The sequence below is a fragment of the Convolutriloba macropyga genome, chromosome 4 (assembly GCF_964194025.1).
Source record: "Convolutriloba macropyga chromosome 4, txConMacr16.3, whole genome shotgun sequence".
In the NCBI taxonomy this organism is placed as follows: Eukaryota; Metazoa; Xenacoelomorpha; order Acoela; family Convolutidae; genus Convolutriloba; species Convolutriloba macropyga.
Window position 1 is genome coordinate 16,897,046 of NC_134471.1, and position 72,089 is coordinate 16,969,134.

A 72,089-nucleotide genomic window follows, 5' to 3' on the forward strand; every position below is an offset into this window, starting at 1 on the left:
TTTTCTATGGATGTTAGTCGAATGAAAGTTGAATAATGATGTAATATGAAACTATCATTAAGGTTTATGCTCCTAGGTCATAATAGTTGGTTTGTCTTACATTAACTTTGTGCTCTTGTAAAATTATATATTGCCCTCCGTATCCTTTATTTCATTTCTTTGTGCCTTAATATAATAATGCTAAATTATATCAACTGCTTCTTAAAGTTCAAGCTGGCAGATATTTGAGTTTTGGTGTCTGAGACACACTTTTGAAGTGTAAAGATTGACGTAAAGTGTAAAGAGCTCAAATTTATTGTTCAATCTGTACATTCTCATTTCTCAAGGAATCAGGGGTCAAGTGGAGAGCTCCGAATGGAATAAGCGGAAGCGTTTACTGCTTCCGCCGAATGATTGGAAAAAATTCAACTATTCAAACTATTCAAATTTGTCGTAATCAAATTTTTCAACCAAATTTTGTGCTGAAAATTTATCTTGGTTGTCAAATATGACGCCGTAAAATGAATATTCAAAATTTGGGTTTTGGTGGTCTTTGAATGACAATGTAATTAACAAAACTTCATTTTTGACACTTGCCATTTTTCATTGTATTTGAAAAACTTTAGAGCCCCAGTTGATTTTCAATAATCAGCGAATCAAAGTCTTTTCAATGTAACGCGCTTGTGTTTGATATTTTTTACAGCAGTGCTTTATTGGCATGTAATTCGCATGTGATTTATTGGCATGACGTAATTCCTGAATCTTTTTTAATTTAACTGAACCTGCCGAGGTTTTTTTGGTTGTCCTGAATATTCGTGATTGATTAATGCTGTAGGTTTTGAATTTATGCCATAGCGTAACAGCTAGATTTACCTTTTGGGGGTTGAAAATAAATTTGCTATTATGATAGTATTAACATCACAATTAAAAAGTTGATAAGATAACTTGCAAAAGATCAGTAACAATTGACCAAGTTACTAATTCATGATGCACAAAACTAAACTTACATCTAAGGTGTCAGGTGATAGATAAGTTATGCTCATACCATTTTGTACCAAATAAAAAGGCACGTTTTGACCTCAGTATATTTTGTCGGGTTTTTATTAGGTTTGTTTCCGCATTAAAAAACTCGATATCAATGATTTCAATACAAACAAAATTTTTCAGAGCATCAAAACTCTCCCCAAAACATTCAAAATCATGGCTGTTCCGAGCTTGAAATCGCCTGCTATTCGTCGAAGAGTTGTGAAGTTGATCTTCGGAAACAGCAGTTATGACATCAATTAGGATTTATAGAAGACGTAAATACCCAGGTGTAACGAAAGAATTTCGCAAAATGTCATTTATGACTACGACAGTCCGTTTTTTAAATAGGAAACGTTAATCATTAAGACACGAAGGACTGTCGTAGTCATAAATGACAACATTTTTCAAACTGTTTTGTTACACTTTTGTATTTAGTACTGAAATTTCTCCAAGATGGTGCGCTACTCAGACAGAGGGTACAAATGAGATATCCACGTGACCTGCAAAAATGTAGCATCGATTATGGGTTCATCAGACCATGCTTTTCTAAATTTTTAAACCGAAGTTTTGTGCTGAAAATTTATCTCGGCTGTCAAATATGACGAGGTAAATTGAATATCCAAAATTTGGGTTTTGGAGGTCTTTGAATGGCAATGTAATTAACAAAAACTTCATTTTTGACACTTGCCTTTTTTCATTGTATTTGAAAAACTTTAGAGCGCCAGTTGAATTTCAAGAATAGTTGGCGAATCAAAGTCTTTTCAATGTAACGCGCTTGCGTTTGCTCTTTTACAGCAGTGCTTTATTGGCATGTAATTTATTGGCATGACGTAATTCCTGAATTTTTTTTTAATTAACAACCTGCCAAGGTTTTTTTGCTTGTCCTGAGTATTCGTGATTGGTTAATGCTGTAGGTTTTGAATTTATTCCATAGCGTAACAGCTACAGATTTACCTTTTGGGGGTTAAAAATAGTTTTGCTATTATTTTAGTATTAACATCACAATTACAAAGTTGATAAGATAGCTTGCAAAAGATCAGTAACAATTGATCAAGTTACCAGTTCATGATGCACAAATTTAAACTTACTTCTAACGTGTCAGGTGATAGATAAGTTATGCTCATACCATTTTTGTACCAAATAAAAAGGCACGCTTTGACCTCAGTATAGATTGTCGGGTTTTTATTAGGTTTGTTTGCGCATTAAAAAACTCGATATCAATGATTTCAATACATCAAAATATTTCAGAGCATCAAAATTCTCCCCAATACATTCAAAATCATGGTTGTTCCGAGCTTGAATCCGCCTGCACTTCGTCGAAGAGTTGTGAAGTTGATCTTCGGAAACAGCAGTTATGACGTCAATTAGGTTTTATAGAAGACGTAAATACCCAAGTGTAACGAAAGAATTTCGCAAAATGTCCTTTATGACTACGACAGTCCGTTTTTCAAAATAGGAAACGTTAACCATTAAGAAACGAAGGACTGTCGTAGTCATAAAGGACAACATTTTTCAAACTTTTTTGTTACACTTTTGTGTTTACCACTGAAATTTCTCCAAGATGGTGCGCTACTCAGACAGAGGGTAGAAATGAGATATCCACGTGACCTGCAAAAATGTAGCATTGATTACGGGTTCATCAGACCATGCTTTTCTAAGCGCACGTTGCTGATAAAACTATGTTCATAATCCGCATAAATTACAAATTTACTATTCTCTTGCTTGAAAAAACACTAAACGTTTTAGTGAAACATTTTTGAGGAGGATCTAGTCGGTAGTTACTGCTGTTGCACTCGCTGATGTCAATTGTTATTTTTGTCTGCAGAGTTCTGACTTTCATATATTTACGTATTTGCGCTGGAAGATTATTCTTTTGTTCTCGACCAAACTGACTTTAATTGAAATCTTCTAAATTCCGAATAAGACTATTGGCGAGATCATCGCATTCTTTTGTCCCTCTGACTACAGTAACGATAAACTTCGGTCTCTTAACAGTTTTACAAGACTCTAGCTGTTCAACTTCAGCGAACATTGGTCATGTTGAACTTCAGTTCAACTTCAGCGAACTTTGGTCATGTTTGATAATAAATTTAGATTCGACCTAAAAAAGCTAAGCGTAAACCAGATCACTTAAGTTTTAGAAATTGAGAAATGATAAAAATCCAGTGAGTGAGAGCAGATCAGGCACTCAAATTACACAGAAGATTCAGGCTAGTTCTAAAATTGTCTAGTTTAAGCGATGCCAGTTCCAACTCTCCTTTTTTTAACGCATATTAATTTTCTAACGAAATGTGGTTCGTAAACAGAACTTCTTAGGAGTATTAATTAATTTCCATAACTTTTGTCATAAAAACATAGCCGGCAGATTTCCGTACATTAGACGCGAAACAGACCGGTTGGTTCCTCGTTGGTTCCCCCTCTGATCAAGTGTTCGGTCAATGTTTAGGCGCTGCGAATTCTGTCATTTAACTAACTAACCTTAGAAGAATAATTGAAGTTTACCGCACACTAATTACCTCGCAGTGCCATTCCGGATCTTACAATATCATTATTGGGTAACATTGCAAATTTTAAGTGTATTTATGTAGTTAAGATCTGATTAATTGTTATAGTTCATGGGACACAGGAAGTTCCTTATTCTTTTGTTTTTTTTCCAAAGTTAAACTTTAATTTAATTGTTGCAAACAAATTTGGTTAACAAAATGGTGGTTATCAATACAACATATCAACAGTTTATGAATCTCATTTCATCGGCATTTTTTATTTTTTCACATGTCAAATGTTTGTTTTTATTCTCCACACTTTGGTCAGGTAAGAATAAAAATATTAGAACTGCATATTGATAAGGCTCCCGTTTGCTGCAATCGTTTTGGCGGCTCATCATAAACTGATCAATCTGGACTCTTCTTATTCTGAATTGGTTAAATCTGGTCAAAAAGAGTGAGTCAAAATCATTGAGGCAGACCTCTTGATCATATCTGTCGAAAATGATTGCAACAGTACTGGCTCAACCATGTCCCCTCCGAGCGGTCGAGCACCCAAAAAGCAAAATAGTCTACTAGGGAGCCCGTACCAAAAAACATTGCCGCTGATCCCCGAATAGCGGTGATTGACAAGGATTGCATCAGTTTATAGAAAGCTACAGACAACCCCTGCGCTTGGAAAGAACGGTTGTCACTTAACACAGCCAACCGCTTGAGTGTTTTCTTGAAGGTTGTCGATATTCCGCCAAGGACTTCAATTGCAATTGGAACAAATGTGATTCCCATTTTTGCGCAGTTAGCGTCGTGGAGGCAATATTTTCTTTCCTCTACTGCATCAAGCGCGTATCCTGCTTTTGTAGCCGCATTAGTGAGAGAGTTGGATTGCAGCGACGAAGTAACAGTTACATCAAATGCAGCAGGTTTCCCCACTTTCCAATTTGGGACAAAGATGTCTCCGGGGCGTGATTTGCTTTCTGGAATTAAGTTCTTTTTTCCACAACTGGTGAGAGATTCGCAGATGAGCAAGCAGACACTATTTCATCTCGAATCCGGTCATGTCTTGCAATTGCGTCTCCTCGACCGTGACACGCAATGGCATGATCGCCATAGATGTCAAGAACTCCTGCTTTACAGAACGGGCACTTCCTTTCGGCGTCGTAGACAGGGACACCCAACCTGTACTTTGCACTAATTCTAAACTCATTTGGTGCCATATGAAGCGCAAGAGCTGGAAGGGGGAGCAGACAACCAAGCTCCAGCATGTCGAACAGGCAATGAGAGAAGTCGAGCGGATTCTCTCTCACAAGCTAGATTCTCTTTTAGACCATGAAACTTTTCATTATCAAGAGCATGCTGGATCGTTTTTTTTTGCGAGAGGTTTGAAATGTGCAGTTGTGCTATACTGGAATAAAAATCCTGAAAAACGTGGCAGTTTTTTGGGCTTTCAGTGGTTATTTTTGAAACAAGATCTTCAGAGGAGAGAACAGAACCAACGTATGATGCTTTATACTGGTCTTGACATAGGTGAACACCCAACCCTGAAAGATTTATGGACAGGGTTGCTTGAGTCCAGGATTCTTTTGGAAGATCTGTTCCAAGGATATTCTCAAGTTTTTCGCGCTGTTGGGCATCAAAATTTTTTAGGGATTTAAGAACTGGACTTGTGACAACGCAAAGAATACACCATTTTGGGTGACCCAATGCAGTGGCTTAGGATACCTAGGGCGCACTGAGGGTCATCAAGATAGTCCAACTTTTCGAAAAGTACCCGGATTTTCCCTATCCCTTCGTTAAGTTTCATGCAGACAAACTCTGGGGTTCCTAACGCAGCTCCAAGAACCTCCAGGTCCGAAATATCGTTTCGTTTTAATCTTATATCCAGTCTGTCTAAATCTACCGTGGACCACAGTTCGCACTTATCGACCCTGACGTGAAGGCCGCGATCAGGTCCGAGCTGGCATAGAAGATCCCAAGATCTAATAAGATCGTCCTCTGAGCCCACCGAGACGCAATCATCTAGATACCAGGAATGTTGTTGAAGCTTCCGGCGAAGATTCTTGAATTCTCTCTATAATGCGCCAGAGCGTCAGAGAGAAAAGCAAAGGGCCCAATGGGTCGCCTTGTTGGATACTGCTTTCACTGCTAACAACACAATTTGTCATAGAATAATTGGCTGTATTGTGAATAACAGGAATTGGTAAAAGCTTTTGTTTTTACAAAACCCCTGGCCAGTCTCGATAAATTTTCAATGTCAGAAATTCACTTTAAGATAGCTTGGTTATCAAAACTTTGGTCGCGCATATAAAAAGGAACAACAAACATTTCGTTAGGAAATACTTAGAGTTTAATTACTTTTGAGACAGCACATTGATGTTTTATATCGATCTTATATTAAATAGACTTCTCCGAAATAATTATTCACGACGTAGTGTTTTCTATCTTTCCGATTTCCTTCCGTTGTATTATACATCATTCTTCAGTTATTTTACTCCCCGCTCCTTGGGTGAAAAAAAGTTCATTTAAAAGTTATCAATATCCCCAGTCATCAGATGACATTCATTGTCGATTGGGCTCCAAAATCTGCTTATACTGGAAAAGCGGTAGAATTTCCAGCAATACCTTTTTAGAAATCAGCAATACCTTTTTAAAACTCATTTATTAGATTAAAAATGTGCAAATAAAAAGTTTTCTCTTTATTGTTGTTTTTGTTAGTTCGTATATTGCTGATAACTGTGCCAGTTTGTAGATACCATGATATTTTCTATTCACTTTAAGTGATTTTCAGAAAACGGTATCGAAAAACAATCAAAAAAGCAAAAATTTCAATCTTTTTTGAATTTTTTCATATTTCGTAAACATCTTTACCCTTACAAAAGTATCATTTCACGTTAGATATTTCTTATCATGATACAAATTAATGTTAAAGAGAGAAGTAATCGAAAAAAGTAGTGATACAAAAGAGAGTTTTCTAAATTTTTTTTTGACTTCTGTGACTTCTAACTTATGCACTATTAGACGTGCCCGTTCATGCTGAGCAATTTTTTCACTGTCAAGGTACAATCAAATACAGTAAAAAGTGGCTTTGGTGAAAATAATTTTAATCGAAAATAGGTTTTTCCAACCAGCTGAACGTGGGTCACTGTAGAAGACAGTTTTCTTTGTACGGTTCCCCGCAACCTTTTAATAGTAGATTCTCAGTGCTATTGCGACCAAGCTTTTTTGAAATTTTCAATTAAGATGTCAAAGAAATGAAAAAGTGGCAATTTTAGACCAGTATTTTACGGCCATCAAAATCAAAGAAAAGAAACTGCGGTTGAAAATATGGCTTTGAATTTACCTCTTTTTCAAATCAAATTTCAGGCACTGATTTGTTTCAGGAAATATAATCTAAAAATTATCAAGCTTGGGTGACCTCTATGCCATTCATTGTTTAAGTTTTCGAATTGGAATTAATAAGTGAGTTGTTAGGTGGGGGAGAGAAGTGATCGTTAGGTGTGGGTGGAGGGGTCGTTAGCCGGAGGAAAGAGTTGTGGGTAATAGGCAGGTGGGGAGGGGGTTAGATAGTTTGTGCTGGTTGGTAATGGTGTTTTATGTAGATGGGGGCAAACGTGCATCAGCTAAAACAAATCTAGAAGTCAATTACTCCCCCTGAAGTCATAAAAATGGTTATGAGACCAATAGTAGCCTCGGTGTCGCTTTGTGGCTCTTTCTTATACTTATATAGTTGAAAATGTTAAACACTTCAGCTAATTTTCAAATGCAGCAAGAAAAATTTTAGAAGTGAGAGGACTTAAATATTAATTTTCCCGGAATTTTTCCAATTAAAAAGGTTCTGTAGAAATTGTAAAAACCACATTCCGTATGCTAGTGTTTTTACGCAAAATTACCTAAGCGTCAGCAATTAAAATAAACGAAAATATAATAAAAAATGTTTCATCTAAATACATTTGCTTTTTTAACCCCTGATTACACAAAAATACCACTTTTCTATATTAGCTTTGGAACACAATTTTTTCGATTGTAATGGGCTATCTTAAAACAAAGATTTTCTGTTAGCACAATTTTGCACAAAGTGCTAAGCGGGGAAAAACACAAATAAGCAGCAGTATTTGCGAGTATTTGCTGCTGAATAATCAGCAACTTCCAATGATAATAATGTATTTTCCACAATACTTTTTTTCAGTTGGAAGTGTTTTAAATAAAATACTAACTTCGGGCAATCTGCTCTCAAACAACAGTCGCGATTTTGAATTTTTTCTGCATGATGTTTTGAGTGCTGCAGTCGGATCAACCTTACTACGCCGCTGAAAACTCTATATCTTAGACTTAAGATAGACCAATTCAAAGAATTCAATTTAAAACAAATCTTTCACCCATTTGAGTATTAAAATAATGCTAGTTCACTTCGTCTGCTCAATATTTTCAGCTAAAGCAATCAAGATCTCTCAAACAAGCAATTGAGCATGAATTTTACTCAAAATCTACGAAGGTCAGATGAAAATCAATAAAATCAAATTTGATATAAAACAATCATTACCGAAACAGTAATGCATTACCGTTTGTATGCATACTGTGCACTGGATCTTGATTTCAAGTTGAGTTGCTTTTGAATTGTAGACCATGAAAATCCGACATCTCGTAGCGCAACAACTTGGCAAACGGTAAAAGAACAAAGCGGGTTAACAATCTTTTCTGTTTAAGGGGAGAAAGTGAGAATGAAACGTCTCTTAAAACTTCTAAATTTCACACTTTTTTACGCCTCAGCGCAAATATGCTTATGACACACGAATCATGCCTTGAAAGCAGAAATCATGCTGTACGTAGCTTTTTGGTACCATAGTGTAATAGTTTTTGTTGCATTAGCAAAAAACGCGTCATAATTTAAATTGGCGAATTTGCCATTTTCTTCTTTTAAAATGAGTTTATTTTATTTTTCTTGCATCGTCATGTATAGGCAAAATGTTTGCAGCCTTAGAAACTGATGACTGACTAACTACTGAAAAATCTTCAGGTTTTGTAATACTTATCTGATAGAAAAAATGACAAAATTGTCGGCTACTATTTTTTGAAATAACCAAAATGATACAAAAAGATCTACAACACCAACAAGGTAGGTCGGTAAAGTGCGCCCGCAGATAATGTTCCGACCCCATTCAACCACATTTTCAACTTAATTGTCCACCAAATTAGAAACAGGTCGAAACCTTTCAAAAATCACTTATTCTTCGAAAAAAGTGGATTATCTGTTCAAAAAATCGCTTTGAGCTACAACCAGTATTCAAAGAATAAGTCTCTAGAGAGCCCATGATAACTGCCATTTAGGAGATAAAGAGACAAAACAAACAACAATATCAAATAAAAACAACAAGCATTACTTACTTCAAAGTCCAAAAACACGTTTGTATTTTATCAATCCAATCAAAACCAACGACATTAGAGCAATTTGCTATCACTTGAACTCAGTCAGTGGCTCCATTTTACCTTCATGCAGAACCATTGAAACCTGTCATTATCCAGAATGTCATAAGATAACAAAAAACAGGCAAAAAACATGAAGTCATTTCAATTTTGCGAGGAAAAGGTGTCGAAGCATATAAGATCATTATCTATCCGCAAAGAATATTGACTATAACCAAGTGCGCATTATTTCAATGCCACTAAATTCACAAACGACCTGTCCTTATTGTCCCAACAATACAATAATGGGACGAGACATCAAAAGAGAATCTGAAAAATTATTAAACCTCAGGAAAATAAATAGAAAATATTTGAAAACATGTAATATCAACGCCAAAAAACAATTGTGTAAGTAAAAAAACAACAATTAAGACTACATTATAAATCATTTGAAAAATAATGCGCCTTCTATCTATAATGTAACTACGCTTACAAATAGCAAAAAAAGACCAAAATTACCAAATCTAAACAATTATTTTTTGAAAACAAACTTTTATAACCATTAGACACAACAACCGTAATTTTCCACTAAACATTTCTTATTTGATTAGCTTGATAATGCTTAGGAAGCCAATTGTGCCTGTCTTTAGTGTGACCACGTCAAATGGGTACACCGTAACAGTTAGTACAGGCAGAACTCGAAATTTGGCCAACATTTTTATGCAAACGGTGTTGAAGTCAAAAAAACCATATGTTTTGCGCTGAAATTATTAGTTAAGTTTTTTGGGCTCCTTTTTACCTGTCAAATTGACTGGTCAATAATTGACGTTTGATTTGAAATCATTCTGTTCTGTAACTAGCATAAAAAAGGCAAAATTTTTTCAGAAAAACATGTACAGCGCCCCATTATAATCCGAGTAGTTTTGAAATTGTAAAATTGCACAAAACTGTTCTGGTTCTTCCGGCTTCTCCAGTCAGGACAAAAAAATGTACCACATGATATCGAAATAATAATTTTGACCAAAAAGTAAGTATATCAAAAATAAATGATGAACTTTGGATGGTTATCAATTTAAGTTTCCAACAAAGCATAGCTCCCTAGATAATCAATTACAATTTTGATTAAATAAATTCGTTCATAACACTACATAAAAAGATCAAAAGCTTGAAAATCTTAAGATCTCATTAAAACTTTAGGAAAACCGTTTCTCTGAGCCATAAAAACCAAAAACTTTACTCATAACAAGCAATATTCCATTAGACCTTATTAGGTTATAATAGGAACTCCTCTTTTAATTGCATTTTTAAATGAAAAAAGACTAATAATTTGGACTCAAAAATCGAAAAAGAACATTTCAAGAAAGACGAACCCAAAATAAAATCAGAATCCGTTTTCATTGCAAATCTAAACGATGAGATCAAAATTTGCCTTGATATCGCTGCTCGGCCATTAAATAAAAATAAAAAAAATCTAAGAATATCAAAATAAATTGTGCATTTTTAAAAACGTTTTGTTTTAATAATGAACTGTGCATTAGCCAAAAGTTTTGCCGAAAAAGTTAGTTCAAACAGTTCAACAACTCTCTTATATCTTTAAAAGTAAAACTAACGAGACTATTGTTAACAATTCTATCATATTTTTTATCAAAACTGATCAAAATTTCAGCAAAAGATAAGATAAATGTGAACAGAACAACGGAAATTAGGCTAGCATTCATAAGTCTTTAAAACTCCCTAATCACAAATTTCTAAACTCTGAAGTGATCACTTGAGTTAACTCATAAAATCATAGGACGAAAACTTACAAATTACATCTAAAGCTTAATCCATTGAAAAAATTATTTAAAAATCTTCATCATTGGCTTTTTTAAAACTCAGTCTCTAATTTAAACACGAACGAGAGAAAATAGTGATCCTGAAACGTTTTGGACAACCTAAGTCTTTTCATAAACCAAAGTTTGGATCATATCATGTTTTGGTTTACACGGGTCTTTTCATAAGGTTTTTTGAACGGACACATGAACGATCAAAATTTTTAGTTAAAGTCTAGATCATAGGTGATTTTGGTCTGCCTGTGTATTTTCATAGGCTATATATATATATATATATATATATATATATATATATATATTATAGTTGGATTGTTGAACAATTTTTCGGCCACGTTTCAATCTATTAATATGTCAAAATGCAGTAGTCAAATATACATATAGTAATTGCAATCCGATTTTATTTTCCTTTGACCGAACGATCCAACATCATCCAAGGTACTGAGTGTTTTCTATGATGTTATTAATGGGTTAAAGCGAGAGGCAGGTTGGTCACAGTAACGAACCATTAGTAACGAATGTCAAAAAGCAGTAGTTTAATGAACTCACTTTGCAGAAGTACATGACAAAAAGTGTCTATGATATTTATTTTGACGTACAGCCATGTTACTTTATCAAAGTGATCTATACAATTGTAAATTATTAGTATGTAGGATTAACCGACTGCAACAAATTTTTTTTAATGCAAAATGTCGTTTTTTAAAATTAATAATGCACATTATTGCACTGCTTAGCTAAAAGATAGGAGTGAGGAGTCATTACAAGTAGCAGAAAACATATTATCATTAATATATGGCCATGTTCTCCGGTGTCCCTCTTTTTCACCCCTATTTATTTGACCCCCTATCATTAAACCCCAAATATTCGGGAATAAATTATTTTGAATAACGGGAAACAATTATTTTGAAGAGGTGTGAGGTTTTGCATATACAGAGCATTTTCAAAAAAATTACAAGAATTCAGAATGACTCAGTGTAAATGGGCAAACTTCAGACATTATCCTTGTTAACATATTGACTTTGTTCGAACTCAAAGCACGGCCTTGATGTAAAAATGTCTGCATGTAATGAAACATTGAACAATTTTCCGAGTGGAGTTGGTCAATTTTGCCGTCTATCTTCTTTAAATTTTCTTGATCCAGCCGACCATAGTCTCCGCATAGAGCTCCTGTTTCGTGTCCTGAAAAAAATTGGAAGTTTGTCTAAATACTTCATTCCTTAGTTGATAAAATTTTGGTCCTAAGCGTAGGAAAATTGAGCGTATTTTCAATTGTACGTAGACAAAACGCTCTAACAACCGGATCGAGTGTTTGTCCACCCAAAGTAGGAAATGTGATGACGGTCCCTGATAAATGCTGATGAAATTTGTAATAAAAATAATAAACATAAACCGACCAACGTCGAATGAATTGCTCTCGAACGAAAGGCGGGGGCAATTTAATTTAGAGGGGGTGTAGCTTAAATGTTTTAGGGGGGCTAAAAATTGACCTCGTAGGGGTTCAATCCACTGACCTCCATTCTAAATTAATCGTTGTTTAGTGTTAGATTCTGTTACTTCGAAAACTGGTGCAACCATTCTCAAAAATGAACTCACTCAGTTTACCACATTTATTGACGGAAACAGAAAGAAAAGAAGAGAGGAAAAGAGAGGAAAGAAAAGAAGGTGCTTATAGCACAATTCAAAAGCTCAAATTGAGATTAAAATTAGACGACTGTTCTGTGCTTTAACTCAGGGGTGCTCGAATTGGCATTCAAATTCACATCTTCTCGCAAGTCTGTGCTTGATTTATCGTTATAGTGTTGAAAATTAATACTAAAATTTTTTGAACATAGCCGACTAACGTCCGGCTAATTTCTCTTAAGCGACCGGCGAGTGGTTGGCTCCGGTAATAGCCACCTGCGGCTCAAGGACGCTATCATTAGGGCGTGCAAATGGGGGTGAGTGGAGTGGGGGTCTCGGGAGGTCACACTCGGGAATTGAGGGAGGGTTGTCAACTCTAGGAACCGACCTTCACAGCAAGAATTTCTGTACCTGCAACAGTGTCGTGAATCGCAGAAAAACTAGTAAGGCGTATGGCACTAACAGAGATACTCCACAGCTTAATGCCCTCAGGGCTTTACCTGTTTATCCCGTTTTTGAGGACGAAAAATAAATGCCCGAGAAGAAAGATTAGTCGAGCGAAAAATTGAGCAAAAAGACCGCAAGACTAATTTCGTTGCCTCAATTTTTGTCTAAAAACAATTAATAAAACATAACCGACTAACGTCGGGCGAATTGCTCTCAAACGACCGGCGAGCGGTTGGCTTCGTCAGTAGCTAGCCACGGGGGGGGGGGGGGGGGGGGTGCACCGGGGGCTGATGGGGTGACGGTGACACTGGGTTGGGGGGGGGGCAACAGCGCGGTGGGGGTGGCGGCAATAGTGGGGGTGGGGGGTCAACAGGGGGGGGGGGGTCTCAACCTCTAAGAACCGCCCTTCACACCATAAGTATAAGTATAAGTCTCCGAAACAGTTTGAGCTGAAACAGAGCTGAAAGGCTATAATCGCATTTAATGCCCGCTGGGCGCTACCTGTTTATCCCGTTTTTGAGGACGAAAAGTCAAAAGCGTCAGACGAAAAATTGGTCAAGCGAAAAATCGCATAAAAAAAGACCGACAGGACTAATATAATTGCTACAAACTTCGTTTGAGAGCAATTAATAAACTGATAAATATAATAATAGGAAAGATAATAACAATCATAAAAATATTAGTAGTGGTATTAATAAATATAAGAACAATAGGAATAAAAAAATTTAAAGAAAATATTAATAAAAAAAAATTTTAATAACAATAATAATGATAAAAATGATTTTAAAAAGGTAAAAAACAAATTTTTAAACAAAAAATTTAATTTCAGAACGAAAGCAGCTCACATCACTGAAAAAAGATTTACTAAAATGTGAAAAAGTCACTCAACAAGGAAAAAAAACACTTTGCAACAAAAGCATAAAAACGGTAAGCAAAAAAAATGTATTGAAAAGACACACGCGTCCACAAAAAATTGTTTCCAATTTCCTTCGAGCGCAACAGAAAAATTCTTAAATTTCTCAATTAAAAAACTTTACTAAGAAATTCAAAAATGCATCTAAACTTAACCGGTCAGAAAAACTCCAGTAACCTGTCAAAAAATGTTTCAGATGTCATCTTGGAAGTGTGAATGAGGCTGTTCCTTTTTTCCACACCAACCAATTTCTGATAAAAATGGACCAAAATCCAAGCACCTAGTGCGTTTTATAGCTGGAAATGGGAAGCCTGGTAATGGCGCAACGACCAATTTAACATTACTTCGTCAATGCGTTGGCACAGTTACCCACGGGACCAAAGCAGAACAGCGCTTTCCTTAAACCAACTAGGTAAAAAAGTCGATGTATGAAACATTTTGGTTGTTCTGTTGACCAAAAGGCTTAAATAATCAGCATCTTCTAAATACAATTAAATACGATATTGCTTAACTATATACAAAAGAAACGAGGAGCCGAAGAAAACCAACATAAAAAGTATTTTCAACAACAAAAATTACCCCGGAAGGTAAAAAATTGAAAGCAGTACAAAAACCGTACGAAACCAGTACTACCAAAACTAAAAAACACTTCACAATTAAAACTAATATAAGATTGAGATGGTAAAAATGCCCCTAAATGAACTATTACTAGTTTTCGAAAAAAACCACTTTAAACCAAAAAACGAAAACTGTTTGTTAATAATTCACAAGAGATCACAATTACATTGAATTGTAAGAATGCAAAAGTGGGTACGCATATATCACATATTATGCAATTAAAAAATGAATAAAGGTCATAAATCAAACAAATAACGAAATTAAACTTGTGCTTGAAAACTCAGGGCCGCATCCATGAAGGTAAAATTGAATACCCATGTTTTATTTAACAGATAAACAATAATTCTGAAATCAAGTTTTCATTGATCTTTTACTGCTGTTATGTGCCGACGTACATTTTTTGGGACTTGCAAAAATTGTAGTGAAACATCATCTGTTATCACGAATAACGATCTCCTGGCTTTGTGTGTTTGGTTTTATTAACTTTTTGTACACATTTTTCTAGGTCCAAACTCTTCCCGAAAAGAATGTTAAATGAGGATTGTTATCTCTTAAGAGAGAAAAAAGATTTTTTTAGAGGATGGTTTTTGGATTTTCGACCAGGGCGAAGGAATAAATGAATTGACAGTAGTCTTTTACCTCTGCAGTTTCACTGCGTTTTGATGATTTCCTGATGATTTTTTTGCCTAAATTGGCGTAGAGATGAACATGTATGTTCGATACTCTGACTTCGGACGTGAGGATTTGGTAAGTTTACACCAATGTTCTGAATGAAGATTAGGAATAAGTAGATTCTTGTTCGTTGCAAAAGTTTAGCTAAATGAACTGCTAGTCTGTTAGGAAACTGCATTTGACTTCTTTGTTTAAAACGACTGTGCTCGTCCGTCTTTCGCATTGTTGCGTTTTACAATTCGGCCGTCTGGCCAAATACTTTTGGGGTGAGCTAGTGCAATAACCAGATCGAATAGTTTTGCTTGCGTTCGTCTAATTCGGTTCTCCTTGGATTGCTTACAAGTCCGAGGTTTTTCATCCAAAAACGTTTCCAAACAATGATCAAGCTGCGTTTCTGTGTACGAGGTTTTCGTCCTGCCGAATTTTCGATTTCTCGATATCAGTGGTGCGAAGAGGCTAAGCGGCTCTATAGGTGTGATTCTGGGAATTATTGCTTTTTCGTGGTTTGTGTCTGAAAAGAGATACGTGATTAGTTGGGAATTGCGAAACTTTCAGTCTCCGCTACGATGGTCTGCATAATTTTGTCTTTCAATTGTTGTTTTTCGAAAATTTGGGCCTTGTAAATAACATCTGAGTTTGACAGATTGAATAAGTTTTTCCGAAATCCCACCAAATTGGGGCTTGAGGAGTATTCAGTTTCCACTTAATATTTTGCTGCGGCAACTATGACCTGATGTGGTCGTTGGCAGCTCTGATTTTACTGAGATCCAATTGTTTTGTCGCTGATGTGAAGATCGAGCCATTGTCAAAATGATTAATTTATGACATCCTCGTCGCGTCATAAATCTCTGAATCTTCGAATTTTAACTTTTAAAAGCTTCCAAAAGGCTACGCCAACGTATAAAAAAAATATTGCTTTTTAAGTCTGCAATACTGAAATTGGGGTCGACCGTTAGTGGGGTAAAGTTTTTGGCTCTCCATCGTATGCAAATGAAGCACGTTTTGCTTAACTCATTTAAATATCGTCTAAAAATAATAAAGAAGACTTTTTGCGGAGGCGCCCTGACAATCTCTGTTTCTGGAGTTATACAGTCGTTGTGAGCTTGACCGATTATTTCGTTAGTTACCGTATACCTACTGTCACAAAACATGGGACGTTTATGGTTGTACGATATTCTAATGTGTTTCAAGTTTTTATTACACCTTTTTTGTCCAATAATGAGTGAAAAGAGTGAAATTGCAATTATGTCAACAGATTTTTACATGAAGTTCTATAGCTGTTTTTAATTGGTAGTTTTTGGAAAATATTGGCAGCTTTCGTCACTGCTGCTGCTCGTTGCATAATTTGCCTCTGGCTAGAGAAATCTTTCATGTTAATAGAGGTACTTGAATATTATGCTTACGAAACGTTCATGGTTGTAAAATTCTACCGACCATATGCGCTTGAAACTGAATATGCCTGGAGGAATTTTGATGCAGATAGCCCCCTTCAAAGTCGTTATAGTAGGTTTGCTGTTCCATTGTCTGCTGGGCTCAATTTACCGTGTAAAAATTTCCAAAGCTTTTTTCTTAAAGTCCAACTCAATTGGCTGCAAAATTTTTCTGTCGTCCCTAATTCTGGCGCATTTTTTCCGTCAATTATGGCCACACTGTCGATCCAGGAATAAATTTTGCCAGTTTTGACAACCAATTTGCAGTGAACAAAGGAAGCGAATTCTACTAGAAGTGGTTTTCAGCCCTAACTTCAGTGTGGTTATGGCTTTACTGAGTGCAGTTGTTGCTCTGCTAATCAAGTGTTGTTAATTTTTCTTTTCGGTTGATTGATCAATATAAATTTAGGCTGCATTTGCAGTACTTGCCTAGTCAAAACAGGTATGGCGTTAGTACTTGGCATCGGGATCAAGAATTAGGCATCTCTTGACAGAAATCTCCGGGATCTACTCAAAATCGTCAACTCATTGCCTTAATTCGTCGCGAAATTTTATTGTTATCTGTTGATTCAAGTTGATACTTTGTTTCATAGACCATTTAGAATTATATCGTACCCTAAATAAAAAGTATGACGACACTAATCTGGTTCATCAATGATGCCACGAGTGACAGCATTTGACTCTGCTCCTTGTTGTCAGCAGCTAGTTTTAAATCTAGTGTTCAGAATGGTTAAGTGTCATTTAAGTGATGCATTCCACATTTGGCTTAAGATTGTTCCTGTTCGACTAACATTTGTTCCTGTTCTACTAAGTTGAGTCTTCTCCAGTTACCTTGAAAACATCGTTAGACTTGTTAGTAAAAGTTTCTGTAAGTTTACAGTTTTTGATGTGAATACTGTCTTTTCGTTTGTATTGAAACTCTGAAAGTAATCATCCATGTAAAAAATGGTTTATTTGGCTGCGTAGCTTTCTAAATTACTGAGTTTGTTATCATGTGCAAATGATTAGAATACATGTATTCCACAATACGGTAAACATGTTGCGCCAATTATATTTTTTGTATTTGAAATTTTTTCTTCTCCATCCTTGGTCCGCAAAAGTCTGACAGCTTGTGATTTTCTGGTCGTGTGGCAACTCGCTTATACATTGCTTCAAAATCACTGAATACCACAATTTTTTACTCTCAAAATCTCAAAAGAAGTTCAACAGGACTGCACAGTAGATCCGCTAAGGTCAATATAATTGCTCTCGTTGAGTACCTTTTGTATACCGATGCTGCATTGGTGATTTGTCTGATTTTTTTCCTTTTTTTATCAACTGGTTAGTGTTCGGAATAACAAAGTTGTGAACTCATGAAATTGGAAAGAAGTTGTTTCCCTTGATCAAATCTTTTCTCAATGTACTCCTCAATGATTTGGTCCGGCTCCTGCTGGTCCAACAAATGCATAAGTCCGGCTCCTGTTGATATCGTTTTTAAGGTAACTACAGTCTTTTTGTGACAAATGGGGACGTTAGGGTGTTAGTGTCGTCTTTCCAAGGCAGTACGATCTCCTAATAAAACCTGTTAAGCAGCTGGTAGGTTAATAACGGTTGGTAGCTGTTGAGAGATCGATTTTTAGAAGGGCTTCTGCTGATGGTATTGTATGTTCTTCATAAAGCAGAGAAAATGGTATCTTCATAAGGATCTGTGTTTCTTATTCCAAGACTTTCTGTCCTTCTGTTTGTTATTTGTGTATTGTCGCTCAAACCGTACCACGAAGCATGAGTCACGAATGATTCATTTTCTGTGTAAACAAAATTTGGAACTGTTTAATCAAGGTGAACATGAGATTGTGTCCATAAACTGATTTGGGTGTTGCAGCCAGTGTGATTCTGTTGTTTTCGGTACCTATTGTCGTTGAGAATGCCAAAACATTGTTAAATTTGGTTAGAATTCGGATTAAGTGATTTGATTAATTTTGAGAGTGTCCAGTACATTGGTGCCGAGAATTTGAAATTACGGCTACTTTGATTGGCCCTTTATATTTTTTCCATTGATTTTGCTTGCAATATATTTTTTAGATTATTGTTCTCGTTTGAGCGGCGTAATTTCATGTAACGACAAAAAGTGGTTTGATTGTCGTTGTTTAGATTGTTGTCAAAAAATCTTCCATATTTGAAGCTATAGGATTAGAATTTTGAACTGTTTGCAATTGTCTGTTGACCAGGATTGCTGTGATAAAGGTTGGGAGAGTGGTTGTACACTTGGTGGTCTGTTTGTTAGTGATAATGTTGCTGCTGTTTGTTTCATTGTTGTCGGTGAGTTGGTGAAAGTATCTGAAAATGTTTAAATTGTTTTTGTGAACTGTGGCACAATGAATCCGTTGCAATCAACAACGTAACATTGGTGCTGTTTGTTACATTGCTTGTGTACTCAGTGAGACAATTTGCGTAGGTTCTGTTTCACTGCTTAATGTTTTTCAATGAGAATTTATTGAGGAAATGATTGTATTTTTTTTAAAAATATTGAAGCATTCTTATGAAGGGCTTTTATTGTTACTTTGCTGTTGGAGAGTCTCTTTCATATTCTATAAGAGTTGTTTTCTTAAGTCATTCGTTTCTGTAAGCTGGCAAATTTTTCCAAGCTTCTTCATATGTATCAATCCAATACTTAAAGTTTTTTTAATAATGTGCAAAAACTTTAACCTAAGGAGTTTTATCATTGCAGTTTGAAAAGAAATTGTGAAGAAAGAAAGTTGGAACCATTTGTTTGATAACCAGTGCAAACGATGAAAAACTTTGTGGCCTGTCGTTGACGGTGTGAGCTAGCGCCCCGAGTAGACTGCTGCAGCAAGACGTGGTTTTCTTTTTTCTGTAGATAGTGCATTGCTGCACAGTGTAACTATCCGCTCTATAAACACCCGACGATTACTGCTTTAGGTCTAAGAGGGCGTCTTGAAGGTACGTCATGAGTTGCGCATCTCTCAGTGCTGGAGTTTTTTTTAATAAAGGCTTTGAAAGAAATTAACCAGTCAAGCCATTTCAAAGGTACTTCTCAAAGCAATTTGCGTTTGGAATTGGGAAGATTTATGCTACATGTGGAGACCTGTTGTGGTGCTTTTCAAGGAAAAATATTTCTGTCAGTTGCTTGCGTAGAAGGAAACTGTCTAAAGGCTCGTTGCTCAATTCTGTTGCTGTAACTTGATTTATTTTGATGTCGTGTGTTGAGATTTTTTTTGCAAAAACAGTTGTTTGTTTCGCGAATTCCTTTTCGCGTCTTTTTTATAGGATTTTTTGGTCATTCGATTGGTTGTTTGTACTGATATTGTTCGTACCTTGAACAATTTGGGAGATATCATTGCGGTTCTTGAATTTCAGGGTATCCATGATTATGCCAAAACCATGATCTTGAGTGTTGTGAATTTGGTTGTTTGTTTGGCTAACTTCATGGACCTTCCATTTCTCTCTGCTTCATGTTCATTGTCTTTTCGGTTGAACTTTGCTGTGCATTGCGCTGTTTGTTATGCTAATACCGTGGTTGTTAGACTGTTGATTTTCATTTTCGTGGTCTGTTGATTGTGTATTCTAACTTTTTCAGTCCTTTATTTTTTTATTTCTATTGAGTGTGGGCCTGAAAATATCTGAAGGTTGTTTTCTTTTAAGAGTTTTGTTGTCTGAAGATAAAAGTTTGTTTGTATTGACTGTTGCTGGTTCAGCTGGGCGTTCTTTTGTGCATTGCGTTGGCGTGGTTTGTTTGCATTAGGTTGCTGCATAGAAAGTAACCAGATGAACTACTATAGTCTAAGTGGTTACATGGTAGTCTCTTTTCAAGATGTGTGCTTGAACCCTGGTTTTCCTATTTGTTGTAGTGGCACCAAAATCAGCTCCTACGTAAATAAGGAGCCCGTTTTGCTCTTGGGAGCTAAATCAGCTGGCTTCAATGACAATTGGCTGTTGCGTGCCTTGTTTTCATTAGATGGTATGTTTTTTTCTCGGACTTAGGTTTTGTGAAACAAAAACTGAATTGCAGTTGTCTAGAATGCTCTGCATTTTTGTTCTGTTTCCTAAATTGTATGTTTCCTGTTAACTGAAAGAGGGTTAGTGGTTGCCGGGTTTACAAACATTTGACTGTTGGTGGCCTTGTGGTAGTATGATTGCAGAAATGGTCGTGATTGTTATCTTCTTCAGCGCTCTGATGATAGGCTGCAGGAATATGTCGCAACGGTTTTTGAGGGGTCTTTGCTGAATTTTTTCCAGTTCAAGGTAATTAACCTGCGTTCTGTTGATCTCTCAAATATGTTCCATACTTCCTTTTGAGCTGTATTGTATGTCAAGAAACCATCGGAGAGTTTTTTTCTTGTTCTCTAAGTCTGGCATTTTAATGAAGATTCTTGTTAAAATACATTTGAGCTTTGTACTTATTTGATCTCTCAATTTGACATTTTTGTTTTGTTACGTTTCGTTTACTGCAGAAAGAATGTTTTATACAAAACAACTTCAAAGACCAGGCGTAGGGGTTTTCAGCACATTTGCTGTAATGAAACACCTGTTTTGCTTGCTTTCTTTGCTCCTGGTAATGTGTTGATGGTTTTAGTTATTCTGCAGCTCGACAGCGCAATTGCTTTTTTTGATATGCAAGCAGAAATGAAAAAATAATTATTTTTTGAAAACAATTTTTTTTTACAAAAATTGAAGAAAAACAGCTCAGAGTTGTTTTTAATGCTATGATGTGTGTGTGTGCGTGTTTGTGTGTGTGCCCGTGTCTGCAAGAAAATGATCTGAACCTTCTTCTAACATAAAGATTTTATGACTGTCGGATCTTTGAAGGTTGTCAGTGACCGTCATCTATTTGGCAAATTAAAATAGCGTGCATTTTGTTCTTTTTGTCTTTTAGTGTGTACTTTTTTATACTTTCCTTAGTTTTATTTGTTATCCGCAACAAACAACTAAAATATATTCGACTAACGTATGACGAAGAGCTGAGTTGAACGTTCGTGAGATGAGCGCACCGGGGTGGGGCTGAACGGAGGGGGGCGCTGAGGGGCGCGATGGGTTGGGTGGGGCAACAGTGGGAGGGGTTTTTTGGCTGCACAGTGCATTTACGGCCTGAACGATTTGCACGGTTGGGGATTGGGGGAGGGTTAAGTAAGGGGTTGATGCGGCGGGGAGGGAAAGTTGTTTTTTTTTGGGGGGGGGGTTAGCGATGGGTAGGAGTCAACCTCTAAGAACCGCACTTCACATCATAAACATAAGTCTCCAAAAAACTATTCTGTGAATCGCATACTTGGTGTCTAAGGAGCTGAAAGGCTCTAAGAGAATTTAATGTCTGCTGAGCTCTGCGTGATCCATAAAATAATTTTTGAAACTCAACTCCAATCAATTTAACAATTGATATCATGCGAATAAGCAGCAAATGGTCAAAGAAATGGACAATACGATCAAGCGAGAGATCACACAATAAATAGACCAACAGGACTAATATAGTTGCTACAAACATTGTTTGAGAGCAATAACAAAGATCCGTTTTTGATGACGTTTTCTGGAAGTGCCCTCTGGAATAGATGTAAACTTAACATAGATAGCAAGACTGTGCCTTTTGTGTTCTTTGTTAATTTACTTATTAATTTCAACTGAATGAATTAACTACGATTTTTATAACACGGAAAAATCAATTTTCTTCGGTTCCATTATGTTTTTCACTGTGTGTTTGTGGATGCATACTATCAACTGCAGAGCTCAAAACAGTGCAATGGAATCGTAAAAACTACAATGTAGACAACAAACAATCTTTGTCAGAAGTGTGGAATCTTTGTTTCAAAATTGAAACAACAAAAATGTCTTAAACAACAATAAGGTAGTTTGAATAAATTTTCTTATATAGGATCTTATATATATAAGTCTGATAACAGCTATATAAAGGTAATATAAGGTGTATAAATGTGATATTCGGTAAGTTTTCTATGGATATCCAAATGTATGTGTTACATAGAGTTAAAGTATTTGTTTTTCGTTTACTTAGTTCTTTGCTGGAAAATCAAAATGGAACTAAAATAATTGGCCACTAACACACACGTTTCTTTAGATATTTTTTGTTTACTTTTTCTTTCTTTTGTTTTTATTGAATTGATTGGCATTCTCTTCTTCTTTTCTTTTTCATTTTTAATCTTCTCCTACTCGCCGTTTTCCGTTTTTTCCGATGGCAGTCGGTTCTTTCTTCAAGTTCCAAAACGCTGCTAACATTTTGAAATATTGGATTATCAGAAAATGGTAACGAAAATAATTTAAGGTCATCTAGGACATTAACAGTTTTTTTTCATGTTTCGAATTCATAAGTTTAGTTGCTTTCGATGTATTTGCTGCAAAAGTTTCTTTAATGTTTGCTATTTTTTCAGAAAAGATTTCCGGATTACAAAAAACAACTGGCTTTCACTAGTGGGTAAAAACAAGAACTCGTCAATCATGCAATTCAAACATTAATCATTAGTCATAAATTATACAGATGAGGAAATCAAGCTTGTGCTTGAACAGAAATTCAAGAAGTGCTTCGAAAAATTGATCAAAAATTTTGTTCGCTTAGCTAGAAGTCATCGACGGCTAATTTTATCGCTCTTTCTCAAAAATCACGGCAATAGCAAGACACTTAAACAACCTCATACCGGCTCTTGAACGACTGGCGACGAGGCAGACAATTTATAAGGAGACATAGGCTAGAGAGCCTTTAATGATGCAAACACTTTTCATTGGGTAGGGCTTCGTACCCGTGCTCTCTCGAATGTTAGTCCTGGACATCAACTTCAACGCTACGGTCTATGTTTGTGCATTGCTGGTAATCAGTTTTGTTTTATCAAATGACTTAATTTCTGAAAGTTTGAGAGTTCAGATTACTCAAACGAATCAATGAGTCTCGCGTGAAAAAGTAATTAAAGAAGTGAAATAAAAAAAGGGATCAAGATAAAAGCGGTCGTGCAAAGGACCCACTTTCCTAGACCAATGGAAAGAGTAGAGTGAAGGAGGAAGGGACCCTCAAAAAAACTTATTAAAAAGTCGGCTCAGCACCTTCGCGAAATTGTACAATTATAGACAAAAACTTTAACCTAACGCCCTTGGAATTTTACCTGATCACCACGTTTTTGAGGACAAAAATTCAAAAAAGTCAGATGAAAAATCGACTGAACTAAAAATCACATAAAAAAGACTACCGTGACAAATATAATTATTAAAAACGCCATTTGAGAGCAATTAAAAAAGTTCAGAATGATATTTTGCGTCCACTCCTTCCAGGTTTTTCCAGTTGTTTTTCAAGTTCATGTTATGGGGAGGGATGGTTTGAAGTCTCCTCTCCTCGAATTCGGCTGAAAATTTTGAAACATTTAACATTTTATGGTATCGGCAAATCATGTTCAGCAGCAAGAACTGCAGGTTTGTTGTCTAATAGAACAAAAGTTGCTCAACCGGTCAGATAGAAGCACAATGTGAGGATATACTCACTCGAACATGCACGTGCTTTTGATAAAATGCCGAAAATTTACAGTGCCAGAAGTAAAAATGCCAGAAACTGCTATATACTAGAAGTTGACTTTCATTTATTTTCCTCATTATAAAACGAGCAAGTCACGTGTTTTAAGCTAAGTTACGTGACTCTGCAGAAATCACTTCAATTTTCTGGCTGAACATCTAGAACCACTACGCGGTTCTCGATAAGCGCCAGAAGTTCTCCGTGACTTCAAGCAGAGTCACGTGATCTGTACTTATATTGAAACTATGGATCTTTTCGGTTTGTGCCCCCCCCCCAGCTTAGTGGGCGCATATTATTTGCAAACCCCAGACGCACGTGCCATATTTTAACATAATGATTTACTATGTAATGGCACGTGTTGTGTAACTGGGAGGCGCATAACGTACTGTGGGGGGGCACAAACAGAAAAGATTCGAAACTATAATAAAATCTCACCAAAAACTTTCCAGTCTCCCGCTTGGTCTACACGTCCAATCGTCTTATCTACTCCATCAATTTCAACATTCTTTTCTTCAAACAGTTCCTGCATTGCGTAGCAGTTTGATGCCATGAGAACAGCGTAGTTATTCTTGTCGTAGATTTCTTTCCCAATTTCAAGTCCTCTCATCAGAACATGTTGTTTTGCTTTGCTTGATTTGATCACTGAGTTGCCTGGTGAGAAATATGTCAGAAATTTAAAATTAGATTTTCTTGAGTTTATTGACAAAAAACAGCTTTGAATTATTATCTTTACTATGAGCTCCTAAATATGGCAATTTAAATTTCGCATAAATTAGTCTTGCGTTGATAACTATCTGGAAAATTCCAGTCTTAACGGTTGTTTTCCCGATATAATTTTTTGTATAGCTTTTCTTCAACACTTATTTATGTATCTGTCAATTAATAAATTATTTTAAAAAATTAACAGTTATAATGGAAAAAGTTTCTGCAGGTCAATATAATAAACTCTGTGAATAGTAGTGGTTGAAAACATAGCCGGCAGATTGCCGAAATGAATGCGTTATAGACTTCCCGGCTGTAGCCCATAAAAAACATTAAATTTAGAACTGAGTTAAAGTAGTCGAAGCAATAATTAGACCTAGCTATAGAAAAATGATTTTTCAAAAAAAATTCTGGGAATTTCAGCTGTGGTACATTATTAACATCAGTTTTCTTGCTAAATAGAAAAATGATGTTTCAAAAAAAATTCTGGGAATTTCAGCTGTGGTACATTATTAACATCAGTTTTCTTGCTAAATAAGAAGTCCTCCCTTGAACTTGTAAAAGTAACTTAGATAGTTGAGTAAATCATTTGTGACCAAAATTTTGGTCCAGCAACTCAGCTAAACTTATGGCAATTGAGTGAAACAGTTGACATTAAACGCAAGAAAAGGTGTTAGAGGGTGGAATCAAAAGATAAACAAAATTGTTCTTTTGTGATTTCAGGCTTGTTGAATTGTAATGCCAAAAACTAAGCGTCAGATCATTAAATAAAAAATGAAGCAGTAAGTTATTATCAAACCTTTTATGAGGTTTTCTGGCCCATGGCTCTGGAAAGACCTGAATAAGGAAAAACGTCACAAAATTAAAAAATTGCACATTTTGTCAAAAAAATGCTAAAATTCGTTATGTTAAAATGTTGAAACCAATCTATTACCACTAAAAACCATGCAGTAACCTTTTATCAAGCCCTAGAGCAGGTTTCTCGACGCATAGGGCTAATAAAAATAAAAAAAACGTCAAAAATTTTCAAAAACGTCAAAATTTTGTGGGGGTGGGGGGGGGGGGGGTTGAGGGCAATAGTGGGGGGTGGGGGCAACAGTGAAGGGGTCTACAACCTCTAAGAACTGCCCTTCATACCATAAGTATAAGTCTCCAAAACAGTTTCTGTGAATAGCATACTTGGAGACTTATGAGCTGAAAGGATCTAAGAGCACTTAATACCCGCTGGGCGGTACCTGTTACGAGGACGAAAAGTGAAATGGGTCAGACAAAAAATCGCATTAAGAAGACAGGACTAATATAATTGCTACAAACTCCGTTTGGGAGCAATTAATCATGGAAAAACCTGCAAAAAATTTTTAAAAAATTATCAGCTAACACATAGAAAGAGAAATTATCCTCAATGGTTTAATCGCAAATGATTCGATCAGACAAACTCTATATCAAAATTTGAAATAATAGTCGAGTTGCCGCACCTAAAAAAAGCACTATCAAAATAGCCAATGTTTGTTCAAACAGTTTTTTCTCACCACTTTACGATTATACAGGAAATAGTTCAGCCAGAATAGACATTGGCTGTTTTTGCTCCACTTCTCGTTTCAGCATGACCGAAATCTCCCAACTGTTAACTCCAAAATCATCAAAATATACGAAGAGACCCTTAGAAAAAGAATTATAATTGAAATCTTTGAATGTTAAAAATATAGCCGGCAGGCTGCGGAATCGATTCGAAGCAGAAAAAGATCTAAATAATCTGAAACGACCTTCAACTTACTTACAGACGCTATACATTTAATGCAAAAAAGGAATTCGAAAAGGGTATTTTCACCCAAGAAAGTGTGTTAACTTACTGATGAGCCCACCGGTTGCTCTAGCAACGTAATTTGGGGCAACGTCTATTGGTTTTAGAGCCCAGATGTCGGTGTCGATATAGATGCCCCCATATTTGTACACAACTGCTAATCTCAACGCATCGCTCAGGTGAACTACACTGTGCCTGAAAAAAAAAGATTTCTCTGAACAGAACAATCCGAACAAATGAATTGAAATAATAAGAAATAATAAGAAAAAGGGCAGCTGAGAACAGGCTACCGTAGGCCTAATGCTGTTCCGCTGCGATTACGAAGGAAGCAAAATTATTATTTATTATTATTAAATGGCCTTCGTTTATAACGTTTAAAAGTCATGCAAAATTGATTTGTGTGAATGGTAAAATTCTCTGGGGACAATAACGGAAAAGATCAGATCCGATTCCATAGATTTTTTGACAGCCCCCTTTCCTTAGTCCAACGAAATTGACACCAAACTGTATACTTCAATATTAATTTTGCAAAGCGCTAATTGCCAAACAAGTAAAAAAAAACAATTAAAATGAGGCGCTTCCCCCAAGCAATCATTTCCTTCTCAGAGAAGAAAAAATTTGTAGAGATTTGCATACACATCTTAAACTTTCCCCATGAAGGACTTCAAAGTGGTGCAGAGAGTTTTCGACCATTTCTTGGGAAGATTGCTGAAGAAGTGCTCTCCAGACCTCAACAATAAGTTTAAAACACTCACGTGCAAATTTTAAAATGCCGACAGTCTGCAGTGTAGGAATGGAAAGTTGAACTTAAGCGTTTTTCGGAAAAGAACCAAATTAATACTGACCTTGAAATATTCCCGACACCAAAGCGAATTCTAAATTTGAAATCGTACCAAGATAATAGTGGAAACTAATGAGAACGGTTGAATAAATAAATATTGATCCTGATAAAGATTCTATGATAAATCTACCACCAAATTCTCATACACGTAATGAAGAATGAGAAACCCATATTAGGGGCCTACGTTAAAAAAGTCATGAATGACCTTCTGAAAGCTTTTCCCAAAAAGGTATTTTTCACACAAAGATTCTGAACTTTTGGTAAAAATAGGACTAAACTATCATAACCAAACATAGATAAGCAGTATATATACGGCTCAATTTTAGTAAATTTTTGTAACCAAAATCAGTCTGAGAATTGTTATAATGCCAGATAATCGAAATTGCGGAGTAAACTTGATTCGACGAGTGAGTTAACAGATCTCTGTCGTGGTATTTAAAATTGTAGTAATTGTTTGAAATTAGTAAAGTCGGGTAACTATAGTTTTCGTTAAATTAACTTAGTAAATTTTCCACTATCTTCATTTTCCAGACTTTTTCTTATAACTTAGTAGAAACTAAAACCTGTATCTAGTAAGAATAGAATATACGTTCCGCTAGTTGGGATTAATAGAAGTCATAAATTAGTTGTTCTACAAGAACCGGAACCTAGTATTCATTAATACTAGGAATTTGCTAATTAGTTTCAGTTTCTCCTATTTCGAAACCGCAAATTTAGTAACTTCACACCACTATTTTAATGACTTTAAAAAATTCTTGGCTTTAGCATCAATTAATTGGATTTAAATTAACTTGGTGACTAGTAAACTAGTGATCAGCCAATCAACAATTAGGTTAAGTTAGGTTAACGAACTTGAGGACAGCACTGATTCCAGGACAACATCAAGACGATTGACTTCTGAGAGTATTAATTGGCCAAGCTCTTTCCCGGAGACCGTGTAGTGACGCCACTCTGAGGGTAGGCCCGCCTGCTCGTCGAAGACTTGGGAAGTTAAGTTAATTCATGTTGTATGGATTGGTGAACAAAGTAGACAATTAAAACAACCTGCAGTAACCTTAATACTTGATGGGCAATGTGTTAACGTTCTATCAATTTGGTTAATACTCGTCTGGTTGGGTTTTGGAGTGAACACCGACAAGCTCTTCACGTCATCTACTATTTTGTTTTAAGTATATTGGTTGATCGATTAATTAGAAAGTGAATTGAGAACCTGGTATACTTCTCAATCTTAGAGTCAACAATTTATTTCATTTGGTAAAACATTTCTTAGAAGTAAAAATTTTATATAACATAGAGAGGCGTTACAAACATATTCTAATATCATCATTATTATTGGCAATTGACTACATTTCTATAGCGCCTGAAAGTGCTGTCTTTAGGGCTTGAACGGAGGGCCTGGTATCACCCTTTAGTCTAATTAAGTGTAGTAGATTTGTGAAGTTACTATACAGTCCAGTAGTTTTTTCTAAAATTAGATTCTGGGAACAATTGTGGAATTGTGAATAGGATAAAACCTCCACCCTAAATATTCAGATTCTATATTGGCAACCAGAGAAGGATTCTTCTTATTAGAAGGCGGTTTTGCATTTTACAAAAAAAACGCAAAATTTAGAATTTGAGGGAACCCATAAATTAGATCTTTGGAATACGTTCCAAAGTTAAAACTCATCTATATTTTTTTCCGTGCCATTTGGTTTTGCATCGAAAATTTCTTCAATTGCCAAAAATGAACAACGCACCAAACAACCAGCAACAGCAGCAACAGAACAAGGCGAACAATCAGCAGTAAATAGTCATAGCACCACCCCTTCTCACCCCCCTCCGATACCCCGGCCGCGACTTCGAGAGTTTCGAAAGATGGATTCGACACTTCAAATCCATGTCAAATGCTAATAATTGGGATGACCAGAGACAACTTGAGGTCCTACCAACGTGTTTGAACAGTTATGCGTTAGATGAGTATTACAATTTCCCCAATCATTTTTTCAACAAGTGCAAGGATAACCAGCCCCGACCATAGCAAGGGTTCTGAACGCTTTTAACAACAAAATCGGCGACTTTCCCAACGCAACGAGTGCTCGCACCGATTTCAAAAATCTTCAACAATGTGAATCAGAGTCAATCCAAGAGTTCTCAAGGCGAGTTCGTAAGTTAGGAGAGGCAGCCAATGCTCATCTTGACGTTGCGGGACGACAGAAACCTGACAAAGATGCCTTTATGGACGGACTGCTGGACAGAGAAATCAGATATACACTCCTGAGGGAAGAACCGGGAAGCTTTAATGCAGCTACACAACGGGCTATTGCTCTAGACGCCATCAGTAAAACGGAATCCAGTCGACTGCGAGGACGAAGAAACGGACATGTGAGAGGAAAAAAGGGTGAACAAGATCATGATGAGTCAGCAACAGCTGACTTTAGAGCACTCAACACCAGTCTGTCATCGCGTTTCACTCATATGATCGAGTTTCAGACCAGAAGTTTCACAAATATGCTAGAGCAGCAAGAGCGACATACACAGATCATGGAGAAGATTCTTGAGACCCAAACAAGATTTCTATCTGAATCAAGTCAAACCAGATTTCAGAGTAGAAGTCCGGGAAGACCGGAAGGCTTTCGACCCAGAACGTCTGAGATGCAGTGCTATAATTGCCGAGAGTTTGGGCATTTGTCAAGTCAGTGTCCTCAGAAAGGATCAATACAACCGGACATATCCGCAAACTTGGACACTGATAGACAACCAATCAAAAAAAGCATTTTTCAGAGAGCAAACCCAGAACAAGTGAGCATTATCAACTAAGTTCAAGCCGAAGCAGTCTTTGGACCTACAGTCTACGTGATGGTTGATCTTGACGGACAAAAACACAAAGCGTTATTGGATACTGGGGGCAATGTGAACATTCTATCTGAAAAAACTTACTCACAGCATGAACAGCGTTCCAAACTCAGACCTTACCGGGAACAATTTCTTTCGGCCACCAATGATCCTTTCGAAATACTTGGCGTCTTTACTGGCGAAATAATGTTCGACATCGGGGTTAAAGTGAAAGTCGAGCTCCTGGTGACCCCAAACATAGACATGCTTTTGATACTTGGAACCCAGGTGATGGAGGAGAATAAAAATGTCAATCGACTTCCATTCAAAGCAGCTGATGATAAAGAAAGAATGCAATGTTGTCAATCTGCAATTTGCCTATAAATCTGAAGTCCCCAGGCACGTACATCTTTGTGAGACGGAAGCAGAAACGGGGTAACTGCAGAAACAAACCTAACCCTATCAGGCCATGAAGAGTTAGAACAGATTCGTTCTTTTGCAATTCCAGACAGAAACCAACAAACAGACGACAGAAGAACACTGCTGAGAGAGTTCAGAGATGTGTTTGCAATGAACGACAACAAACTTGGCCAGACACACTTGGTTCAGCAAGAAATTGACACAGGTGATACGCTGCCCATCACGCTTGCACCCCATAGACTTGCACCTGGAACGATCACTTTGGTTAAGAAGGAGATTGAGGACATGCTGACACAAAACATTATCCGACCATCAAACAGCCCGTACAGTGCACCAATCATTCTCGTTACCAAAAAGGATGGGAGCAACCGAAAGTGCACAGACTTCAGACGACTAAACGAAGTAACAAAGAAAGAAGTTTTTCCCCTTCCGCGAATTGACCAGAAACTGGATCATCTTCACGGAGCAACGATTTTCTCAAGCCTTGACCTAGCCTCTGGATGTTGGCAAGTCCCATTAGTTGAGAGTGCTATACCAAAAACCGCGTTCGTCACTCCCGATGGTGGACACTACGAGTACCTCAGACTTCCATTTGGACTTTGCAATGCACCGGGAACCTTCCAGCGACAATGTGGAGGAACACGAAAAACACATGCTCCTTGTTTTTCACTCTCTTCGCCAGGCCAATCTTAAACTCAAACCCAAGAAATGCCGCCTCTTTCAAGAATCCGTAACATATCTAGGATACAAACTGAGCCCAGAGGGAATTGCACCAGATGAAAACAAACTCGTTGCAGTACGGGACTGGAAACGACCAGAAAATGTTACCGAAGTGAGTTCATTTATTGGATTTTGCAGTTACTACCGACGTTTCATCAAAGATTTTGCTGGGATAGCGAAACCTCTTCACCAGATAACAAAAAAGAACAGCCGTTTCACTTGGAACCTTGAATGCCATAATGTGTTCGAAAAACTGAAAGTGGTTTTGATTGATAGCCCAGTACTCAAGCATCCGGATTACAACTCTCCTTTTATCGTGGACAGGGATGCAAGTGACAACAGTCTAGGGACAGTACTCTCGAATATTGTCGATGGAGTTGAATACCCTTTGGTTTTCACGAGCAGAGTTTTGACGCCCGCAGAATGTTGTTAGTCAACAACAAAAGAGAAGCATTAGCAGTCATTCAAGCGATGAAATGGTTCAAGCCTTACATTTGGAAAACTCAATTTGTGCTCAGAACAGATCAAGCATCGCTAAAGTGGTTATTTAGACAAAACAATGACGGGAGAAAATTCAGGATGCTCCAAAGACTGCAAGAATTCGGTTATCAAGTAGTACATAGACCAGGAGACAAGCACGGGAATGCAGATGGACTGTCAAGACAGTGCAGCATCACAACTGAGCTAACTGAATTTGAGAGACTGGATATGTTTGGAAGTTGCCCATCAGCTAACTCTTTGGAAGACGCCCTCAGAAGAATGAACTTAGTTACAGCCGAGGACGCGAACTAACCAATGAGCATCCAATTTAAAGAAGACGTAAGTTCACTTAGACTGGCTCAAAGAAACGATCCCTGCTTACGTCTCATCTTGCAATGGGCAAACGCTGAGAAACATCCAGACCAAAATCCACTGAGAGAGACTTAAAAATCAAGAATGCAAACGGAATAGCACAAGGAGAAGATGAATTAGCGATGTGGGGCCTCTGGAACCAGATGGAACTGACTGATGGCGTGCTGTACAGGAAGTGACATATGGAAGGAAGCAATACAACAGAAAAACAACTTGTAGTACTGCAGGGACTCAGAGAGACAGTTTTGAAACAACTTCGTTTCAAAACTCGACCTGTTACCCGAGCAAAGACAAGCGGTGCAAAATACATACTCGTATTGACGGACTATTTCACGAAATACGTGGTTTGCGTTCCTTTAGAAAGAACTACGGCCAAAAATGTTGCTAGAGCAATTGTGCAGAACTAAGTTTTGACGTTTGGAGCACCTGATTGCCTTCACACCGATCAAGGATCAAACTTCTGCGGCGAACTACTACTAGAAGTGTGCGAAGTTTTTGGAATAGAGAAGACAAGAACATCTCCATATCACCCGCAGGGAAATGGCACGGTAGAACGTCACAACAGAGTTTTTGTGGATGTTGTTTCCAAATAATGCGCAAACAATCCCAGCAGCTGGGATCAAATGATTCCCTATCTCAACTTCGTCTATAATACGACCGTAGACAAAACAACAGGACAAACTCCATTCTCACTTGTGTCTGGACAAGAATGCAAATACCCAATTGACTTGCTACTCCCAAAAACACATGGTCACGAAATTGCCAACTACGAATTCAAAAGATGGCTCAGCGAGCAATTCAGGGAAGCACATATGAATGCCAGAGAGAAACTTGGCCACAAGCAAGAAGGCAGAAAGGTATGTATCAGAAAAAGGTTTTTGGAGAAAAATTGAAGCCGGGAGAAAGAGTCTCGCTTTTTGCACCCCGCAACGCAAAATCAAAAAATTCTTCCTTCAATGGGACGGACCGTACAACATCATTGAGAAAACGTCAGAGGTCAATTACAAAGTTTCAAAGGATGCGATTGCAAAAAAAATGGCATATCGTCCACTACAAACAATTAAAGCCAGTCAAAGATGATGAGAGATCACCTAGAATGGAAACAAGATCTTTCCATTACGAAAAACTTCAGAGCCAAGGGAATGCAGGCAACAACAAGGAAATGGCTAACGATGAAAACATCCAATCCTTCACACCAGAATTTTTTTCGAGACCACAAAAGCAGCACAGTCGATACAAATGGATGGACGAAGACAAAAACTTCTTTTACGACTTATTCGCTGAACGCACGAACACTACAAAAACTCTCACCAAAAAAATTATACCAACGGAACCGAGCGGTGAAGAGCAAGAAGCAACCGAATTGTCTCAGCATGTACTCAAAGAAATTCAGACACCCTTCGTGACGCCAACCAAAGAGCTCAGTTCCACACCCCTTCCTCAACGACCACACAAGCCCAAAGTGGTGATGAGAGATCTCAATGAAGGCAAAAAAACACCGGCTAGCGCGACGAGATAAATGTGAAACCAAAAACTTTTGCGGAAATTCTAGGATCAAAAACAGACGATGGCACCCTCTCCATTGCAAAAACAAGAGAAAGAAGAGCAGTCGAGTATCTGAAGAGATTAGGAATCGACGACGAACAAAAAATTGAAGAGAATAATACGAACTTTTTATTAACAAAACAAGAAGACTTGGTTAAGTCTCATAATATAACCAATATATATATATATATATATATATATATATATATATATATATATATCGGAATTTTAGTTCGATTCTGGGGATTAAATTATTGGACTTGGATTTACGATAAAAAAAATTGGGGTAAAGTATTGCTTGAAAACTTCTTTGATACAGGGGAATGAGATGAAATTTTTTCATTTGATTGGAATTCATTTAACAATAAAAAGATTGTCCTTTTTGACAAAAAAATTTTTTTAAGAAAAGGAGTAAGTGCTGTATTATTTTCCTGCATTTATAGGGATAACACTATCTAAGCATCGAGAGCAGTAATCCTTTACAAGGGAATGCAGGCAACAACAAGGAAATGGCTAACGATGAAAACATCCAATCCTTCACACCAGAATTTTTTTCGAGACCACAAAAGCAGCACAGTCCATACAAATGGATGGACGAAGACAAAAACTTCTTCTACGACTTATTCGCTGAACGCACGAACACTACGAAAACTCTCACCAAAAAAATTATACCAACGGAACCGAGCGGTGAAGAGCAAGAAGCAACCGAATTGTCTCAGCATGTACTCAAAGAAATTCAGACACCCTTCGTGACGCCAACCAAAGAGCTCAGTTCCACACCCCTTCCTCAACGACCACACAAGCCCAAAGTGGTGATGAGAGATCTAAATGAAGGCAAAAAAAAACACCGGCTAGCGCGACGAGATAAATGTGAAACCAAAAACTTTTGCGGAACTTCTAGGATCAAAAACAGACGATGGCACCCTCTCCATTGCAAAAACAAGAGAAAGAAGAGCAGTCGAGTATCTGAAGAGATTAGGAATCGACGACGAACAAAAAATTGAAGAGAATAATACGAACTTTTTATTAACAAAACAAGAAGACTTGGTTAAGTCTCATAATATAACCAAATATATATATATATATATATATATATATATATATATATATATATATATCGGAATTTGAGTTCGATTCTGGGGATTAAATTATTGGACTTGGATTTACGATAAAAAAATTGGGGTAAAGTATTGCTTGAAAACTTCTTTGATACAGGGGAATGAGATGAAATTTTTTCATTTGATTGAAATTCATTTAACAATAAAAAGATTGTCCTTTTTGACAAAAAAATTTTTTTAAGAAAAGGAGTAAGTACTGTATTATTTTCCTGCATTTATAGGGATAACACTATCTAAGCATCGAGAGCAGTAATCTTTTACAAGATGTTCAATTTTTGGATTATATTACTTGCAATTGCGGTTCGACTTCAAACGATTCTGAGCGGAATATCTAGCGCTCATGTTCTACTTCAACCACAGATTCCGGTGTCTCTGACAAATTCCTATAAAACACTTGACACCGTGATACTTTTTCCAAGAGAGCTAGGCTTGGAGCTTCAAAACGTCTTTCAGTTTACAACAGTCCTCCAAGAAGTAAAGGAGAAGACTTGGATCGGCTCGAAATTTTGTAACAACCAAGAGCTCAGCTCACTACTACAGCATCACTTTGATGATTTGATATCATCCATTAAGACGGAGTATGGCAGAGAAGAGAGAAGAAGAAACCAAATCATCGACAAGATGAAAGCCTTTACTAACCAAACAGATCAAATACAGCGTCAAAGACGATCTGCCCTCTTGTTTGCGATGGGAGTAGCAACTGATATAACCCTGGAGCCATTGTTAGAAAAAGCCGGCTGTAGGCTTCTGTCTATGTTTAGTCTGTGTCACAGTGCTAAACAGAAGATGCAAAAGTTGGAAGGGAGAGTAAAAAAATCTCGAAAAAGGGGTGTTAAATTACACTGAGGACAATTTTAGGAGACTGCAACCTAACTTGAACAACCTGCAAACAACCAATGGAAAGCTTACAACAAGCACAAGTTTGCAATCACAAGAACGGACGTATTTATGTTTGCTTTCCGAGCCCAGAGTGCAATCAACAACGCCACTTGGACACTGAATGCAATATAGAGCGAGCTACAAATTCAAACGCTGAACATTACAGATGAAAGGACACAGTTTGCTACCGGTATGGGTGTTCCAGCTAATGGTAACCTACCTGCAGCACTGATACCTTACTTGGAATTACAGAAAATACTCTCAAATTTGAAATTCAGTGGAAAACAATTATCAATTCCTTCAGAAGACTCCAGCCTGTATTACAGTTTGCCACTAATCAGAAATGTGTTTGTCAACGAAAACGGGCTCCTGATCCCTCTGATGATTCCAGTGTACAGTGGAGAGCCTGTTTACGACGGTTACAAAGCAATCGCACTACCACAACCCATCAAGAACTCTACAACGGCAGCAACGCTGAAACAAGACCGGAATTACTTAATTGTGTCAGGACGAGAAGAAATTTACGCTGAAATGAACAGTGAGGAGTATCTGTCATACCCCGGTACACCACAGTTAAAACTGTGCACAAAACCAATGGCGCTGGTGAGCGCACAAGATCAGATATGCTTAACAGCTCTACTCTACGACCATGAGGTAGCGGCATTGAAGACATGTGTACGAGAAGTGACCGAGATGGCAATTTTGCCAACAGCAGTCTACCTGGGTAACTCTATCTACCTATTATGTGCGGCGGATGACCAGCAATTCCTCTACAACATAAAATACCAAGATGGAAAGAAACTTTCCAGTAGGGGTAATGGTTGCAAAAGTTGCTTGGTACACCCTCCATGCAACGGGAAATTACTTCATCCAACTAACGGATTGGTGATGTTACCTGACCCTGCCGAATGTGTGGAACAAAGTGGATCAATAACCATCATCAGCACTCCAGATATCCTTGACGCAGTTTTTACTATACCAAGTTTTCCTGCAAATCTTCCAATGAACGAGCAGCAGACGTTGACGCTACACAGGGTTAGGTCAAAACTCCAAAATGTCCCAACGTTGGACGTAACCCATCAACCGATTAAGGAAATGGCTGGCAAAATACAGACACAGTACAAAAAGGACAGCAGCAAAGAACATCTTTTTCAGCCCTCCTGGCGGAAGACACTATCAGAATTGGCTGGCCTATTAGCTTTTACTTTTTGGATGCTGGGACTCTTACTTGCAGCTGTTTGGATAGCAAGGAAGTCTTACGTGAATAACAGGAAAAGGAGACCCATGAACAGTTCGTGAACTGATCCAATTAGAAATGCCGGAAATTGAACTCCTACTGAGGAAAGACTTAACTTAGTAGAAAGAATGCGAATCGAAGACACTCAAATTGATTGAATTTGTCGTACCGCAAATTGTGGTGACGGTGCTATTTTATACTCTAATTGCATAGCGTTGTACTATTCAGGAGAATAGTTTAGTCCGGATGGGTGAGATGTAGCAATGAAAAGTTGAGATTAAGCGTTTTTCGGAAAAGAACCAAATTAATACTGACCATGAATTATTCCCAACACCAAAGCAAATTCTAAATTTGAAACCGTACCAAGATAATGATGGCGAAGAAATTTAAACTAATGAGAACAGTTGAAAAACTAAATATTGATCCTGATATGGACTCTATGACAAAGCTACTACCAAATTCTCATGCACGTAATGAAGAATGAGAAACCGATATTAGGGGCTGAGGTTATCAAAGTCATGGATGACCTTCTGAAAACTTTTCCCAAAAAAGTACTTTTCACACAAAGATTTGGAACTTTTGGTAAAAATAGGACTAAACTATCATAACCAAACATAGATAAGCAGTATATATACGGCTCAATTTTAGCCAATTTTTGTAACCAAAATTAGTCTGAGAATTGTTATAATGCCAGATAATCGAAATTGCGGACTAAACTTGATTCGACGAATGAGTTAACATATCTCTGTCATGAAATTGAAAATTGTAATAATTGTTTGAAATTAGTAGATTCGGGTAACTATAGTTTTCGTTAAATTAACTTTGTAAGTTTTCCACTATCTTCATTTTCCCGACTTTTTCTTATAACTTAATAAGAGAACTTTAGTAGAAACTAAAACCTGTATCTAGTAGGAATAGACTATACGTTCCGCAAGTTGGGATTAATAGAAGTCATCAACTAATTGTTATACAAGAACGGGAACCTTTTCTTTAATACTAGGAATTTGCTAATTAGTTTCAGTTTCTCCTATATCAAAAGCGCATAATTGTACAAATTTAGTGACTTCACATCGCATTTTTAATGACTTAAAAAATACTTGGTTTTAGCTTCAATTAATTGGTTTTATATTAGTTTGGGGACTAGTATAAAGTAGTGATCAACCAATCAACAATTAGTTTAAGTTAGGTTAACGAACTGGAGGACAGCACCGAGTCCAGGACAACATCAAGACGATTGATTTCTGAGAGTATTAATTGGCCAAGCTCCTTTCCGGAGACCCTATAGTGAAGCCACTCTGAGGGTAGGCCTGCCTGCTCGTCGAAGACTTGGGAAGTTAAGTTAACCCATGTAGTATGGAATGGTGAAAATAGTAGACAATTAAAACGGTCTGCAGTAACCTGAATACCTGATGAGCAATGTCTTAGCGTTCTATCAAGTTGGTTAATACTCGTCTGGTTGGGTTTCGGAGTGAACACCGACGAGCTCTCAAGTCATCTACTATTTTGTTTTAAGTATATTGGTTGATCGATTAATTAGAAAGTGAATTGAGGACCTGGTATAATTTTCAATCTTAGAGTCAACAATTTATTTCATTTGGTAAAACATTTCTTAGAAGTAAAAATTTTATATAACATAGAGAGGCGTTACAAACATATTCTAATATCATCATTATTATTGGCAATTGACTACATTTGTATAGCGACTGTCTTTAGGGCTTGAATGGAGGGCCTGGTATAACCCTTTTGTCTAATTAAGTGTGGTAGGTTTGTGAAGTTACTATCCAGTGCAGTATTTTTCTCTAAAAATAGATTCTACGAACAATTGTGGAATTGTGAATAGGGTAAAAACCTCCACCCAAAATATTCAGATTCTATATGCAGTGCCAGATGTTAAAATGCCCGAAGTTGCTACTTTCGTCATTTTAAAACGTGCGCGTTTCGTGTTTTAAGCATGGTTAAGTGACTCTGCTGAAGTCACTTCGAAATTCTGACTTAATATCACGAACCGCATCGCGGTTCTCGAAAAACGCCAGAAGTTCTCAGTGACTTCAACCAGAGTCACGTAGGCATTACTTATAAATCACGATAATGACTCGAAGATTGACTAGCTTTCACTTTGAGCCGCTTGTTTTTGAAATCTTCCTCTAGCAATCTGGGAGGTCAATAAATCAAATTAATTGATTCTACTGAAAATATATGAAAAAATTCGGATCATTTTTTGATAATTATTATATATAATACTTATACTCTCACTGTGAGTCTAAACCTGTAAATATCATATAAATTTCTTACTTTCGTAATGGAAGTCCTTCAACGAAAGTTTCCTGTGTGAAGTTCTCAAAGGGAGTGTTTTTCAAGATTTCCTCCGAAGGCAGTCGCGAGAAGTTTATATTTGTGAGTTTAGTCTGCAGTAGATATCCCAAGTAATTTCTTCCGTCTCTGTCGTTGTAGTTCATTGACAGTAATCTGTCAACAAAAACATCAGTTTTCAGTCGGGAAGATTAGGAATTCAGAGTAAAATCATATGATTTTCTCTTCTAAGATGGATTTAACCTTAGCTTTTTAATTTTCTAAAAAAAAGAAATTAATTTTTAATTTTCTAAAAAAAAAGAATATGTAAATCTGTATTTAAAATCAGAAAAATTAAAAAAATCTCTGTGCTGCATTTGAATTATGAAAAATATTAATAGGACTGGGCAGTTTTGAGAAGTCATACAAAGCGAGCAAAATCCTTAAGATCGAGCTGCTTTGAATCAAAAATAGCATTGTCTAAAATAGATGGGGCATTATTAAGAGTGCACACCGTTTTCATCAACGAAAGGTGTCATGTGGTCATCGTAAAAGTAGACAAACAACACCAAATTTCAGCATCATATAAGAAAATGATCTTCCATTATTTAAAGGCAGGTTTTCCTGCCTTTAAATAATTTTATTGAAACTTTGTATTGAAACTTTTGAAATGTGTTGGAACTTTTGAAATTTTTATTGCAAAATATAAAAGTATGCAATCTACTTTAGCATCTAAAGGACTAACTCGAGACATCTTTTATAAATTGTTTTTCAGAAAGTTTAAAAAAATAGGATGCATCAAAACTACAACAAAATTTTTCAGATGGATTACAACAGAAGCAATAAACTAAACTGGTCTTTTTTATTAAGTCAATTTTGTCGATCGGCAGATTTATCTTAACGAGTATCGAATGCTGTCATTACAAAATTCTTCAAGCATAGAAAATTTTAACTGGGTGATTTTTTGAATTCTTTTTGACTGAGCAGTTATAGAAGTTCAAACTTGTTGTGAGCGTCAACTGACTTTTACTATATGTAAAGCTTTTACTTATACTGACTTTTACTTATACTTTTTAAAATGTTTGCTCTCAATTTTTTTTTGCTAAAAAAAGCAAAATTGTTTCTGTAAAATTACTGTTTTCATTTGGATATGACACAAGAATGCTAAATTTTTTGGTTTAACATTTTTTGGGAAAAATGGCCAATTTTTTTCTCAATTTAAACTTTTTGTATAAAAAGAATCAAAACAGCAACTTTTAGATAAAACTGTTAAAATGTCTGGAACAGAATTGCCCTGAAAACTCTTCAGACAATTTACACAAATAATAGAGAAGGCCAGCTGAACTTCTCTTATCTAGTATCTATCAAAATGTTTTGGAGCTGACTTTTTGCAATTTGATGCCACTTCAATTTGATCAAACGTATTTTTCTGCGCTTTCAATGTTATTTTAGGAATTATTTGTATTTTTGTTTATTAATGTTAATAACTGAAACAACTAATTCTTTTTAGCAGCAGCAAATTTATGGGGGGACTCTGATGTTCTAAGTTCCATGTAATGTGCAATTGTTTAGTGTAGTTTTCTAACAAGTTTTCTTCGGGGTTTAGGGCGGCTCAAAAAGAATTATATTATTTATCAGTGAGTTGTTTTTTTGGCTTGGACACTATTTTTTGCAAAATTTTGGACTTACTGAGGTTTACATTTTTTAGTTGTTCTTTTCGTTTTTTTCGTATTACTTATACTCATCAGTAAGTAATCGCATCGACTTTCTAAAAGGTAAGCATTCGGGAAGCGGAATAACGTTTTCAAAAGCTAAAGATTTAAATGACTAATCATATTAATGGTTCCCAAGATTTTTGTAAATAATAGCACCCAATCAGCATTCTAAAAATTTAATCCCGCTCAAATGGTGTTCATAAACTACCGCGAGCTAGTTGAGCCTCTGCTCTGTGAAAAATTATTTTGAAAAAGCCGTTTTAAATTTTTGAGTTAATTAAAATGCAGTTTCTGAATTATGTTTTATTAGGATAATTATGTATTCTCAGTAGCCGCAGAGTTATAGCGATGTCGCATCTTGGATTTGTCCAGTCGGTTAATAAATGAATTGTACTGAATACTGATTTTTCAATTCTGAATGATTTACACATTTTGAACCTTTAAATTTAAACTTGAACTAAATTTTGAGATTTAACTTCAACCTTGAATAATTGAGACAGAAGCAGAATGAGTTGTTTTGAACTTCAGGTTTTATTTCATTGCCGCCTACTCCCTGGACTGCTTTCCAAACGCTACTAAAGGGTATACATGTGATTTAAGAGCGCATCGATGCTATTTTTGCATCGAAACTGGGCAACTAGTGCTTTCTTTACTTTTAATTTTTCCATATTATTTATGGTGGATTTATAAGTATTACCTGTATGTACTGTTTTTCGTTGTCTTCCTGCTTGGTTTCGTTAATGGCAGTTTCTCTCAGGGATTTAGGGAGTCTTAAGTTAAAATATTTCATTTTTCATTTAATGGTTTTTTGCCTTGACCCATTTTTCAAAAAGTGACAATTTTTGGTTTGCCCTGATTTGACGTCTTTTTTTGCTGAATCTCATCAGTGACATTCTTCGTTGACGTTCTAAGAAGAGGAAATTCAGATCTTACAAAGTTTAAATTTTATAGTTAAACGTTCAAATGTTTGAGACCATTCACTTTTGGAAGTTCGCTTGTGTTTTTGATTTCTCTCCTTGGCTGATTAGTTTGCATATCAGCTCGTATAAGAAACAGATCCTATCTGTTTCTAGCAAAAAATGAACAACTCTGTTTAATAGTTTCAGTTTTTATCTAACTTATTTTAACTTTGGCTCTCTTCGTTATTAAAGCCCACTGGATATCGACTTGAAACCTGCACTTTTTATTTTTTCGTTATCTCAATTAAACTGTTTTTAGTCACATCGGCCCTATTATGACGTTTTTTCTGAATTCAAATACCCTTTCACATTGTAGATGGTGCGGTATACAAAGACACCAATTTTGTCGAAGGATTTGTTGTTTTTTTGAACATTTATTTTTGTTGTTATCGCTTTGCCTTCATGTTATCCTTGTCACATTTTGACATCCTTGACAGTTGAAAATTTTAATTAATGGTTGCATTTTAAACTATCTTTGACTCGAATACCTTCGAAAACATATTGGAAACCATTTTGTTTTTTTTTGGTTATATTAAGATCACTATTTTTTTCTGCTTTATTTGCTTATTTTTCCTAAGTAGTGTCATTTGTCTTGTTGAATATCAAAAGATGAAAACAATTTTGGTAGTCAAGTCGTTTTTTATCCATTAATTTGGATTCTCATTGAGGATTTGCCTTGCCTATTTTTAATTCATTTAACCAGTATGTCTTGCTCCTCATTTTTTATTACGTCAATCTTATCACGCCTCCAAAAGTCAAAGAACGACTTTTATTTCATTTATTATTGCATATTTTTTGGATTCTAGGACCACTGTGTGATAAGTTCTTGATCATACATGAGTGGGTCACCCAGAAAAATTAATTTTGCCTCTAGTTACCTGATCTGAAAAGAAAGTGCAAAGTTTTATAGAAATGATCTTGAGAAACAAAGACACAACATTAGGGCTAAGAGAACAGAAAAAAGAAAGCAAGGAAAAATTGATTTCAATTCAGGAAGTTCTCTATACAAACAAAGCAAATACTGCCGAACAAAATCCCCCCCCCCCCACCAAATCAACCTGGAAACAACCCAAAACATCCCCATAGTGGATCCATTCCTCGCATTCATACCCAGAAAAAACAAATACTGGAGCCATTTGCAGAGTGAGTGTCAGCTTCTAGTTGAAGAAGACAATAGATCCTCTAGCTTACCAAACCATTAAGTAAGGGAAGACGGTTACTAAACATCAATTATTATCAATAATACCACCTGTAGAGCTCAACTGGACAAAAATCATGAGCTCTCAGCCTCTTAGTTCGTTTATCTAATTTCATCAAATTACAAACTAAAGTAGCCGACAGAATTCAACCAATAATGCACATCCTAAACACTTCACAGACAAAGAAAAAGTCAAGGACCAAACTGAGGAAATTATTCCCCAACAACAACCCAAAATCAACAATTGGGTAAGAATTTCAATACCTACAAAGACAAGCAGTACTACAGCCCCGAACTCGAAGTTACCCAAGACTTGTTGTCAACCGTAGTGATTGACAGCTCATTCAATCACACCAAACAACAAAATTGCCATGAAAGCGGACGTAAGATTATTTATGACATAAGCTGCTGACTTTTGTTTGCGAATATTGACTTCTGTTTTTGAACATTGGACTTGAAAACTAGCTTAGTTATTAATGCGGTAACTCTCGTAATACTCAAGCTACAAAGGGCATTTTGAGCAGTTTTCCCACAGCAGACAACAGTCTCTCGTCCCTATCTAAGTAGGTGGAGTAAATTTAGATTATATTGAACGACTCTTCGAGTCGTTTTATAAACTCAGTAAAGAACTGTAGTCCGATATTTTGTATTGATTCACGTAAGCTCCTTTATTATAGCAACAACGTGTAAGCATCAAGTAACGTAATAGCTGTAAAACGTACAAGCGTTAACGATGATCATAGCATTAAATGGAACTTAGACGGCAAGATTTTTTGTTGTTCACATAACAGGTTTTTTCGTCTGATGTCATTGACGTCAAAATCAGTTCCGTATTCAATCGACAATTGTCTAGAAAACCTAAAAATATTAAGCTGAAAACCAGCTTAATCGATACATATAGTGGTTATATTTACATAAAATTAGGTTAAATGAATTTTTTCGGAACTTTCTACGTATATTAGAACGTATTTAAATCTTGTTTTAATGTTTTTTAATACTCGATTCTGATTGGCTATATTTCGTCCATTTACTACGTATCATCCTCCGGCCCACAAGAAGATGTTGGGAAAACTGGTACAAGTTTTACAAGCGGACGGACGAGTGAACTGGTAGACGTACGTAAAACGGCGGAGCGCGCGACGCTATCGGAGCCGTAACGGAATTCCACAATCCGAGCGGTTGGGTAGTAACCCCTAGGGTTGGTTTCCTCAACTATCCAAACCAAGTCACCGGTCTTAAGGTGTTGCTGGGCAGGCGTCTGCCACTTAGAGCGTCGGTTCAGCGTCGGTACGTACTCTTTGATCCAACGGGACCAGATCACATTAGCGTACGACTGCGCACGGGCGTAACGTTTACGATGGTCGAACTCATTTTTGCCGACAACAGACGGAACACCGGTAGAGTGTTCTACTAAAAGAAAGTGGTTGGGCATTAAAGCGTTCAAATTGCACGGATCAGCGCTTACGGGTGTTAAAGGACGCGAATTGAGGGCATTCTTCAAGAGACAAAAAGTAGTATGCAGTACCTCATCCGTGAGGCGACGCGTGCCAAGAGTAGTATAAAACACGCGCTTGAAACTGCGTACCAACCGCTCCCAGATGCTACCTTGATGTGGTGCGCTGGGTGGATTGAACCTCCACTTTATACCTTTGTGAGCGAGCTCAGCTGCAATGATGACAACGTTCCATTTTTCAATACTTTCTCGGAGTTCTTTCTCCGCTCCAATAAAGTTAGTGCCATTGTCATGGCAGGTGTACCCCTAAGTGACACAAACCGCTCAACGCCCATAACACAAGAATTGGGGTCCATGGATGTAACTATCTCGACATGGACAGCGCGAGTAGTGAGACAGGTGAAGAGGAAGCCCCACCTTTTCTCAGTAGTACGGCGGACAGTAACATAGAATGGCCCAAAGTAGTCAACGCCAGTGTTCGTGATGGGAGGCGACTGGTAAGCAAGTCTCACTTTAGGTAAGTCGGACATGATTGGTTGCATAGTTACAGCTTGGAATTCTCGGCATCTCAGGCAGTGTGCTTTGATGGAACGTAAAGACGATCTTAGTTTCAGTACTGTATAGTGTTCCTGCACAATTGATCTTAGGTATTCAACGCCTTGATGAAAATGCTTTAGGTGGGTATGTTCAAGGAACAGTTTTACAAAAGGATGACGTGCATCTAATATGATTGGGTACTTTACGTTAAACCCAACTTCAATTAACCGCTTGATGTTGCCCGAGGAACGGATTAGCCCATTTGGACTAATGAACGGTGAATGTGGAGCTTCGGCTACTCCGTTTAACAGATTTATTGTCAAGAAGATCTTTTCTTTCGGTTGCAAAAGACTCTCCTTGCACCAAGTAATGTAGTTGACGCTCGGCTTCGTCAAGCTCAGTAGGGTTAGTAATGCTACCATCGAGGTTTCGGTAGCCGGCATGTTTCGGCAAAAGCCGGAGAACGTATTCGGCAATGCGCAAGTACTTTTGATAAGAACTAAACTTATCAAACGGAAATAATGAAGGAACGGGAGTTGTCTGTTATTTGACAGATGTAGCCAGAGATACGGTGTCTTCTATAGTGACTGCTTGGTTGACGCCAATTTTTATGTTTTTAATGACGTCTTTGTTCGGTACAAACGGGAAACGTGAATTAGTTAGGAAATGTGGACCTTTGATCCAACTGCTTAGTTGCAAAATCTCAGCGGACATTCCAAGCGTGCCAGCGTCAGCTGGATTATCCTTAGTTGCGACGTGGTTCCATTGGTCAACGCCGGTATACTCCAAAATTTCGCATACACGGTTTGCAACAAAGATTGGTTGCTTTTCATTAGAGTTAATCCATTGGAGCACGGTCGTGCTATCTGTCCACATGAATACTTGGTTAACAGTTACGGTAAGTGCTTGTGTAATTTATATTTTCAGTCGAGCGGCAAGTAGAGCTGCTTGTAATTCGAGTTTTGGGACAGTCATTACTTTCATTGGCACCACGCGCGCTTTCCCCAAAACAAACGCAAGCTCTGTTTTTTTCTTGGCCCGTACGTGTTTTTACTCGGGCTCGCAAGAATGCGACGGCACTGAAAATATCCTGCGAACTGTCACCGAACATATGCAACTCTATATTATCAAAGGGTCCACTAAAGTAACTTCGGGGAATTTTGATGTTTTCAAGCTTTGGTAAGTCCACACTCCAAACCAAAAATCTTTGAACGATGTCCTGTGGGAGCTCGTCATCCCATTGTTGTCCTGTGACACGCCAGATGTCTTTTAGGAGCAGTCGCGCACCGACGGTAAACGGTGCGACAAGACCAATGGGGTCAAAGACTTTCGAGACAACACTTAGGACCAAGCGTTGCGTGAGGGACTTTGTGATAGCGCAGCTTATACCCCAACTCACAACTAAAGTGTCATTAGTGTGGTCCTACTTTAGCCCAAGCACGTGCGATGAATCCTCTTGACATGAAACAATAACCTTCGGCTCAGTAGATTGAAGAGAACCATGAATTTGGTCAGCCAGATTTGGCACATTGCTTACGAACTTTGTAAGCTTGAACCCACCTAGATGGAGAAGATGTACCATTTCCTTCGATCTATTGATGGCTTTCTCAGGAGACTCCACTGAGTCAAGGTAATCGTCCATGTAAAAGTTTTCAAGGACGGCTTTTGCAGTTTCGGGGTAAAACTTAGCTTTGTCTCTCGCAGTGCGTTGCAGTTCATAGTTGGCGCATGTAGGCGAGTCTTTAGCCCCGAATATGTGGCGCGTATTTTGATACACTACAACGTTAGTTGTGGGGTCCTACCGCCACAGAAAGCGAAGTGATGGTTGATCTGATGATAATACGCCAACCTGTAGAAACATTCCCTCGATGTTGGCAGAGACGGCATATGGATGTTGTCGGAAGCAAAGAAGTACGTAAATAAGGTTTTGGAGCAGATCAGGGCCAGTGAGCAAGGACTTATTCAGTGAGGCACCATGAAAATTTGCTGCTCCATTGAGCACCCTACGCACCTTACCCGGTTTGTTCGGGTTTAAAACCGGATGGTGGGGTAGGTACCACTCTTTATCGGACCGGTTCTCAATCTTGTGAGCGTCCGGAACCTCAATTACATACCCTTTATTTAGATCTTCCTTGATGGTACTAGTATACTTGTCCCTAAGGTCTTCATCCTTGGCCAATCGTTTTTCGAGAGACTTTAATTGCACAAGGGAGGAGAAGTAATTATTTGGGAGCTGGGTGTTGTCTAATGCCCACAACATTCCGACATCGTATCTCAGGCCATTGTGTATGGTGGTACTTTCAAGAATTTCGTGAGCCCTTGCGTCTGCTGCAGATCCTGAGTCGACCTGCTTGTTTGCTCCGAATGATTCAATGTCGTACCATGACTTTACTTGACTTACTAACTCATTGTCATGTTCGATATTCACTTTAAAGCACGTTGAGGTTATACAAGAACTTAATGGTAACGGACCGCTTAAGACCCGACCTATGGGTAAGCGTACGGCAATGGGTGAACGCTTCTCATCGACAGAGAAGTATTCTAACGGGCGGATGGCATGATAGACATCTTGTCCGAGTATCATCTCAATGTCTTTTTAGAAATATGTCACGGGATTAAGGAATGTTTAGTGTGGGTAAGTCTCTTGCAGGGCCTGTACATTAATTATATCAGAGCCGACGTTCAGACTCTCTTTAACGAAAGAGTTGATGATGAAAGGTCCGAAATCCTCTTGTTCTCTTGGTTTCACAGTAACTTCAACAACCCTAGGATCAACTACTTCCACGGTATTGGTACCCTTGACAGTTAGCTTTAGTGCTTTACCGTGCAAACCGAGTCTATCTGCGAGACTACCGGCCACCCAAGAGTTACTGCAGGTGGTATCACACAAAAGTAAAGCCCTGATATCTAAACCGGACGAATTGACCAACTGCGATTCCGTTACCTGAAGGAGTACCTTAACATCAGTAACAGATGACATTGTTGTGGTCTTATTAGACGGCTGTTGACTAGTGGTTGCTTTACTTTTACCTGTGTCGCCAGAAGGCTGAATGGTATTGGATTTTGTTGACTGTTTTGCTGGGAAAGCCCTATCTGCCCCATGCAATAGTGTGTTATGCGAACTATTGCACCCCTCTGCTCGGCACTTTTTCGGTTGAGGGCACTGGCGGAACGTGTGCTTGCCCCGTAAGCACGAAAAGCAAAGTTTGTTTTCCGCCACCAACTTAGCTCTCTGGGTTGGAGTCTTTTCCTTGAAAACTCGTCACTCCCATAGTCGGTGGTTACTTTTGCATACAATGCAGCGAGAGTAAGTGTTTGTGGAAGAAGATGGCATTTGCTTCTTTGTTTCCCTTTGTTGTGAATTTGAGGCAAACACTTTTGAGGCTCTTTTGGTCTTGGTTACTGAAGTGCTGTTATCTTCAGGCCTTGCCTTGGTTGCGCTTTCTTTCATAAGATCATGGGCCTCAGCCTTTCCCTTAAGCCAATCGTTAAAGTCAAGGTGGGTAGGCTTAACCAGTGCTTCTTAACCGTACAGAGTGACCACGAATCTTTCATGTTTGGTGGTAACTTCTGTACCGCTTGGTTAAGTAGGAAAGCACTCTTCAAGTCAGCATCATTTGATAACGACTTGAAAACCCCAACGAGGCTGGATATTGCTGCAGAATAGTTTATGATGTTATCACTATTGTGCATTTTGAGAGGTGGAAAATTGCTTAGTTTATCCAAGTGTGCACTTACGACTGCCTGTGGCTGACCAAATTTACGTTCTAAAGTCTTTAGTCATCCTTGTACATTAAAACACAGTAAGCAAACTCGGCGATTGCAATCTTTGCTTTACCGGTGACGAGTGTTTTAAGGTATGTCAATTTAACGTCGTGAGTGAGCGACTGCGAGTCGATCGCGCTTTTGAACTGACCATACCACTCATGCCACTTTAAAGGGTCGCCATTAAACTCTTCAAGTTTCCACTCGGGCATAGGGTCGTTTCTCTTGCTTGTTATTGCATCAGCTAATGCCCTAATCAATGACGCATTGTCCGGTATCGGAGGGGCAGGCGCAGACATCTGCGGACCATTCCAACTCAACGGAGTGGGCCCAACATAGGGGTATGTTGGCTGAAAAACTGGAGTGGCTAGACCGGGTAAAGCATTACTAGTAGTCGCGATCAGGTTTTCCTGCTGTGCACCTGATGGTGATTGCATATCAATCAAAGGGGGCGAATTTTGATATATTTGTTGTGGAAAATTAGTAACTGATGGTGCGATGTGTGCCTGTACATTTGGAGCAACATTATTTACGGTAGTAATGTCTTGGTTGACTAATGACGGTCTATGCTGCGGAAAACGCCAATGACTCATATTTGGCACAAAACTTTGGCCAAGAGAGATATTGGGCATATTTGGGAAAGGAGGAGCAACAGAACGTACAACTTTGTGTACTCGGTTATTACTATTCTGAAAATTGTTGTTGACGAGAAGCTGGTTAATCAAAGGGGCGTGTGGGATGGGAGCAGTGAGGTTAGGTGCGAAGACTGGGTTCGGAATGGGAGAGTAATTAGGACGAGCGGGTTCGGAGTTGTGCTGTTGAGTGTTTGGTCTTGGTGGGGCGCTTGGGTGCAAGGGAACTTTTATTACGGGGGCTGGATAATTTGTTGTCGGAAAAGGAGGAAGAGTGGGCTGTTGAATGGGCGGTGAAGAAGCCCCTGAGGCGTGTACAGAACGCGGCTGACTATCCGCGGTTCCTTGGTTAGTTATGCTTGGAAGCGCAATGCCTTGCTGGCATGTTTGATACAATTGCGCCCTTAGGTGCGCCTGGTACAACGCCTGTGTGTTAGCAGCAGCTAAAAAATTTTCAGGTGGAGTATAATAAGGATCGAGTTGTTGTAAGGTCTCATTGCTTAAAATGTAATTGCCTCGACAATTTTTTGGATTAGAATGCCTTGAAATTTCAGTGTTCTGATCTTCCACTGTTTTGCCGTTGTTGTGGCTTGGACATTCTGGAGGGTCAATCATAACCTCTGGTTCACTAATTTTCTCGTCATTGTGAAAACTTAAAGCAAGTGAGGTGTTGATCCAGTCTTGGACAGCCTTTTCACTTCTCATTGAGCTCTTAGCACTTGCAGTTGTTTCAGATTGGCTACCTTTAGAAACGGCGTCCAGCAATTCAAATTCTTGGAGAGTTGCCTCTGCCAACCGTTTCCTGTTGTTTTCCTCCAGTTCATCTAATTCCATTTGTTTTTCTCATTAGCGAGGCGAATGGCTGCCTCGTTCTATTTCTTTGCGCTTCATTTTAGCAATTACATAATCATGTTTACGCTGACTAGATGTTTTTGACGAGGTCATAAGTGAAGGAAGTCTAGAACAAATGAAAGCCCTTGGTTCCTGGAACTCACTCACTTTATCATCCTTTATCATCAACAGAGTTGATGTAGTTTCGTGCTGACGTGAGTATCTTGTCGTTCTTAGTTGTCATTGCCTCCAAGTAAGACTCTAATGAAGGAACAAGTGCACTTGGATCCTCCGTTTTTCCAGCAAATCTAATCAGGTCCTCATTTTTATCTACAACAGTCATAAATGCTTCGTTGCACTTTGTTACTAGGCGTTCAACTTTCAGTCGCCTACTTTGACTATTTATACAATGAAGGATGTCTTCATGTATAGCATGCAATTCAGCTTCACGCTTTGATCTGGCAGCGTACAATTTTTTGACTTTTTGATCAAGACTATTAGACATCACGATGTTATTATTTCCAATGACCAGCAAAACTACCACTGCAAACGGTTATCTATTATATGCACACTCCAAACAAACCAAATCCACGCAAAACAAACCCAACGCAAAATGCACCAAACACAGCACACTGTAGACAGTCTGTAAATCAAACCACCCAAAGAACAGAAAAGGTCGTCGAGCACACAGTGCCCAACAAAAACAGAAGTGGAGCGCTGAAGACTATGCGCTCAACGCGGGGGAGACAAAAAGACACACGGGAAGTCGAGCGAGGAACACGGGAGGAATCGGAAACGTGACGGACGGGAAGTCGGGCGAGCAACGCGCGACGCAACGGAAACGGGGCAGTTTAGAGGTCGCGCGAGCAGTGCGCGACGGAACGGAAACGGGACAGACGTGAAGTCGAGCGAGCAACGCGCGACGAAACGGAGACGCTATGGACGAGAGGTCGAGCGAGCAACGCGCGACGCAACGGAAACGGGACGTACGGCAAAGCGAGCAAAAAACGCGCAACGAAACGAAACGGGACGGTGGGAAAGGACGAGCGGGAAATGAGGTCGGAAAGAACTATGTTAGCCGACCACAGCAAAAATTCAACCAAAGAACCTAGCCTTAACTCCAGAACAAACTTAAGTCACACCCTAGGGAGGAGAAAAGCTACTGCAAGACAATCTAGCATAGTTCATTATGAGGCTTAATATAAAAACAAATTAATTTACGGCAATGCAGTAGTACACTAAAAGGATGAAAAGTTCGAGAAATTTACTAGCCGTAACTCCAGAATAAACTTAAGTCACATCCTAGCAAAACCAAACCACAACAAACAATCAGCATACTAGCGGTATTAAACAAACTACATCAAAATTGAATAAACTAAAATAGTGTATTTGTAGACCAAGACAGTTGGAAAAGTCAAGATACAATCCAGCCGTAACTCGAGAATTAGCTTAAGTCACACCCTAGAAGGCAACAAGACCAAACCAACTAGCAATCATACAGATACACACTAACATACAGCAGCAAAATCAATATACTAAAACAGCAGGGCTAGTAAATTAGTGAAGTTGAAAAGTCAGAGGACAATCCAGCCGTAACCCGAGAACAAACTTAAGTCACACCCTAGAAAGCAATAAGACCTAAACAACAAACCAGCATACTAGCATACTCAACATACTACAGCAAAAACAACAACATACAACATCACATACTACATCGAAATCCGGAAAAGTAGCTGAAGAAAACGAAAATCGGACTTTTGGCAGAGCGACGATTTTGAAAAACGGTACACGAAGAATTCAAAAGGACGAAGAGGACGTGGACGAAACGGTACATGAACGAGCAAAGAGAAAAATTATGGTAACTCAATAATTTTTTGTAGGCCGGAGGTTGTGAAAATTTTCACAAATTTTTCTGTGTATTTAGTTTCCTTCAATTAACAAACCTTGTTGTTGGAGAAATTGATTTACGCTTTTGTCCAATTTTTATCTATTTTTGGTCAACTTTTTTGCTATCCATGAATTCGGAACGGTAATCCAGTAAACTGGACGGTTTTATGCGTGAAAGTACGGTTTTTCAATATTCGATATTGATATTCTATGTTTTTTTTGCATTGCATCAAAATTTACCAAAACCTTTCAAAATTGAACAATTTAGCATAATATTCTCTCAACTTTCTCTATATCAGAGGTTATTTTTTGATATACGAACCGACCATATTAATTTTTTTCAAACTTTCGGTAATTCGACCCAAAAATTTCCAAAATTGATGTTTTTTCGTCTCAAAAATTTTGCTTGTGGGGGTTAATGGTAACCAGTTATCCAATATTTTGGATTGACTACCCCTTTCAATATCAAAAATTTGGGGTTTGGGTTGCTTGCCGTCTAAAATTTATCAATTTACTGCCATATCAGTAAATAAAATTTTTCTGCTCTGTCTTACTGTTTTGCGGCTAAGCTCGAGTCTTCTTTGACGCCCATGTCCTTGCCATCGATCTCACATTCTTTTTGCTTTGAGCATCGTTGTAAACATGGCGGCAGTGAGTCCCAGTCCCACCCAGAATGGCCACTTATCACTCTGTGAAATGTGTCCAGATGAAGACACCCTGTTGACTGTACTGGACATAGTCTGCTTTCACAGTCTCCAATTTGGGTCTGATGAAACACTCAATGTGCCACTTCTCCTTCTTGTCACCTCCGTCCAAGTATTGGCACTGTTATCATTGTTGCCGAACTTGCTGACAGCCGTGAAAACAACTGACTTGGTGGGCATTTTGACTCCAATGGCGAACGTCTCTGTGGCGTAGAGTACTTTGACGAAACCCAATAACAAAAGCAGCTCTACCATCTCCTTCAGAAATGGTAGAACACCACTGTGGTGCACATCGATGCCCCTAGCGATGAGTGCCTTAAGCTGGACCACCTGTTAAGCTCAACATGTCATATAATCTTTTAATAAGTTTATCACAACAATTAGGCTAAAACGAAGGAATTGGGTGTTCGTAAACCCGGGTCGTGGCACCAATATAAACTCTGTAAAGAACTGTAGTCCGATATTTTGTATTGATTCACGTAAGCTCCTTTATTATAGCAACAACGTGTAAGCATCAATTAACGTAATAGCTGTAAAACGTACAAGCGTTAACGATGCTCATAGCAACAAGTGGAACTTAGACGGCAAGAATTTTTTTTGTTGTTCATTCAACAGGTTTTTCGTCTGATGTCATTGACGTCAAAGTCAGTTCGTATTCAATCGACAATTGTCTAGAAAACCAAAAAATATTAAGCCGAAAACCAGCTTAATCGATACATATAGTGGTTATATTTACTTTAAATTAGGTTAAATGAACTTTTTCGGAACTTTCTACGTATATTACAACGTATTTTAATCTTATTTTAAAGTTTAGAAATACTCGATTCTGATTGGCTAAAATTCGTCCATTTACTACGTAACACTTTTCAGGTATTCTATCGGTTTCAGGTATTCTATGTTTTTTTTTGCAATATTTTCTCTTGACTATTTTTGCGCTGTTGTTCTAGAACATTCTCTGGCTTCTCAAAGTGAGTTCTTCACGCTTCAAGCTTCACTTTTAGTTTTCTGATTGATTTCATTTGCTCTCAATCTGGAATGAAGTGTGTTGCTATTATAAAAGAGATTGTTAGCGGTTGAGTAACAATGTGATTGTAGCCAATTTGTTAATATGGCTGACTGCTATCCTGGATACTTGCTGTGAATTGTCCATGAAAATTCTTTTGAATAACAGGGGATTCATCAAGGACATTTTGATAGCGGTTATTTTGGTTGAAGAGTGTTTTTCAAAAATATTAAGAGCTGAAAGGGTTAAGAGGAAGCCTTATTCAACAAATGTTATTCATAAAGCAAAATAGATGCAATTGTTAAAGAATGCGGAAACCTTTGAAACAAAATAAAATTCACCAGAAAAATAAAGAAGAAAAGCCGAATATAATCTATAAGATCATCTAAACGTAGATTTTGTTTTATGAAAACTTTAACTGAAAATTTTTGGTAAAGTTGAAAATGAACCATTTTCTGTGGTTGCCGTTAGATAGTGGGGTTGGGGTGTATACAGAAATTTTTTAAATGCACTAAGCATTATTTACATCGGAAAACTGGTGCACATAAAAAAATGTATTTTAGTGGAACTGCGTCGATTGATATAAAAATCAAAGCAAACGGGAGATTTTTATGAAAATCAGGCATTTTGCTGTGATAAATTGTATTTTGAGGGTTTATTTTTGTCAATGAGTGAATACATATAGATGATCGCCGAATTAGCTATCTACAAAAAAAATTGAGCCGACAACCCAGACGGACACCAATTTCAATGGTTGGGCAAACTAATGTTATTTTTGACTTTCAGATTTGTCGACCAAAGTGAGTTAATCTATGAACGAACATTTTTCTCGTCCAACCCCCCCCCCCCTTCCTAGCACGATTTTCGTACAAACCTGACGCAGTAATGAGGCATTTGCCGTGCAGCCGCCTCTACGGTGCATAAATTGCGTGCTTTAATCCACGAATCTTTTGTCTCCAAAATCCACACGGTCTTCAGTTATTAAAATTATCACATAAATCATTTCTCCGAGGCTCCCTTGTAAATATATAGTTGGATACGCTGATAGAATTAATTTGTCTGACAGTTAAAGGTAAATCATAAGCGAAGTAAATTATCGAAACTGCCGCCAAAGTTGTAAAAGCAACTTTAGCATGATATTGCATGTCACTATTTTCTTTAATTTAATGAAAAACGCGATCAGTTATTTTTAAAAGCACATGCAAAGTTTACATCAGTTGCGAAAAAAGAGCAATTTCGATTCTAAAAAGAAACTTTGAAGAGAATCAAATTAACACAATTTATTAGTCCTTCAATACTCAATTTCGATTCGAAAAAAATCATTGGAACATCACTAAACTAGAATAACTTGATCAGTACAAGAAGGAGGAGGAATTATAAGAAAAGTCGAAAAGCAACACTTTTCAAATACTCGAATGATTTTTAAAAATCATTTTGGCTGTCAAAGTTATTAGATCACGCTTGTGTAATTTAGTTTTGTTTATTTTTGGTTTGTTTTTGCCAACGAGTGTTAATAAACAAACATTGTTGCAAACAAAATAACACAGAATTCCGGGATTGAATAAATAACTCAAATCATTTTTTTTTCGATGCTAAAAGTGATCTTCAGATCCAAATGTGGAAGCGTGAAATAATTTCCCAACGGTTGTGAAATCTTTACTATTTATCATGAACAATTAACTGTTCATGCGATCACACACAGTATTATTGTATCGCCTTCAATAAAAATTACGCTACCAATACTATTGCTAATTGTTACAAAATTTTCAAAGAAAATGTAATTGTTCCAAGATATTCAAACAAAAAAAGATATTCAAACAAAATAACGTAACGTAATATTTGTACGCCGATTAATCGAAACTTTTCAACGCATGGATTCTAAAAAGATAAAAGTGTTGCTATTAGAAAATTTATTTAGAAATTCCAAAAAGAATTTAGAAATTACAATTAATTCAAGTGGATAATGTTTGTTTGTAAAAGCTCTGGGGTTAAGTCTTTTCGAGGCGACTAAATGTATGTGTGAAAGGTAATTTTTAATAAAATTGTCAATTGTGAATTTGTGAAATTGTGATTTTTTTCAAAACTTTCCTTCTTTATTTGTGTTTTTCAGTCTAATTTACCTTCGTAACTCATTCTGACCTTGGATATCGGGCCACAGATTGATTTTTATCGACACAATATTTTCATTTTTTAGACAGACATTAACAAATAATTAGAACCTTAAGCTTTTACGCCAAATAAATTTGCCGATGTTTTCAATAATAAGCCCTCTGTTTGTCTCCTAAATAAAAAACAACTTTTGCATTAGCCTTTAAGTTATTTTTTAAGTCTGTTATAGCAAAAAAAATTTAATTTTGAAAAAAAAACAGAAACGACAAAAATTAAAATGAAGTCAAGTATTCAGGGACATTCTTTTCAAAAACTAATAAAGTAATTCAGAACAAAAAAGTCAGTTTCTATTAACTCCGATCCCAATGGTGTTTGGTTGGGTTCTCACTTTTATGATTTTGACAATTTAATTTACACATCTCGTCGCATTTGAATATGTTTTTTATAAAGTGTTAGGATTTTGTTTATGACAAATTTAACAAATAGTATTTTTGAGATCTTTAAGTTGCTGATTTGTGTTCGTTGCCGTATTAGTAGGATGAAAAAAAATGAATATGTTTTGTGCGTGACAAAAAATACTGGAGAAAACAAGCTGACAACAGAATAGACTCTTAGAAAATCGATTAAATACGAAAAGTTAAGCAAAACATCTTATATTCTCCTTTATTTTTGAAACAGTCCTTGGAGAGAAGACTAACGTGAGGATACATTTCTACTTTTGAGAAAAACAACCTATAAGTATCTACAATTTTCCGAAAAAAAGTTTCAAAAAACTTCAATGAGATTTAAGAAACTGAATGTGAACAAAAATGAACTTTTTTCCCAAAATGATTTATTGGTCTGACGATAACATTGATTGTTAAAAATTTACGTAAAATGGCATTGATTAAGATAAAAAAACTTCAATTTTAAGAAACTAATGCTAATAACACATTCAAATTTGACTTCAGATCAAACTTTTGGTGATAATAGCCTTAATAATATAACTAATGAAAATTAGACAACATATTTAGGAAACGTGAAAATAGATTTGATAAACACGTTCATATAGGACTGAAGGTTCATCCAATTTTATCAACATTATATCTCAAAAAATCAAAATTGTTTAAATGCGCGCTGAACAGGTCATTTATCTGTGAAAAAAGCGTTATCAAGTAAATAGAATCTTCCAAGCCCTAAAAGTTGTTAATGAAAAATCTCGTCATGCATCATAAATCCCTAAGTAATAAATTGCACCAAAGAGTGAGAAAACTTCTAAAATACCGAAAATTTTGGAGACTGAACCTTTTTCTGTTAAGCACCCTTTTTGCTCATTGGCTTACTGCAATGGCTCAATTCAATTCTAGCTTTTGTGGACCATGTTGGAAATTCCTGTACCAATCACAGACTCGCTCGAGCCGTCTTGTTGTTAATATGAAATTCAAAAACTAGGGCAAAATTCACAATTTATTTTTACCTATTTTGTCCTCTGGAACGACTTCTTTTTTGATGGCTTTACTTTTGATAACGAATTGCTGAGAGGTCGATTTCGTTACATGATTAGCACTGACTGTTGTTTAAGAACATAATTGCAAAGTCAATTTTTAAAATTTTTTATCAACCTATTCATTTTCGTCTAATTTTTTGGCACCCATTTCCAGAAGGACCTCGTAATTACTGAAAAAATACAGATTGATGATTACCAGTTTACCGCCAATAATAATAAGGACTTTGTAATGTTTATGAAAATGGGGCTTTTGAATAACAGGCAGTTCTGCATGTAAGTTTGTGATTTCAGGTATACCTTCAGTAAACAATTGTAGTTCTTAAATACAAATAAAAACAAAAACGAGAAGTAAATATGAATTCATAGTTTTCAATAAACAATAGGTGTATGCTTTGTGTCCGGACAAAACAGTTAAATTGCAAAATATTCCCAGACAAAACAGTCCCAGAATGCATTGTTTTTAATTGATATGAATTAGGAATAAACAAAAACTTGTTTCCGAATACATTATTTGGCAAAAACTATGTTGTAATCAGCTTAAAATTGTACAAAGAAATACAATCATATGAAAAAGTTTATGGGTTTCTTTGTTAATTGATGTGCATATGTTTGACTACATATTTAGTTCGGGCTATTTTGTCTTGTGTTTTGACTATTTTGTCAGGGACTGTTTTGTCTGGGAATATATTCCTATTTGGGACTGTTTTGTCTGGGACTTTTTCGTCTGTTCGGCTGTGGTATTATGTCATGACATTAGCAAACTTTCCTAATAGACATATTCGTTTGTTTCCGACCTTTGTTTTAATGTGTTTATATACGGCGCCTAGACGATATAGATAAAGCTCTCGAGAACAGGTGCAAGATGCTAAATGTGCCATCATACGTAGTAGGTAAGGGGTGATCATAAAGTACAACATTCTCTAACAAATTGTGTAGTATTTCCATTCAGGTAGCTATACAAGCTCCAATTCGTCTAAAATTTTGGCTGAGAAACGCTCAAATATTAGCCATCATTGTGAAAGATTTATAAGTTTTTTTCCAACAATTAGTTTTAAACACTTCACAAAATGAATATTTGAGAAGCAACATTGATGATTGGGGGATAACATATGGTTTTATTATAATTTTCTAGCAATTTATCTTATGATAAATTGATTTCTGTGTGAAGAAGAAAAGTGAGAAAGCACTATATCCTAAAATCTAAACAAATCTAAACAACCCTAGAGAAATTCTAGAATGACAGTAGTGAAAATGGATGAGACAATCATATCTAAAAAGAGTCTTGATAACGTCCAAGCAATTTTAACATTCATTGGATTAAGCCTGTTTGAATTCCGTATTTTGCGCGCGCGCGATAATGTTACTAACTCAGGAAGTATTGAGCTCAAATTTTCCGAAGGCAACTTGATTTCTACTTTTTTTGTCAGTTTTTTTGGATGTGGGGTTGGTCCTGAAAATAGGAGAGTGTCGCATATCGAACCGTTGTTTACAGGAAACTGGTGAGATCAAACCAAAGTCAACAACCCACTCCCCCAAGCAACAACTTTTTGGGTATTCTTACTATGAAGAATTGTTTTTTCAAGTCGCTTTAAACAATTCAACAAAGTCTCACCTTGACGAACAAGAGAGTTCAACCGCAAAAATACAGCAATATTATTGGGCACTGGTCATTTATTTCCCCTCACAACAGAACTACTAAAAGGAGCTGATAAAGACAGCAGAAAAATTTCTCCAACCGATTTGAGCCAAGGTGCGGCAATGTCTGCACCCAGGTTTAGAGCTGGACATATGAAAAGACTTTATAATTCTAGTGGGGGTCCAATAATGACTATAAAAACCGCCGGTCGAGCTCTTAGTTAAAGTCGGGTAAGGAGTGGAGGATTGCATTTATGTTGGATTAATAATAGTTAACTTTTCTATACTTCTTTTTGTAGATGCGTTACATCTACCAGCAACATCAAACTAGCGTTGCAACATGCAATCCACCTTCGAGAAGGAGTTGGAAATTTGCCAAAAAATCTTAAGAAATGTTGAATTCTTAAGACAAATTAGTTTTCGCAAGTAACCTATATTGCGAATTTGTTCGGCTGAATTTAACTAGTTAACAAAGATCTAACAATCGACTTTTCATTGGCAACGTTTAGTGGGTTATAATTTAGTTCATTTGATTCTAAAATTTGTTTTCTATAATATATTTATAATAACACAGTTCATTTTTCAATAAAAATTAAAAAAAATGTTGAGAAATTAAACGATCAAACCCGTTCACTACGTTATAAGCACCAGCCAAATTTCATCGCGAAGGTAAAATGCTTGTGACCAGCATGAACGTTTTAGATAGCGCAACTATCGAGCATCAATTTTGTGTCGAGCTTAAGTCCAGCATCAAAAATTTGGGTCCAGCCAAAGTCAAGTTGAACGATTAGGTTCAGCTAAAGTTTTTTCTTGGTCTTTTTGGAAGTTTTTTCTTGGTCTTTTTGGTAAAGCATGGTCTTTTCATAAGTCGAGGTCTGAACCTGGGCAGCGACACTTTGCCAGTATTCGCAAACATCATTTTAGGGCTCTTCAGAAAGCTCTTTCATTAGTAGGTGCCCTACTGAACTCACACAACACCTGGCGCACCTTAAAACTTAATGGAATTCCAACATTTCACTCGGGTTTTTCTTGTTTTTACCCAATACCTATGATAAACAGTACAAAATCCAAGTGCTAGAACCTAGAAAACAAAAAATTGAAACGCTTATGGTCGGAGTCAAAACACAACTTGTGGATGAATGCAGGGTCTAGATGGGATTCCTGGGGATCCAAAGACATCGAGGAGTTTTAACAGCAATTCAATAACAGACAGACCATTCAGTTAATATACATTTTAACTGATCGGGACTCAGCAAACACCTGTATTAATGGTCAAATCAATTCTTTCGAGTTGACATCGAACATCCATCGTCAGAAACGACCTGGAGAAAACCCTTCGCTTTTTATAAATTGTTTTCATTTAATCATCAACTGAGTTGGAAAAAAACCAGAGACGCAATAACGAAAGAACTTAGATAGCAGATAACCATAGACCAGCAAAGACTTTTGGTGGGAGTGTGAGAGAGTTGCCTCATATAAACTGTTAAAACGACTAAGGTCAGGAGAGTGGCGTTTGTGCAACAGGCCCAATCTTCGTGTTAAACGAAAATCAGTCATTTCAAAATCAATATTCGAAATGCTCTCAACTTTGAGAAAAACAATCACCACTGGAAAACATTTGATGATTTTTTATATGGTTTTGCTGTTTTCACATCTTTTTCTACTCAAACCGGTGACCAATTTTTATGACAAATTTATTGTCTTTTGTGATTCGAGAGTTCAAAACGCCCCTGATTTTATTCTTTCGCTATTTTCTTTCGCTATTTTTGATAAAGCTCTCGCTTTTAATGAAAAAGAATCAGCGGATGGAACAAAATCTTCATTATTATACATGATCTCCATTAAATACGAAATCTGGTAGGCTAAATACGCGAACTGAACTGACAAAAGTGTGTAACAAAACCGGTCACAGGTTTTGAGATGCTAGTAGCGGCCATTTGGAGATCAAGACACTTATCGCAAGTAACAACAAGGCACCAACCGTCACCTTGCTGAAATCTCTGCCCAATATTGACAACCCCCCAATGATTGGTAGGGACTCTACATTGAATATGTTTGTTTACTAGCTGTGTTGCAGCACTCCAACGGAACTGATTAAAATTGTTTTGTGGAGAAGTTTATAATAATCAGTAAGCATTTCTTGAAAACATTTCTCTGGAGCAATCTTCAAACATATTTTATGGCCATGGGCACTCGTGCTTATAGACAATTCAAGACTCGGATTTTGTTAGTCATAGAAGCAGTCTTATAAGTGCGTTCATCAGACCTTTCGTGCGTTCATGTCCAGACTTTCGTGCGTTTTTCCTTGTTTCCAGACCATGTAAATTTGAACGCACGACACCCCCGTCGTGCGTTCATCTGGGTCTGGACATATCGACTTTCCGTCTGGGACCTCAACCTGGGTAGTGCTAGTCAGGAAAAATCATTTAAACAACAATACTCTGCTTCGGCAACTCGGTAATGACAATTGAGTAGCTCTTGTCATCTTGTCAAGTATAAGGAGCTAGAATCCAAGAGGTTGCATTGTTCTCCAGAAGGAACACTTTAGCCTCTGTTCACTAAGTTTGCCGGCCTTCTCCCAGAATAAAATTCGGAAAAGATTTCTGCTGGTTTTCGTTTGAATAGAGGCAAAATACGGTTGATGTCTTTGAGTCTATTAAACAAAAAGATAATTTTACAATCGTACACCTGGTTATGGGACATTCACAGTTACAAAGTTGTTTTATATCATAAGCGTAGCCATGCAAAAACCATCTTTGAGGGGAAATGTGTAGTACTTGTACAATATTTTTCTGACACAAACTCTACCAATTTAGAAGAAAATGAAGAAGCTGTAGCACAGAAGAACTCAGAGCCAGAAAACATTTTTGCTTCTACTTGGAGCAGGTAGGCCCTCTACCTTTGACTTGACTCTATGCGGGTTGCTGCAAACTTTCTTAAACAAAATTATGGCTCTGGGGATGTTCTTGTCCTTGAAGAACCAAAGGAGCAGGAAAAATGCGAAAATTATTGCTAAAATTATTGTCTTTGTTGACAAAGGAGAACTTATTTCTGAGAGCCTACCAACTGATTTTAACAGAATGTTGTCGATCAACATCCGTATTCCACATATCAGGAACTCAACCTGCACACCTTGGCGAAACGATTTGTTAATCCACAATTGTTACAATGTCTGCCTCGTGCCATGCATTTCTCGTTATAACTCTCTTTGCAGAAATATATTTCATGAGATAGTTATTAAAAAGTTTAATGCAGTTCTTAATTCCCTAAAATTCTTAGGAAAGTTTATCATTAACCAGTGCAACTACTCTTTATAAAGATAGGCAAATAGAAAATTTGAAACAGAAAGAAGCAACACAAAAACCATTAAGTAGATTGAAGTTCCTAGGCTTGTTGTTAGAAGTTGATTTTGATTGATATTAATACTTTTTAATCATTGAGTTAGCCTAATCAAAATAATTTGGTTTCACCTGTTTTTTTTTTGAAAATGAAAATTGAGCCTTTAGATATAAAGGTTCAATTGAAAAATTGAACCTTTATATCTACAAAATTTAGATTGATTGATTAGTGGTCTATTAGTATAAATTCCCTAGAACTGTTTCCTGGATCTTTTGGCTTGCTATAGAAGAATAATTCAGTTTTGAGGTATATAGTTTAAATTGACGCTCTTTGGAGTTTTATAAGGGTTTGTCTGAGTTCTATTTTTTGTATCACTGCTGGACTCAACAATGAGACCATCATTTTTCAATTGAGGTGATTTCACATCTAGTTCAATTAGTTCCCTAGTTGAGAAGACCGAACAAAAACGACAAAAAATTTTAAGAAATCTTTGATATTTTCGGTTTCAATCGAAGGAAAGATTCAGTGTGGTCGTTTTGGACGCAATGGAGATTCGACTTTTCCGGTTTTAGAAGATTCGGTTTGTTCGATATTTAAACGTAAGAGATCGTCGGTATGTTTGATTTTCTACGCAAAAAAATGTCGTTTTCTTCATTGGAACTTTTGTTTTTTTTCTGTATATAATGTGGTCAATCGCTATGATTTGCTTTTTGCAGGAATTTCAGGGGTTCTTCTTAGAAAAAAAAATTGAAAGCCTGTGCAAGCTCATTAAAAATTCATTTTTAGCTCATTTGCAAATTAAATGAATGCGTATAAATTTCTTGGTTAATTTTGAATTCAAAATTGTTACATATCTTTTGATCATTGATGAGAGTTCTGTTGATTAATCCGCATTCACTGAGTTTTGACATACTTTTCTGTAGTTTGCAAGCAAAGATTTTGACCGTTGGTTGCGTTTCAAAACGCCCAGTGCCGATCGTTTTCATTGTTCGGTCCGCTGGACTAATCTGCTTTAAAAAATCCTGGTGTTTCTTTAAAGATACCGAATCTCACTTAAATTTAAGAAAGACTATATTGATTCTCTGTTACTTTTAAAAACGACAATACCGAATCTGTCTTACGTTTAAAAACGACGGTACCAAATCTTTCTTATGTTGAATACCGAACAAAAACGACGATACCGATGAAAAAAACATAGAAAATTTTGTCGTTTTTGGCCAGAAAAAAAACGACGATAAGGAGAATTTGTTATGTTTAAAAACTAAAAATTTCTCAACCAGGGTTGTATAATTTTGACACAAACTTTAGAGAGGTAGCACACATTGTTCCTATGGATTTATATCCAATAGAATTTGTAGAGTCCAACTTTCTGCACTGCAGTTGTTTTGAAAGAAAACTTGGAAAACTTTTCTTTGATCCTTTGTCAAAAACAGTTTTAAGTAGTTTGCTTACAGAAGTTGATTCAATGAGCTTCTTCTTAAAAACTTATAAAACTTGATCAAATATGTGTGGAAGCCAAACTCTTTTTTAATGTTTTGGAAAATATGCTGCCAATATATATCGAATGATAATTACTCGACCCAGTACGAATACACACGCAAACACTGCTAGAATCTTGATAAAATAGGGTTCTCCTTTTTGGCCTGTATCAGGTCGTTGTATAATTTCTGTGAAACGTCATTCTTCTTTATGAGTTGATTGGTAATGTAAGCCAGGTGTTGAGTATTCTCCGTACTGCTATCTTTCATTGCTTTTTTTGTCTGAGCTCCCTGACAACATCATGTCCTAACAAAACATATCATTATCGAAAAAGTTGTTTTTGGTGTCAAACTTTTTGATGAAATTAAATTTCTATACGTTCTTTTTTTCTTGTTCTTTTTTTCTTGAGGTATACGTTGTATGACTGCTAAGCTGGTGGACAATTTTTTTTGTTAGCCATGCTTTTTACCATTGCCAAAACAGACTGGTACTAATTTTCAGGACATCGTTTAAATTTATTGCGCCGGCATTTGTTTCTTTAGATCGATTTTTTAAATTGGGTTTCTAACACTTGCTTTGATTAATTTGCATTTGATTGATCTTTTCATACATTGCAAAATCTTAGTATTGTGGCAGGTTTTTATCATAGTTTTACTTCCAATAGAGCCTGTTTTTCAGCCGTTTAAAATCGAGACTTTTGAGTAACATCAATCCTGCCACTTACACTAAGTTCTTCCAAGTTGTTTCCTCTGCCTCAAAGAGAGAGAGAGAGAGAGAGAGAGAGAGAGAGAGAGAGTCGATAGCTGCAAAAAAATTCCAAAAAAAAGAAAAAAAGTCATTTTCTACTATTTTTGATGAGGGACATTTTTACTGTGTTTTCCAACGTTAGCTCAAGATTGTAGTAAACGACAAGCAGTTTTTCATAGTTCTGTTATATAAGCTCGCCTAGACATTGAGGGTAATCGCAATAGCAACTGCTAATTTCATTTCTCTGCATAGGGTATATAGTAGGATAGATGAGTTTTATTTTCCTCCATGTTATGCAGATATATGCAGTGTTTCTTTTACAATCCAAAATTTTGAATCCAATATACTGTAAATATGCAGATGTAACTAATTGGGGTTTGCTTCTGTTAAAATTTTGAAATATACACTAGTTTCTATCCGTTGATGCCCCCTCACCTTAAACGTTAGTGGGCGCCTATTAATTGCTATCCACTAAGCGCTCGTGCTTTATTAAAACAATTTTTTTTTACTTTTTAGTGTAACAAAGAGCAAAAGAAGTTTATCTCAAGAGCATTGTTTAAAGGGTTTTAACTGCTCTCAAATAAAACTTGTTACTTTTATTTTAGTCGTACTCGTCTTTTTAAATAAATTTCTTGTACTAATAAGTTGTAGTCTTGTCGTTTGTTTTTCTTTGTCTCTCCAATGGACTTTTGCCAAAACTCAACAAAAATTGATAAACAATCAATGTTTAATTAGAACACTGAACGTTTTTGCATTTGCTTGTTTTGTCAGGATTCAGTTATTAAATTTATACAAATATTTTTTTCAAAAGAAATGAAAACAAATTTACACAAACTTAATGTTTCAATAATTTAGCGCAACCATTGTTTGAGCTGTGTTTCATTGGGTTATGTGATTGGTGTTCACCAAAATGACTTTGAAATCTTTCTCTAATATGAAAGTTTTATTAAATACAAATCTATAGTTCGTGTTTATAATTTTTGTTTTTCCCATTACATCGGCCCGCGAAATTATCCTTTTTTTGGTCAATTTACCATTATAAGCAGGTATACTTTGTTTTACTGCTAAGCTGGCGAGTTATAATAGGAAACAAGCCATAATTGTTTGTTAACGACACTTTTCGCAGTTGCCATTACCGACTGCTATTAGTTTTGGAAACAAAATTGATATTTATAGTGCAGGCATTTGTTTTTATAGCAAAATTTTTTTGTCGACTGTGTTTTAACATTCTTTTGGTGTATAATTTCCAAATGTTTTAACTATTCACATCGATAATGCAAAGTTGTAGTACAGTGGCAGGTTATTATTATATTTTTTACTCCAATCGAGCCTCTTTAACATTAGCTCACGGTAAGACAAATGTGTAACAGAACCAGTGCTTATCATGTTGTTAGATAAAACTCCTTCATTGATGCTGACATCTTCAACCAGGTGGCAAAGTTCAAAACAAATGCCAAATACTGACGACGATCAGAACTCTACAAAAGTGCGATTAACGTAATGCATAGTATGTTAAGTCAGCTAGTGTTTGCCTGCAAAGGCAGAGCGTTTAATACAGCAACATTAATTCCCAAATGAATTGACGCTAACAAAAGCGAAATTGCCAATTCTGTCGCTCAGACTCATCTTCTCAGTTGTTTCTTTTGCCCCGGAGCGTATCCGTAGCTGCAAGAGGACAAATCAACTAAAATTTAATTTTCTAATATTTTTTATCAGGGACAGCTGAACGGTTATAGTGCGTTTTATAACTTTTCCTGGAGTTTGAATCAAAACCCCCGCCAGGTTTTCTTTCTTCCAGTTTTTCATTCTTATTTTACAATTGATTGGTTATAAATGCTTTGACACGATGGCATTTTTAAATGTATGCAAATGAATGTTTACAAGAAATAAACATCAAAGGACCTATTAGGTTTCTATAATATTTTTTTTGCTCTTTCTTTATTTTCTAAATGAAATAGAATTTATCCTTAACCCTTCTAATAAGCGAGCGCAATCCTTTTTAGCAGTGCTTCATTATGCTATGTCATTGTTTTCTTTAGATGATCTTTAAAGTCTTTGTTTAAGATGAGAGAGTTTTTCAATATATTTCTAACGCACGTGCTCAATGTTTGTTTCCTTACAAATATTTCGTCCCACAAACTTAAGCCTTTTTTGACGATGACCTTACAGTGATAAGGAGGTATATGACTGCTAAGCCCGCGAGCTTTAATGAGAAACACTTGATAAGTGAAACCTTTGTTTGCATTGTTTTTTGCTACCGCGGTATTTGTATTTTTGAAACAAATTTTAAATTCATTGCGCCTATTTGTTTTATATGGGTTTCTTTGAATTTTTCTAGTAGTTATTTTCCAGTTGTTTTAACAATTCATATCGATCTTTTAGTACTGTGGCAGGTTTTTCTTATAATTTTTTACCTCAAATCGAGATTCATTTTGATCCGCTCAAAGTCGAGACAAATGAATAACACATCCAATGCTGCTGATCACGATATTAGATTCAACAAAACGCAACAAGTCTATACGAAAACACCTTCGTTTAGGTGACATCTTTAACCAGTTGGCAAAGTTCAAAACGAATGCCAAATACTGACGACTATCACCATTCTACAAAAAAAAGGAAATACGAGCAACTTGCAATTGACCTAGAGCGTGAAGCATTCAATCCACTAGTGTTTGACTGCAGTAACCGCATGTGACCTTGAGCTGCTGAAGGGGCGAAAAGTTATTAATTTCCCCGAAAATTTTTTAACTTCTTTTGATATCGAGGTAAACGTAATGTGACTGCCATGCTGGCGGATTATATTGAAAACACGCTAAAATTATTTGTTAGCATCGCTTTTATCTATTACGGTGAACGATTGGTGGTAGATTTAAACTAATTGTAATTTTCTCGAAGATAGAGTAATATCAACTCAATGAAAATTTTTTAAGGCCTGAAATTGCTCTAATTGAATCTTTCTAACAACACAGAAAAGATTTTGATGGTCTGGATGGCATTAACTTCTGCAACATTTATTTAACTAATTCTGTTTGCTAATATTAATTTTTCAGCTGGTGTCTATTTGACAGATCAAAGAAGCAGATTTCAAGCTCGAATTTGTTTTAGTGAATAATTTTATAGAACCAGAAAAAATTTGGAGGACATGAACATCACAAATTTTAGCGACTTTTGTTAATTTTTGCTATTTCTTCAAGTTTTGATTGTTTTTCGGAACATTTTGCGCATCATCACTTTCTTTTAGATTTAGGGGGCAAACAAACATTTTTGAAGATTAAGACATGTTAATGATAGACAAAAAAAATAAGTTGGTGTTATTTTCCAAAAGATTTTTGCGCCTATTTTTAATTTGGAGTCAATTTTTTGTGTTTGGATCAGTTTCTGCCCTTTGCGTGGCTCTTATATAACGCAAAATAAAAGACGTTTGTGAAAGTAGATAATAGGCTTCCGCATGAAATAATTCTTTGAACATTCTGTGAGCTATATGTTGTGGTACTGCAAATGTAAACACGCAAAACGATACTAATTTTTTCAATTCTTTCTATGTTTTTGAAAATTTTTGCCAATTGTAGACATTTTCTAGCCTTAGGAGAAACCAGGAGTCCTCTTCTACGATTTGAAAATTGGTTATTGCAGAGTTTTTAGTGGCAATATAATAGTTTGCAACATTTTAATACGAATGTAAGCAATTTTTGACAATCATGTAAGCAATTGATTTCAAATTTGTTAGATTATTGATCTTTGAGGGCCAGCAAATAATTTTTTAGGGTTGCAGATGATTTTCTAACATAATAATATCTTGAAATCTGGAAAATTTTATCAATTTTTGCATTTTTGAAACGTAAAGTGTTTGTTTGTGGCCAATCTTTATTGGCCAATAAGTCCCTTTCAGGGCTTGTGCAAAAGTTGATGGTTGTATTTAAATGGATCCAATCTGGCCTTCAGCGGGATAAATTCAAGAGTTTTAACAATGATTATACTTGTTAGTTTGTTGTTTAATTTAGTTTCTCTAACTTCTGAGACTGTTTATCTTTTTAGCTTTCATTGTTCAATTGATCTGCTGGTCAGATACAGTAGTTCTAAATTTTTTTTTCGATTTATTGGCTCTATTTATATTTTTTCCTGCTGAATTTTTTAATTTCTCAAGAGTTGGTTGTTCATCAGATGTTAGAATTGTTTTTAAAATTCTTCTCTGGCGAAGACAATGTTTTTCTAAATTGAAATGTAAGTTTCGTGCTCAGTGGAAATTTTTTTTTAAAGTTTCAACATTACCAAAAAGTCATCGAATGGATAACTTTAGTAGTGTGGAGGAAACTGAAAGTCCCTCAAACTTCTTGCATACAGTTTGGTCCTGCTAAAACACGGAATGGCTTTGTTACTACAAGTGTTTCGATGTGATGATTTTTGAAATACCAAACAGCGAGATATTGATAAAGATAGCAAAGCCTTGCGTATCAAAAATTGAATAGTATGCTAGTGCATCAATAGAATTTTTCCTGCTTTTCGTCTTTCCTGCGTCAGAATTGTTTCTATAAGCTTTTTTTTGGTTTCGTGGGCATTACACCCAAACCAATTTAAATGCTTTCATCGAAAAGTCCTTTTCTGGTGCTAAAACTCTCAGAACAATCAAGCTTCTTTATGTTTTGTTCTTCTTTGTTGTTAGTGAAAAGCCATTTTATCTTATATAATTCCCACCCTTGTTTTAACAGTCTTTCAATGAGCTATATTATTGCGTTCTCACACGAAAAAAATTGTTATTAGCAATGATTTTTGATATTGCGATAAAAAATTCGTATTAGTTATTTGGATAAGGATTCAAACGTATTGCATTGGCGTCTGTTTTTTACACTAAATTTCGTCCAAATTCAGTTTGGAATTTCACTTTTGTTGGTCCATTTGGAACTAATTTCAAACCATTCGTTTTAATTTTGCACATTTTTAGTACTAAGGCTGGCTTTTACTATAATTTTTGCTTCACATCCAGCCTTGTTTTCAGTCCGGCTAATAGGCAAAATACTTAAGTGCGATTGATGTAATGCATAGCTCATTAAGTCAGCTGGTGTTTGCCTGCACCGGCAGCGCGTTTTATATACAGCAACATTAAATCCCAGAAGGATTAATCCTAAGAAAAATGAAAATGGTCAATTATGTCGCTTAAACTCAGATTTTTTAAGTTGTTTTCTTTGCTTCAGAGCATATCGCTAGAAGCGAGAGGACAAATCAACCAAAATTTGATTTTCTATTATTTTTTATCAGGGAAGTTGAACGGTTATATTGCGTTTTATAACTTTTCCTGGCGTTTGAATTAATCCCTGCACCAGTTCTTCAGTTCTTCTTTTTTTCAGTTTCTTTTTTCTTATTTGACAAACGATTTTTTTAACAAGTGTACAATTGCCCACACTTGAAAATTGTATACATTATTTTAGGAAGCCTGGTCTTGTTGACTGAATTTTTCTTGTACTACCAACTTGTTGTCTGTTCTTGTAGTGGACTTCGTCTGTTTACTTTTCCTAATTTTGTTTTTAAAAAACGATAACAATTTTGGATCTATTCTGTTTTGCCCCCCACTGTTTTTTAGGTCCCCAGTTACAAATTATATGGTGTTATATAGCACATTACTATGTAAAAAATAACACGTGCGCCTGGTGCTTAAAAGTTATAAGCCCACTAAGCTGAGGGGCTGGCGGGTGGGTGGGGGGGGGGGGGGGCAAAACAGAATAGATTCACAGTTTTTAATTGAATATAGAACGTTTTTGTATTTGCTTGCTTTTTCACGATTGCTTTATTAACAGTATGAGACTGATTGTTTACAAAATGTAAACCTCAAAAGACCATTTATTATGTCTGTACGTTTTTTGCTCGTTTGATTTTCTAAATGAAATATAGGTTTATTCTTAACCTTTCCAATAATTGAGCGCAATAATTTTTCAACAGTGTTTAATTGAGCTATGTTATTGTGTTCTCTTGAAGTTCTTTAAAGGTTTGTTTAAGGTAAGAGATTTTTTCAATACAATTCTACCGCACGTGCAAATGTTTGTTCTGAAGTAACCTTCGTTGCCAGTTTTTTTTACTCTGTTATGTAAGCCTTAATACTGGAAGTTATCATAACACCACCTCCTTCCTTCTCTGCGTAGAATATATGTTAGATCACACGTGTTTTATATTCTGTAAGGATGTTCAAATTTATTCATTGTTTCTTTCACCTGTCGAAAAGTTTGTAAACACACATATTGTCATGTATCATTTTAAAAAGTGAAGCAGTAGCGTTGGTATTCTTTTATATAGAAGATTCATGTAAAAACTAAATGGTTTCGTTCCTTCAAAGTTAGTGGGTGCTTTTTATTTGCAATAAAGTGTGAATTCTATACTAACACAATGTTATAATATTCTAATAAGGTTTAAATTAAGTTTTTTGCCATTATATTAGTTATTTTGGATGTTTTCTAATACAATTTTATGTAGCATTAATTTTCGTCGCAGTGATTTTTCGTCTGTCAACAAAGGTTTTGCTCAAATTAATCAAAATTGAAAAAAATGCTATTTAATTTTTCAATTCAATGTTTTCGCAGAAACTTGTAATGTCAGAATTACATTATTATCGGTACAATTTTTTTAACTTCTGTGAATCCATATATTTACATTCGTGAACTTCTAGATCTTCTGAAAAAATTAAACACTCTAAAATGAAGTAAAAAGGTTTAAATCAACGTTGTTGTCAATATTTTATTTCAGTTTTTCAAAACTAGCAAATGTTCGACTTTTGAATCATCATTCGCAATTTTTGCGGTGTGGGGATGGTCATGTGACCGAAACCATTTTTCAATAAGATATTGCGGGTTTTGCTATTGTTCCGCTTTTTGAGGGCTGGCATGCACTGATTAATGCGCAGGGCTTTTATTGTCATTAGATTTTCCGCTTTAGAGCATGGGTTTTTGATTATGGATTAAAATAGTTTATTGAGTCGCAGAACTTAGCAACATGATCAGGTTCATTTTCAGTCTGCTGAAAATGTCAAAAACGTTAAAAAACAACATAACATAGTTAACAGAGTTTTTCAAAAATAGTCTTTTTTGTTGTTTGATTAACGAAAATAATAATTGAACGATCAGAGAGAAGATTAGCTTACATCGAGTGTTGAACGAGTGAAAACTCCACGGTTGGGAATAGGTTGAAGTTTATTGCTTCGCAGAACCGAGTAACATCAAGCTATAAAAAATGCTACAAAAAAACTTTCGGTAGTATTCTTCAAAATCAGAATTTTTTTTCAAAATTAAAGGATGTGCCTTGTAAACACCCGTCACGGGAGACGATAGCGAGTATCCGAGACGGCATTACACTATTAATATCAAAACGAGGTGTATCAGAGTGAGAGTTTGATCAATATTGGTAAAAAGGATGATTTTAAATGGATTAGAGATCTTTAGACCAGATGAACTCAGCGATGAACGGTTACAAAGTTTTGAAATGGATGGTAAAAATCTATTTA

At 36.6% G+C, this 72,089-nt stretch overlaps 2 protein-coding genes across 2 annotated transcripts in view; one reads left to right on the forward strand and one right to left on the reverse strand.

The window, feature by feature from the left end:
- LOC142337485 (peroxiredoxin-2-like) overlaps positions 1-309 on the forward strand; it is a 538,029-nt gene extending 537,720 nt beyond the window's left edge. Inside the window, exon 5 of the mRNA XM_075386739.1 lies at positions 1-309. This exon is cut by the window's left edge and continues 393 nt beyond it. The gene's annotated coding sequence lies outside the window, so the exon portion shown is untranslated.
- A 10,975-nt stretch (positions 310-11,284) lies between these two features.
- LOC142338290 (uncharacterized) lies at positions 11,285-55,363 on the reverse strand. The gene is made up of 5 exons (XM_075387971.1): positions 54,686-55,363; positions 39,131-39,304; positions 26,462-26,607; positions 24,345-24,560; positions 11,285-11,893 (listed from the first exon to the last, which is right to left on the reverse strand). The coding sequence occupies exons 1-5, from the start codon at positions 54,703-54,705 to the stop codon at positions 11,664-11,666; spliced, it is 786 nt and encodes a 261-aa protein (XP_075244086.1). The 5' UTR covers positions 54,706-55,363; the 3' UTR covers positions 11,285-11,663.
- Between the last annotated feature and the right edge of the window lie 16,726 nt (positions 55,364-72,089).

Bases quoted from the DNA above. Each gene is read 5' to 3' on its own strand.
- LOC142338290 (XM_075387971.1), bottom strand. From the start codon at position 54,705: ATGCCTCATTACTGCGTCAG. The intron at 26,608-39,130 runs GTAAGAAATTTA...TTTTTTTTTCAG, and splicing joins GAAGGACTTCCATTACGAAA to GCACAGTGTAGTTCACCTGA. The intron at 11,894-24,344 runs GTGAGATTTTAT...AATTTTTTTCAG, and splicing joins GGGAGACTGGAAAGTTTTTG to GACACGAAACAGGAGCTCTA.